The 52,127-nt window shown below is 41.5% G+C and overlaps 2 protein-coding genes across 8 annotated transcripts; one reads left to right on the top strand and one right to left on the bottom strand.

Moving 5' to 3' along the window:
• Positions 1-20,043: 20,043 nt before the first annotated feature.
• ackr3a (atypical chemokine receptor 3a) lies at positions 20,044-28,424 on the top strand. Its single transcript, XM_086124381.1, has 2 exons — positions 20,044-20,269; positions 24,431-28,424. The coding sequence occupies exon 2, from the start codon at positions 24,459-24,461 to the stop codon at positions 25,599-25,601; it is 1,143 nt and encodes a 380-aa protein (XP_085980507.1). The 5' UTR covers positions 20,044-20,269; positions 24,431-24,458; the 3' UTR covers positions 25,602-28,424.
• Positions 28,425-33,952: 5,528 nt separating this feature from the next.
• LOC147198139 (uncharacterized) lies at positions 33,953-51,771 on the bottom strand. Of its 7 annotated transcripts, none has more exons than XR_015102352.1 (9): positions 51,440-51,766; positions 48,793-48,895; positions 45,604-45,875; positions 44,219-44,288; positions 41,410-41,481; positions 40,937-41,049; positions 37,630-37,780; positions 36,927-37,066; positions 33,953-36,360 (listed from the first exon to the last, which is right to left on the bottom strand). XR_015102352.1 is itself a non-coding variant. In XM_086124423.1 (7 exons), the coding sequence occupies exons 1-6, from the start codon at positions 51,482-51,484 to the stop codon at positions 37,665-37,667; spliced, it is 519 nt and encodes a 172-aa protein (XP_085980549.1). In that variant the 5' UTR covers positions 51,485-51,767; the 3' UTR covers positions 33,953-37,066; positions 37,630-37,664. The 7 variants fall into 7 exon arrangements, 2 of the variants coding, with proteins under 2 accessions (XP_085980549.1, XP_085980550.1); XR_015102353.1 differs by having other exon boundaries at positions 44,166-44,288; positions 51,440-51,759; XR_015102350.1 differs by lacking the exon at positions 45,604-45,875 and having other exon boundaries at positions 51,440-51,767.
• Between the last annotated feature and the right edge of the window lie 356 nt (positions 51,772-52,127).

Genomic DNA, 52,127 nt, shown 5'->3' with positions numbered 1-52,127 from the left:
AACCAGAGTAAAAAATAAAACGAAGAAACAAAATGAAACAAAACAACAACAAAAAAATTATACCAACAAAAATAGGTACTTTTACATTTGCAATCTTCACTTTACGGTAAACAAATCACCGTTGCGCAATATCATGAGGTCCTATTTAAAAGCTGTATTTCAAGACCTAATTGAACAATATTTTGGATGATTGTGGTTGTAAATTGCATTGGTGAGGAATTTCATAACATCAAACTAACAGTAGTTTGCCATATACAGTATATCAAATATACAGCACAATGCATAGCACATGGATAAGTCTGCTGAATTGATTCACCTGTCAGTGACATCGATTGTGATGAGACGTCGCAGTTTCACGACAAGACATCGCATCAACATTTCCAAGTGTAAATATTTTCTGATCTAAATTGTCTTCAAACATGGAACTTTTTGAGGCCAAATTTAATTTTTCTGGTAAATATACAGTAGTTGAAATGGGAAATGTGTTTATTTTCCTGAGCCCAATGCCTCCTGTTGTAACCAACTATAGTTTTTAATAGAATAGATTTCTAGTGGCCAGTAGTAGTAGCCAAATATAACATTTAGGGGTCATCTGTTATTTTTGTGGACACAATTTTGCAGACTTCACCCTGAGTTAAGTAAATTAGAGTACAATGAGATGACATGATCATTCATCATTTCAGTGGCATTTATTTTGGTGGTGCGCTGTGAGGTTTTTCTGATTTTGACAAGATGTGCTTTGGCTCAACAAAGGCTGGGAAACGTGGCCTAGCCCACCCCTGCGCAAATTGCCTACCTCAGAGTTGAGAGACTCTGGATTCATATCTCAAGTCAGGCCTTTCTGTGTGGGGTTTTCCCATTGCCCCCCGTACTTCCATCCAACCATACATTTTCTAATCTGTTTATCCTCACGAGGGTCGCGGGGCGTGCTGGAACCTAGCCTAGCTGTCTTTGGGCAGTAGATAAGGTACACCCTGAACTGGTTGCCAGCCAATCACGGGGCACACATTGACAAACCAGTCGGGCTCACAATCACACCAAGGGACAATTTCGAGGGTTCCATTAACCTGCCATAAATGTTTTGGGAATGTGGGAGGAAACCGGAGCACCCGGAGAAAACCCAGGGACATGCAAACTCCACACTGGAAGGCCGGAGGCTAGAATCAAACCCTGTACCTCTGCACTGTGAGGTGGATGTGCGAACCAGTTTACCACCGTGCCATCTGTCTATGTACTCGCGTGTGGTTTCTCCATCCTTCTTTCCACATTCCCAAAACATGCATATACGATAAGATAAGATAAGAAAACCTTTATTAGTCTCACAATGGAGAATTTGCTGCTGTGAATTGGGATTCACAGCAGCAAAGTTATGAAAGGAAGAAGTAGAACAACAAAATATAGGAGCTGCTGGAAAGGCAGCCACTCTCGCGGCGCCATTTTGAAGTCAAAATAACAAAAATAACACAACAAAACACATAGGACACAGACAGTCGTGCAATCTTCACCACTTTTCTGCATACACTTTGTTGTCTGAAGCAGTTATAGACGAAAGAGGAGAGGATCAAAGTGTCCTTTCACCAGTGGATCAGAGACGTCTTGCTGAAAATGTGCACACGTCTGCTACAAGCTAAGTTTTGAAAGCAAACACGAAGCTGTAGCGTCCATTGACGAAAAGAGATGAGTTCACTTCTCCTGTCCCACGTAATCCGCTTCAAACTCCAAGCCGCAACTCCCAGTTCCAAATCCGCATCGGCGCTCCGCGCTAACGCTCCTTTCTTCTCATCGTCGGCTCCTCAAGACTTACATCCATCCAGCCGCAGACCGTTCAACAGCACCGATCTCTCCGCTGAACAAAGCGAGGCTGTGAAAAATGCTGACGAGTCAGGCGCAAGACACAAGCGCCGCAGGACTGTCCAGCAACGACAGTCAAATGGCGCCGACATTCCTCCCAGTCAAAATCAAGTTCATTAAAAATTCTAAATTGTCCATAGTGATGAATGGGAGTGTGAAGTTTTTTTTTGGGGGGGGCTGGGGGGGCGAAAGTGTCGACTCAAGTTACTCAGTTGAGGACGAGCGCGATAGAAAACGGATGGATATAGAAAGAAAATTGTAGATTGTAGTTGATACAAGCTTGCAAATAATAGATCAACATGAATGCACGTTTCCAAACGTCCACAAGATGTCCCTACATCAAACATTTCATCTCTTCTCAGAAACTCAGCCCAAAGTGCCAAGGGAAACCTGCATGCCTTTTCTCGAGCCCCTTTTCCCTTTTCCTGCAATCGACAACTGTGGTGGCATGCAACAGATCCCCTTTAGACGAGTCTCCCCCGCGTCATTCATGCGGACACTGTGACGCAATAAGTGTGAAACATACCAGTGAGGACACCAACAAAACCCATGTGGTGAAAGCATAGCTCAGAGGAAAAGACATACCTCGCCATCCACTATGACTATGGAATACCGGAGTGTGTGCTGTTAAAACATATCGTCATGAACGGCGTATTTGTTGTACATCTTGAACAGTGCAGCCATTACATCGACGGCTTCCCCATCATGCCCTCCTTGACGCAGAGGGCTAAATCTTGGCGCGCTTGCACAAAGGTAGCACGCTAATATGAAGCAGACGCACAATTGCTGCAGGATAGATGGCACATGCGAGGGATTTGACTTCCAGATGTGTGCCAGCTCGTGTTTTGCCTTTGATGCGCTTCCCTTTTTTCCTTTGTGAGAGCCCTCCAACTTAATTCACATGAAACAGCAGCAGTCATGCAAAAGAGATGCAGAGCTTGCCTTGGGCCTCATGTGGTTTGTATATGCGTGCAGGAAAACACACACACACACACGCACACACACAAACGCGCACACACACACGCGCGCACACACAAAATTACTAACCACCAGTGGATGAAAATGGGAAGTATAGACATATGTGTGCGTTGTGTGCCGTTTATCATGGAATTTATTCACACTATAAAGCTTACATATTATTTTGTAGCGTGTTACCGGACTCACTTGTTGCACTCAATTGCTGATCCATTATTCCCACGACAGGATTTGACAATTCTTGCTGTGGTGTATTTCTAGTACACAAACCAGTGTCCATATGTGTCATTCTATTTGTCAATTTATCTAATCTGTATCTACTAACTCTAAAATTTCTCTCATTATTTCTATATATAGGTATCAATGTCGATATAGCTTCAGTTTCATTTCAGGATCAACCTAGCGTGTGCTATAACTTTTACAGGTGAATTAAATTTGAGCGTCCCAGCTTCATGCTCCTGGGCAGCTGTTCACTGTTTTGGTACTTCTTCTCAATTAGAATTGCTATTTGGACAGTCCTCTTAATGCTGTTCACATTTTCACTTGAGCCCAAGATGACATAACAGTTGATCAACCTTCCCATTCTGAGGCTTCAAACAGGATGTTAGTAGAGGGAAACTGGCTTTTTTTTTTTTGCCAAGTACTGAAACATTGAACATGGAGAGACATATTCCAAAAGGTTGCATAAGGTCAAATGAAGTTCATCGTGGTTCAAGTGCATTCTGAAATATCCTCAACTTTTCTGAGTACTTGAAAATAAAAGCATTGGACGTGAGGTCATGCGTAGCAATTCAGAAGCCTGGAAAAGTCATTTAAGTTTGCGGCAAACTTGGCTCAAGACTCAAATCAGAAGTGGTTTCTTCCTTGGATACAATGAAATACAATTGGCGGATATAATCCCTTCTTGAATGCTTGTAAATCTGATTTGTTTCATAATTTAAAGTCATCCACCCTTTACCCAACCCGCCAAAAATAGGAAATGTTCTTTTCCGGGGTCATGGATTAAGCAGCGTCTGGGCAATTCAATAAATAAACTTCTAAATCATAAACTTAATAAGTAGTACAGATAATTAATGCTAGCATGCTCTGCTTTAAAGTGTAAAAAAAAACAAAACGTGTTAATCGTGAAGAAAATATGGTGTGGCAAAGGATTGCTGTGAAACCAGTAGGTGTGTCTTTTTATTTTACTACTCAGCTAAGTTGACTTCGAGGTCAACTTGTGCTCTGTTGTCAATTTGGGTTGAATTTTTTGAGGTTTGTGGACAAACAGCCAAAACTAAAATTCTATACTTTTGTTTCAATAGCCTAAATTGGAAGGTGATGGCGAATGATATTGCTACTTCATCTGTCATCAATAAACTACTTAAGATGTGTTTTTCTTCTCTTATTCCACAGTAGCTCCCACAATAATATCTGCCTTGTCTTCCCTTTGACTGCCTTGAGGAACGCTTTAATGGCCGAGAAGAACAAAGTTTGGTCTTGAATAGGAAGCAAAGTTGAAGGATATGGTGAACAAGACTCTCTTGGTTCTTCTCCTGCTGTCAAGAAAGGTCCGTAATTCATTTTGAAGGTTTCGAGTTGAAAGCTTGAATGAGTCAATTTCATGTCAGTGCTTCCTTTGAACAAATCATCTTTGCACACACCATCTGCTTCCGAGTGTTCACCTCCCTGTTTGCGGCCAGACCAAGTGTTTTTGCCAGCAGCCTGTTGCGTTCTACAACTAATCACATGTGGATGTGCACATTGCTTCAACTCTTTCCCTATGGAACAAATGAGACATGCGCTGCCATGGACACGTTTTGTTTTCGACTGCTGCTTCCATCATGACGTGTTGGCAAGTTGCAAAGATCACATGTAGACAATAAATGGCTTTTTAATTACAGTATATGCTGTTATAGCTGGCTGCCATGTTGAAGATACAGCAATAGAGGGCTTTACACAGACTATTGTCAAGGACTTGAAGCCATAGTGTTGGCGTAGAATTGCCGGGTTTTGAAGTGTAGACTGTTTACATGTCAGGGACTAGTCGATGGTCTCTGATCTATTTTCAATCTCGCTGTGCCATTGTACATCCAGTTCTCCCACCATTTTCAGACACTTCAATAGCAGGAAGTGGGCACCAGTCTCCAGAAAGGCTAGTCCTCCTTTTCTGGAAACCCAAATATACAATACATTCATTCACAGCTGAGCAATATAATGGTGCACAGAGCCTAAACATCACCCTTGTTTCAAAGCATACACTGGATATACAGTGTGTGTATGTATATATAAAAACACAAATATATACACACACACACAGAGTAATTTTGTCCACATCGCAAGGCTGCAAATTTGGTCTTTCCCACTCTCCACATTTTTCGGGTGCCTTTCATTTATTTTCTTTTTTGAATTGTTTATTAATTATTTAATTATTGGTTTCAAATTAATTTATTTTATTAATTATTTGTATAAATACAAGTGGGTTCAGTTATAATATTCTAAAATATTTTTATTAATATAGGGTGTTTGGGAAGGATTGGTGTTGACAAACACTATCGTTAGCTCAACGTTAGCTTTAAACTTCTCATTTTCAAAAATGGATGGACGGGTTGCCCATTTCTAGTTTCCTAAATTAGCCAGCCTGTTCTTGTCAACTGTTGTTGGCACTCACTTAGCCTGCTAGCAGACAATTGCTAAGACCTTTTCTGTATTACCCATGAGTACGCGAAAGCTAATTGCGCCATTTCCATTTTCCCAAGTGACCATGCAAACAACCGATTGAAAAAACACACTCTGTTAGCTGCCTAGCTAACGTTTTGTGTTAAATATTCACAATATGGTTCACTTTTTGTGTTCTTCTAAGGTACATAAAATCTATTTTGGAATTAGACGCGGAAAATGTGGTACTGACCAACATTGTTAGCCTAGTAGCACAGTGCTACTGCAGTATTTTCCACACTAATTTGTTCCACTTAAAAATGGCGCTTTATGAGGTTTACACAAGTTTTTTAAGACAGCAAACAACAGTACAAGGCCACATTGAGTTCATCCCACACCACTTTGTTCTACTTCTTCCTTTCATAACTTTGCTGCTGTGAATCGGGAATTTCTCCATTGCGAGACTAATAAAGGTTTTCTTATCTTATCTTAAAAGAGGTTGCAGTGACATTTTTGAGCATAGAAGCATAATTGCTTTCTTGCCAAAAGTTAAACAAAAAGCGAAGCGAGTCTGAGCTCGGCAGTTGTGTCAAATACAAGCTGGTCTGGCAAAAGTTAATGAACTTCACACACTGGTAACTTGTAAATGTATGAATGAACTGTACTGTATATTCATTATACCAGAGAAGAAGCCTAATTCAGCAAATTAATACTATCAATTCATCAAAATCCTGAGCATTCTCTGGAATCTGACCACAAGAGTGCATCATTTCAATCATTTAATTTTCATGAAGAAAGTCTATAAAAGTGCGAACGCCTGTTCTTTTACCGGCAAGGTGCGATTTGAGTAATCGATTCACTGGTGTTGAACAGAGCCAGATGTGTTTTGAGTGCTTCGTAAATGGCCCCCTGTTTTTGCGCCACATGTCACAGGGTTAACAGCAGGCCAGCTATTACGAGACAAGACCCACAAGTCCAGATCAAGTGTGACTGAGATGCGAAAATGACAGAGGAACCACAGGCTGACTGAGAAATGAGGTGCAATATGCTGTATCGTCCATCATCGCACTCATTTACAACGTGAGGAAATTGGACTTGGTTACAGTATATTCAGTGGTGGAAGTAAAAGGATTGCATTGAAGCACGACTGGAGAACCAATCACTTTATGGTAACTGAATTGCCCCCCCCCAGTGTGACCACTGTGCGCTCGCCATCATTACGATACTGAAGAATTCAGTCTGAGATCTCAACACAGTCCTCCCCCAAATGGCAGCTCCTCACATCCAGTTAGTTCATCGGCTCAATTTTTGTAGACAGGCGCACGTGCGCTTGTCGTGACAGAAAAGAACTTTTCATTTGTCTGTCACTACCTGCAATGTATCGATATGTGGATGTCATCTTCTTGATATTCTCCAGCATTTCCTCAAAGATGATGGACATAAACAACCCACAGTGACCTTTGTTTTGTTGTCCCCCCCCCCCCCCCCACACCTGCAACACGAAAACATAATAATAACAATTGTAACCTGTCTTTGGTGGGAAAGGATATCACTCACATTAACGACTTTATTATCACCAAATCCCAATGTTGACGCACCGTTGCCTGAGAAAACGCTCAGGATGTGATGGCAAACGTTAGCAGCTGGTTGGAATAATGGTAAATAGATATCAGCAGCTGTGACGGAACAAGTCTACAAATAGAGCCGCGCCGGAGCTCTCTACCTCTCTCTCTCTCCTCTCTGCGAGGTCTAAACTGTGTGAAAGAAAAGACAAATAATAACAATCACAGCCTCCTTCCTTCTTTTTTTTTTTCTCCCAAGCAACTGTTGCAGGATGTGTCTTTCAGGGCTTTTTCATCCTCATCTCCATCCTTCTTTTGTGTGCGTCTTGAGTGTGAAAATACACAGGAAACCTCTTCCGCAAGCGGACTTTTCACACACTCTTTTGCTCATTAGTGTTGTGAATGTTCACTGGAGGCATTTTTTTCAACACCCCCCCCCCCCCCCCTCCATTCCGCACCCTCCTCCATCCCCATCGGTTTCACAAGTCAATGCCCCCCACTCAGTTCCCTTTCCCTGACAGGCACTTGACTCAGGTCGACTGCCTCTGATAGGATCCAGGCAAAGCCTACTCTGGAAAAAAAAAAAAAAAAAAACTTCCACGGAAGGCCTGTCACTTTGGTTTTGATGGATGGAAATCATGCCTATCCAGCATTCCACTTAAGACCTGATATATGGAGTGCCTGCTACTTGCTGCCTGATGTGAGTGATCACATTTACCGGCAGGCGAAGGACCGTGTGGCGAGGAAAGACCGTGTGGCGAGGAGGTCCAGGGAGAGACGGCTTAGGGCGGTGGATTGGGGAGTCTACGAAGATAAAGTCAACTGGCAGCCTTTTAGCTCCTCTCAAAATCTCTTCTATCCCTCCGTAATGAGAAGCAGATCTGCACCAGCACCAGCACACTGCATCTGCTTACTCATCAGTCTTTTTTTTTTTTTTTTGTGCTTGTGTATCTCACTTGTATATGGCTGTGTGTCACGATTTAATACCACAAAAGACAGTGCTTACCTTACAGATGAAAAAGTGATTCACCAAAAAGCAGTAGCATGCAATTTGCCAATCCACGCATCCAGCATCGAACGTGGCCGACTTAAATACCAATTTAGCAAAATAAGCTCATCGCTACAATCCTTAAAGATTGGTTTGGCAGCACTCTTTTGAGACACATCTGTAACTGCGTCACACCTACGAGCTTTCGAAGTTAAGCCCTTTTGCGTTATTAACACGTTTCCTCTGGAGACGCGAGTTATAACATCACTCTGATACATTTCGGAACAGCACCGTTGGACGTCTGGTCGGCACGTCTGGCTCACGGCGCTAATGTCAGCTTTTGAATCTTGGCTTGTGATATTTGAATCGTCACCCAATACTTGTGCGGCTTCAATGAAAATTGTCCACAGGTGTGAATGTGTTGGTCATACTGGCCACCAGTTAAGGGTGGGATGGGATTGGCCCTATCTCACCAGCAAACCAAACCGAGACAATTATTCCTGTTCTTACCCCGCCTCTCGTGCTTCCTCACTGATGTTGGTATTTCCTGACAGCTTTGTCTTGCCATTTGATCTACCAGTTCTAAACTCTTGTGAATGTGTGTGTGTGTGTGCTGTATAAATAAAGTTTGATTGATTGACTTAGTGGAAACCGCGTTTAAGAGCAAGCGCCCCACTCTCGAAAGCTTGAGGCGCACACAGGCCTAAACTCCAGATGCTTCCCGGGTCGTCACATCCTGACTGCTGCAAAGCTGGACGCTGTGAGACCGCCAATGGGAACCACCTGGTTTTCCTTTTATTTTTCATCTTAATTTTTAGCTTCAGGGTAGCCTGAATGGATGCTCACTGTACATCACAGTTTATATTCCTTTTCAAGTGAGTCCATCAGCATATGCATTCAATGAACTTGTTTGAGTACCTCAGGAGTTGTGTTTACGTCCAATAAAGCTTGCAGTGTTTGGCTTTCCGCGCAAGCTCAGCTCTTCGGGAAGCACGACGTTTTCTTGTTTACAGACAGAATGTCGTTTTGTTTACTTGCAAGTGACTTATTTAAGCTTTGACGCAGCTTTAAAAGCCATCCAATGAGGGTGTGACAAATTAGCTATTTTGTCATCGTTTGTGTGCACATTTTGCTTGTACAACTCTCAACACACTTGACACAGGCATACAGAAGACATAGATTGATAAAAGTAATGAGGAAATCGGGAATAACAGGCTTATATAAGGATCATAAGTAAAGGAGCCCTTCTGAATTAAAACTCATTCAGTACCAGCCAATTCTAGACCAAGTCTGAAAATACGTTTAAAAACGTCTTTGGGAGTGAATGAGTCAAATGAGAAATGGGCATATGTCTATGCAAAGAAAATGGTATCTATATAAATTTTCACGAGAAGCAGGCAACTTCAATCTCTTCATGTTTTGTCAAGTTCTGACCAAGTGGATGAGAGTTATTCACGTTTTGTGTTTTACAGCGATGCATATTTTGCCACATATAACAACGAAAAACATTTTTTTTTTTGCAATTTGCCTCTGCCTATTGGGCATGCGGTTCTAACTTGGTAGCAATTGGTCGCAACATTTTCTAAAGGCAACCAAAATTTACCAACATGACCTGAAAATAGCCAATTCAAACAAAAATGGCAGCGTTTCTGTGATTGTCGGGCACATGCTATTGGGACTTTTGTGGCCCTATGCTTTGTAGACATGCTTGACAAATTTCATGTTGCTCAGTGGCTTCAGGCGCTGAATGTCCCCCTTTTAACTATTATAGCACTTTTAAAAAAAGAATATAAAGATATAGAATTTTACCTATTATTAGAAGAAGTTGTTGTAATGGACACCACAGAACTGATGATTTATTTGTCCTCATAAAAATAAGGAAACAAAAAAGAGGTCACACCACATGCTCAGGTCTAAATAAAGCCAAAGACAAATCAATAGCTTCAAGTATCCCCACCGATCAAAAATGAATGAGGCGCAAATTTCCAATTGAGCATTGAACATGAATAAGGGACTGACAAAAAAAAATCAGTCAGCATTTCTGGGGACAATCTCAGTCACCCTACTATGGCTCCCTGGGGCACACCATCTCTGACAGGCGCGGATGATGTCCTGACCCGCTGTCCTAAATGGAGACACTAATCATTCTTATCAATAAATATGGCGACCCTCGGCACTTCTGTCTCACTTAATGGTTTGCAGTGATCAATTGCGTCCTGTGGCCATTACTTGGTCATTATATTGACCTTCAGCGGGGAGGTTTCCATTTTCTGCTGCTTCCGAAAAACAATTTCAGGCCAGACATGTTAGCTTTGCTGACAACAGTGAGGTCATTACCGCATTTGAAAACAGCATTTGAACTGGTAGAACACTGGGAGTCACTGTTATATCGTGCATTGACAGCAGAAATATGTTCAAGCGTCCTGCGCAGGGAAGTGACCATCAGAACAACCTTTCATTAGAGTCCCTTCAAAATGGCCCTACCTTAGTAGAAAATCATGTCAACCAGAAATCCTTCACTGTGTTGCCTTTAAAAATACAAAGGTATTGGTCAATTTATTCGATCAATGTGCTCTTCTACAATGACCTAATTTTTCAAAAGGACTTATTTGTGATGATTACCACATGTTTTTTTACGCTTATGCAAAAACAACTTCATGAAACTTAATGAAGGAACAGTGAAAAACCTCGTAAATCTCTCGTGAAGCAAAGCATATGCCGTGGTGCGTAGCTATGAAGCTGCGCTCTGGTTTTCGGCCAAATTCACAACGTTTGACCTTGGTAAACATCTGTGCTCTCCCGAGTGGCTTTTTCACATTGACCTTGAGATTGTGCAATGGGGTTTATTGTCGAAAAGGCAGGCCGAAACCTGAGAAAGGCAACACCTCCAAGTAATGCTAGTAGCTTCTTAAACGCTCCAAAACATAAGTGCATTCCAATGTAACTGATGGACCATTTTTCTTCCCCCCCACCCTCCCCACGAACACATGACAAGACAATACGGGTGAAAGTTAGCAACCTTACCTGTGAACTTTATGTCAGCAAGCACACATGTGGTATGTGGGGATAGGATTGCTAATCTGGCCTCACAGCACCTCCGGGCAACCAAACGAGATGAACGACTTTTTTTTTTTTTCGTTTTACAGCCTGTGGACAGATGCTGTCCTTCACAAATCCATATTGGATGCTCTCACCATCACCCGGAGCAAGACATTTCCTTGAATATCACTTTTTTTTGGGGGGGGGGGGCATAGCCCTATATGACATGATATGTGCGTGTGTGTGTGCAGAAATGCATGCAAAGGGTACGGTTGAGGGAACACAGAACTCCACTTCTTCGATGAGTTACTGCTGCCCTCACAGATGACAGACATAGTCAATGGAGTGAGCCACAGATGGTCACGGTCAACGTCGTAGCAGGAAAACACGGACAGATTCATTGAGGTCACAGAAAAACAAGAGAGAAGAGAGGGTCTGGATGACGACGTGAGAAATATGATTCGCATTTCACCAGGTCAGGAAATTCAGTGCTGGGAGTTGATCATTACCTGGCAGAAAATTCCTTTGTGGAAAAGTGATTGACAAGTTACATTTTGTTGAGCTCTCAAGTGGTTATATTAGCATCTGATGTTGCAATTGGGCTAATGCTAATGTTCTCTCGTAAGAAACATGGTGCTGCTAAAACTGAAGCCACCGGCGGCCATTTTGCGTCACCACTCGCTAAGCGTGTCTAATTTGTTGATGTTGATTTCGCCACGATATTTTCATGAGATTTTTGGTCATCATATGAAAGCAAAGTCCATCAGCAACAAAAAAAAAAAAATCACAGTGAGAGTTAATTCTCTATGTTGGGTTAGTTTGCATTCTATTTCGATTCTATTTTCTCAGCCGTTACAGTCAAAAAAAATAAAAAATAATAATGAACATGATGTAGATTTAGAGATGGAGGATACCACCAAATCTATTAATACAAGTATAAGATAATCAGTTTTCGATGATACTGGTATTTTGAGTGGTTGAATGCTAATATCTGTCTTAGCGCCCGGTGAAAAAGTTTGAAAAATGTTGTGTTTTTGTTCATAAGAGCAGTGACAAAGTAATACGATCGGCCAGTTCTTTGATTGTCGATTGCACTTATTGATTCAGCAGCGCAAAGTATCATGATCTATGCAGTTCACAATGCTATGTTTGGCTGATAACACTAATAACACATCAAATCGAAGTCACTTACTTGCTAATGGGTGCACACATTGCGAATCGAGGAACTCAAACGTGTTTCGTTTTCCCTTCGTTTTTTTTTAAGTCAAGATGGCGCCCAAGTAGGCAGCCGTCAGCAAGTGCTCTCATGAGCCTTGCTTTTTTTTGTTGTTTTTGTGTTTGTTTTGTCACTTTGTGTTGTTTACGTCGTGTGGACCTGATGTGGACTTTTTTCAGCATTTTTTGGCCACGACATTCATCAAGGAGGAGACTCTGTGCTCGGTGGTTGCGCCTTCTCGGCAGCATGGGTATACCAGCACTGTTTTTGACTGGGGGGAATGTCGGCGCCATTTGACTGTCGTTGCTGGACAGTCCGGGGCGCTTGTGTCTTGCGCCTGTAATGGGCAGCATTTTTCACAGCCCCGCTTTGTTCAGCGGAGAGATCGGTGCTGTTGAGCGGTCTGCGGCTGGATGGATGTAAGTCTTGAGGAGCCGACGATGAGAAGAAAGGAGCGTTAGCGCGGAGCGCCGATGCGGATTTGGAACTGGGAGTCGCGGCTTGGAGTTTGAAGCGGATTACGTGGGACAGGAGAAGTGAACTCATCTCTTTTCGTCAATGGACGCTACAGCTTCGTGTTTGCTTTCAAAACTTAGCTTGTAGCAGACGTGTGCACATTTTCAGCATGACGTCTTGATCCACTGGTGAAAGGACACTTTGATCCTCTCCTCTTTCATCTAGAACTGCTTCAGACAACAAAATGTATGCAGAAAAGTGGTGAAGATTGCACGACTGTCTGTGCCCTATGTGTTGTGTTGTGTTATTTTTGTTATTTTGACTTCAAAATGGCACCGCGAGAGTAGCTGCCTTTCCAGCAGCTCCTATATTTTGTTGTTCTACTTCTTCATTTCATAACTTTGCTGCTGTGAATCGGGAATTTCTCCATTGCGAGACTAATAAAGGTTTTCTTATCTTATCTTCATATCGTTACATCCCTAATAGAAAGTTGAACTTAATCCGAAAATCCTTCATCATTTTTTCCCCAATCGTAAAATGGGAAGAACCCACTTCAAAGCACTTTATGAAGCTGCACGGTCTCCTTACGACATGTGGAGTAAGAAATGTGAGAAGCATTGCATACATATCCCATTCTCCATCGTTTTCATCTCCATTTTAAAATCGAACGGACATTGCTCCGAAGTTAGTCAAATATGGATTTTTTTTTCCTACGGAGAATTCCATTATCAGAAAGCAGTATTGACATTTCAGGATCGAACAGCCTGTATTATGTGTCCTCCCAAAAAGAACATCCCTGCGGTATAACTCTGAATCCAATGTATCCCCCGGTAGGGTGCAATTACCAACTCCTTTGTTCCCCTTTGCACTATTACGTTATTGCTCATTAGCGAGGCATTGCCATGGTGACACTAATGGCTTTTCAGCACAGCAGCAGGAAGTTTTTTTTACGATAAAGTTAGGGACCACTCAAAACCCCACCATGCACGAAAACACTTTTAGTGTGTTCCTAAAGAGACACAGCCCCTGACAATTTACGACTTCTTCCTTGTTTGATGTTACCGTCCTCCTCTGTGACCATTCTGTTCAATTACCTGCAGAAGAAGAAAGAACCTTTCTTTATGGTGATATCGTAAACACACTTGATGCCTTTCTGTGGTTTGCTTTTTACATCATGTATTTTCTGAGATATGTCAAAAGAGAAAATAGCTGACGTTCGCTCGGTTTTCTTGCATGTTTTGACAGCCAAGTGTTTCTCACACACACGCGCGCACACACACATTAGTGGGATGGAGGCATGCTCTGTCAATGTCAGGAAGGTCTTGACAGCTTCATTTCTCAAGCGGGAAGCCGCCTGGTTGCTGAGCATGCACCTGCATGAACAAATCCTCAAGGAACACAAAAGGTCTCCGTGTTTATAGCATGCAGGGCGTCACCAGTGATGAATGCAACTTGCATGACAACAGCAATTCAAAGTCCGGATTTCAGGTTTTTCCTAAAGCTGTAAAATCAAAACGTTAATTGCTAGTGGGATGAATTTATGTCACAGCATACTAAAGTGCTACACCAGTGTCTGTCCTGGCTGCTCAGCACAATAGCGACGATAATAATAAAAGAGTATGGACAGAAAGTAACATGAAAAGTCAGATCAACTCTAACCCTAGTGAGAAGAGACTCATCTCCCAGTTACCCAATGCACGCGTCCAGTTAAAGGCAAGCACACAATTTACTGTTAATTTATTGATTGATTTTTTAACTTGTTTTTTTAATGCTTTTAATACTTGTAAGGCAGTTGTGAAGTTTAAAAAGCATGATTCATGCATGACGTTGATTCTACAAGTACCACCACAGGGTGCCAGGGCTGTGATTATAACCATTACCAGGAAGGTGAACTTCTGTGTCGCACTGTTCTCCGACATCGCAATATCTGTCCTGTCCTCAGTGCAGTAGTGCTAAAGCGATAATAAAAGAAGATACACTGCAAGAGCAGCTCTGTTTAGTCTTATTGTGAAGGGACTCGCTTCCCAGGCATCGGTATGGTTATTTTATTTGTTTCCACAATCAGTGCTTAACTTCTTTTTACACTTGCATTAGATTGTCGAGAGGCACAATGTGTGTATAGAGTTGACTTGAACAGCAATCCCTTCTTCCTCGTAGCATAAATAAAGGAGGCAGCGTAGTGAGTTAGTGGTTGGGGTTCGAATGACAGCTGTGGCTTTCCAGTGTGGAGTTTGCGTGTTTTCCCCGGGATTGGATATTCTCCCGATCCTGCGGCTTCCTCGGATGCTCAAAAAAAATGCACGGAGGGTTAAATGAAGACTACCGGTACAGTAAATTGTCCATACGCTAGAAAAGTGAGTGTGTGTTTGTGTATATGTATCCTGCGATTAAATGGCGGCTCATCTAAGGTGTACCCTGCCTTTGGTCCAAAGTCTACTGGGATAGGCGCCAGCACACCCGTGAGCCAACTGAGGACAACGCCTATAGAAAATAAATGTATGGATGGATAAAAAAGAAAGCAAAGGAAATATAGGAGGTATGAGAGGGAGAAAATGCAGAGGAGGTAGATTGTTGAAGACGTGTTTGAGAAGGGAATTCACTGAATAGAGATTTGCACAAAAATAGCAAGGGTCCGTCAGACCCCCCACAATCGACGTGGGGGCTAGACTACAATAGAAAGAGAAGTCATTAGCAATAAGTCACTCAATCTTTTTTCCTCCGCTCGCCTCGACTACCTCTCCCACACTCTCCTCTTTCTATGATGTCGCCACGGACCCCCGCCGGCTGTCGCCCACCCTTTTCCTTCTCCTTATCTCAGAATCGTTCTGTTTATGAATGTGTGTCATGAACTTAAATACCCTTGGCCGAAAGAAATTGTGACTCAAGAGAAATACTTTGTAAAAATCGGCCAAAAGGTCAGCGTGTGTTATTTTGAGCGCCGGCACATAAGAATAGCAAGCCCAATTGTGTTTAAATTGAGCAAAGCAGCCTCTGGGGTTTCACGCTTAACGTCGTGGACTAAATCTATGAGAAAATGCGACGCAAACACAAATCTTATCAGGAGTCAACGGAAGCGAGACTCCTCTGCCAAGACTGGCAGGCGAGCAACGGGATTTCCTTCTGTTCTATGCATAAATATACCCATGGTAGTCTTGCTGGCAAAGACATTTACAAGTACACAAAGCACAAAATAAATAAATAAATAGAAAATGATGACACCCTACATTGAACACAAGAGCCTAAAAGTTGACGTGGTGGATAATGCGTAATAATTTGTGCCTTCAAAATGACTTTGCTTCCTGGTTTGTCATCAGGCATATGAGATCATCCTGAAATGCTTGAAAGGTATTTGTCGAAAAGTGCCACTTCCAGAGCGCTGACAGGGTAGAGTGTACTGATGTGACGTTTGACCCCACCGACATGGGTCTCATTACCTCTCAAGTCAATAGGGGGAGTGGAGGGGGGGGGGGGGTTCATGTGACAGGTTAAATGCCATGTTAAAAAAAAAAAAAGATTACTGCTCATAATAATAGCATTCAATGTATTTCCATTCATGCACACATTTACCGTATCGACTAAATAAAAAGAAGAGACATGTCGCTTTCCACTAAATCACTTCTCTTTCTGACAACTGCTTCACATCTGTGTTGCATGGAGCTGACCAACTTCTGACAAACCGAATCCTGCGCTACACCTATTTCCGACACCGTGGATGCTGGAAAAAAATAAAAGGACAATCGTGTATATTAAAAAAAAAAATTGCATGATGACTGAATTGATGGAGGAGTATCATGGAGACACTGAAAAGAAAAAGATGATACTTACACAACACAAAGCCCCATTTTTAGCCGTTAAAAAAAATACATAGTTGTGTATTAATTTTTTTTTTTTTTTAGATGAAAAACATATTACAAGAAAGATGTCAAACTAAACAGAAAAAATAACAGGAATGATATCAGAGGAGCAGAATGATGGTCAAAGTTGTGGAAGCGAAGGGAGTAGAATTTTGGTCAACACGTCATTTGTGGAGGCAACTGTATACCATTTGAGGCGCAAACACTTAATGGGGCATCTTCACCCATTCGCATTTAACTTATTTTTTTCGCACCTGGCTTGCACACTTTCAAGGTGCCGTGATCCTCCCATCCAGATGTCTGACATACCCACCAGGCGTAACTTGGGAATTTGTGCCCAGCTACCAAAGAGGCGTGATTAAATGAACACAGAGGGTGGCCCTAATTTCCGGATTGTGGAGTTTTCATGAGACATGTGATTGCCATAGAGATCCATTTTGAAAATAGGTCAAACATTAAAGGGAAAGTCAAGTAAATGAAAAAATCTTTACAATATGTTCTATGTGGCCCCCCTAGTCGAAACACGATATTCTGAATAATATTGCATTTCTAGTATATGAATTAAGCAGCAAAATACACCCATTGTTATACATCTCAGGATGCGGCCATTTTGCGCCTTGCTTTTGACTGAAAATGCCATCACTGTTGTCGAATCACAACTTAAATGAAATAGGAGAATGTAACCTTATGGTGAATTTTAGAAAACTATATATTATTCTTGTAAGATTATGATTCTAATCTTGTATTGTTTTTAATTTTTTTAAAAATTCGGACACTCCTATTACTCCATTGTAGTGGATTCATTTTTATGCATCACATCCTTTCATTTGAATTAATTTCATTTGCTGCTTCACATGCATCCCAACAAAATAATCTACCGGTCTTCCGCAGTGTTCTTTTTCCTGACAAAGAGCCGGAATGCTTTTTCTCAGGCTTCACATCACGCACACACACACACACACACACACCTGCTTTCCCAGTGTGCCTTCCTTGTGAATGGGGAGCGCAAGAACAGAGGTTGGCAGCAGAGGCTTATAAATCCCCCTGATGCTTCTGATACGGAGGACAATGGCTATGCGTGCGGAACGGGCGCTCTCCTTAAAAGCTTCCACTGAATTCACTCCAGTGCTCTTTAATGAGGTCACCAAGCAGGCAGGCAGGCTGCTGGCTGTATTTCATCACTGCATTCAGCCATGATAAACTCAAGCGGAGTGACCTGTACCATTCTGCGATAACTTCTTTCTTAGGGCAAACACGCTGGGCGTTGCACACCTGGTGAGGATAACGCTTCAAAAATATCAAAATATACACCTGTGAGTTCCTTATCGCAACATGACAAGGCAAATAGTATAAATCAGGCTGATCTCATATTGCATGGAACTTGAGGTTAATTGCTGGTCTTGAAGCGGCAAGCAGGCTAAATCCAAAAGTTTGAAGTTTGGTTGAAGCTCCAACTGTGTTGTAACTGACATTTTGGAAAATACCACCAAGTTGGCCTTTTTAGGTGGGACTAATAGCTTTTCTCCTTTCCATATCAAAATGTGTTTTAGGAACAGTATTGACTTTAATTTAATCCTACTTGAAACACAAAGTGGACATTTGTCATCCATCCATCAATTTTCTGATCCACTTTATCCTCGCAAGGGTCGCGGGGTGTGCTGGAGCCTATCCCAGCTGTCTTCGGGCGGTAGGCAGGGGACACACTGAACTGGTTACCAGCCAATCGCAGGGCACACAGAGACGAACAACCATCCACGCTCACACCTAGGGACAATTTTCAGTGTTCAATCAGCCTGCCATGCATGTTTTTGCATTGTGGGAGGAAACCTGAGTACCCGGAGAAAACCCGCGCAGACACGGGGAGAACTTGCAAACTCCACACAGGGAGGCCGGAGCTGGAATCGAACCCGGGACCTCTGCACTGCGAGGTCGACGTGCTAACCACTGGCCCACCGGACATTTGTCTTGATAGTAGTAATCCCGCTATGCAGACGGTTCATTTATTATGCGGGCCGATGACGTGACAATCTCTATCCTGTAATGCATTTTTAACCTGCATTTATCGACATCAAATCAATAAAAACTTTCTTTAAAAAAAAAGGACTTTTAAGTCATTCTACTCGATTGAGTGACATACATCAAAGTTCTGTAGAGTGTTTGCAGTTCATTCAAACATAAAGCTGTCAAGGACATCTGTTTATATTGAAATAAATAGTGGGTTTACAGGGCATGGGTTATAGTGCCACCTGTTGCTTTGGCATGCACATAACAGCCATGTGGAATAACGCCACATATGTAGATGGAAATGCAATCCCCCCCACACACACGCACGACAAAGATCATAGGGCAACATTTCAACTCAGCCCTTTGGCCGTATTAATTTCAGAGATGTACTGTTTTTGCCTGACTTGAAATAACAAACCACTGATTAAAACCAAAACTTGCACATGACTTTGCCGTGATCTGGTTCGTTATTCAGAGGGCGTTTCAGATGCTTGCTCTGCTAAGTTTAACCCGTTGGTTGGTTTTGGGTGGAAGTCAATCAACTGAGCATGTGGTTGACTGAGTCTGGTTTCATTCTGAAGTAACAGCAGGGCGAGCCACTCCCGGGATGAGGCCCCTCAACTGAAAATGTCAGAGCGGATTGTGCTTGAATACTTTCCCCAGTATGTTTTTGTTATAATTACATAGCATGTATGGATCAGCAGGTAGGACAGAATGTCTGGTGTGTGTGTGTGTGTGTGTGTGTGTGTGTGTGTGTGCGCGTGTGTGCATGTAGTTGGAAAGTTGTATTTCACTTTAGACCTGACACAGTAAAATGTTAAACAGTTAGAAAATAAATCATTTGCCATCAGCAAAAAGAGTTTTACGCTATATCTCAACAATTCATTCCCATTTTATTTTTAAATCAGCCTTTGCACATTTTCAGCACTTACCGAAAACATACGCAATGTATTTCGAAACAACGCCTGAAAGTAACTTCATAGGGTCTTTAGGACAATTACTTGCTGTTGAGATGGCACACTGACGATGTGTTTAGCACATCTGCGTCACAATTTTCAGGTTCTGGGCTCAAATCTGGGCTGCGTGGAGTTTGCATGTTTTCCACATGCTTGCTTAGGTTTTTATCTGGGTTGTATGTTTCACAGTGTGAGTGATTGTTTGTCTACATGTGCGATTGGCTGGGAATTAGTTCAGGGTATCCCTGACCTTCCTCCCAATGCATAGGCTATGGCTCACCTGTGACACTACTAAGGATAGCGCAGTACAGATGGATGTTGGGTGTTGTCAGCTCAAAGAATGGTTTGTGGTTTGTCTCGTGCCAAGCTAAAAAACAACAACTTCTGTCATTTAAAAAAAACGAGTAGTTTTCCTCTTAAAAAGCAGGACAAGCACGTTCTTCTGCCCTCATCCTGACCGAAACCGGTCCGTAACGACATCGTTGCAACTTCCCCCCCTCCTCCCCAACCTGCACCGCAGCCCCCACCTCCATCCACGTCCAGCCCCCGAAGGCGTTGCTCTCCCTGTCAGTATCAGCAAGTGCACGAGTCATCGAGCCATTCTCGCGCGAGGAGAACTCGGAGGAGAGACCTCGAAGTGCACCCCAGTGGACTTGATGCAAAGCTAAGCGAACAGCGGAGAAGCGTGCTGAGAATCGCCGAAAGACTTGACAAAAAGAGAAAAAAAAGAGGTAAACTGCAATGATGAGTTCGCGTGCTGCGGGAGAAGTCAGCGTTTAGACTTGTGACGCCGTTTTAAGAACATATGTCCACGTTTGACACGGGTTTTGGAATTTCTCACTACGAATAATGAAATATAAAAGAGGTTATATTATATGGTTACGACATTGAATTACCGCCATTTTCTTTCTTCCCCCTTCTATTGAATGGTAAATTGTGTCTGATAACAGGACTTTGTTTCCAGTGTGCTGATGCAAATCAACAATTACATTGCATTGTTTAGTCTGAGACGAGCCGGCCCGGATTGAACCATAACCACACCGTCGATTGTTTACGAAGTAACTAGTGACAGCAGAAACTTGTGACAAAACACAAAAAATTTGCACCTGCACCAATCTCGTTGTGGGGACACATTAGCACATGAAATCCCTCGGCTGACGTTTAGTGTCTGTGTATTGAGAGACAAAAGCGTTGTTTTGGGCTAATTTGTAACTGGATGCTCGCGGTGACTGAGTCAGAGATTGAGAGAGAGAGAGAGAGAGAGAGAGAGAGCTACTCTCACGCGCTAAGGAAAGAAAAGAGAGAGAGACTTAACAACACAATTGTGTCAATGTTTACGATGTAAAAGTAATAATCAGACACTTAGAAGTACAATATGTGCTTTTATGTACCTTTGCCCCCCTCAAAACACTATTGTGTCACTGTTTACGATGTAAAAGTAATAATCAAAAATACTGGCAAGTACAAAATGTGCTTTTATGTACCCCCCCTCCCCCAAAAAACATTATTGTGTCACTGTTTACGATGTAAAAGTAATCATCAAAAATACTGGCAAGTACAAAATGTGCTTTTGTACTTTTTTCCATATTTAGAAATTCTTTTTGTTGTTGTTAGTTTAACTTGCGTACTTTTAAATTTAATTTCTCATCAAGTTAACCTCCTTCATCAATATAAAAACCTTGATGCTATTAAGCCTCCAAGCACAAATCACCATACCCTTTAAATGTATTCCCTCCTTTTTTCACAAGCATAATTTATTTACAGTTTAACATAATTGAGTAAAATAAAAGCTTTATAAACGTGTAGCCCTATGGACATATTGACATCGGTTCGATTCATTCTCACCAATTGTTGTTAATTAAACACATGCTATTTATTATATTTTTGAACATTTGCTGATTCAAAGAGTGTGTGTACGTGTTTGTTTGTGTGTGTGAGATGCTGCTTTCAAGCCTCCAAGCGCAAATCAATGCTGTTTACTTATTCCCTCTTATTTTTAATTGGACACACATGCGCCATTTTTCATGATGGAATAACAAAAATAAAGAAAGCAGCTGCAAAGCTGTGTGTGACTGCAGTGTGTGTGTTTGTGTGTGTTTTATCTGATGGCTGTAGGTGTTAAGAGACTAATTAGCTTGAAGCCTGCCGTGCTACCTGGCTCAGGTGTTTTCCATATAATATGAGAGAATTGGAGGCCATTGTGAGAGATTATCCCTGCGTTGAAAATCCCCCTGTTGCAAAGAATGGCCCTCTATGTTGTCCGGTCAAATTAAAAACAAAACAAGGTAACGTTGTATCACAGGAAAAGCATTAAGTTAATAATGATAAAATGTTTCTCGCAAATGAGAATTCTTACGTGATTTACAAGCCTAATAAGTCCCAGATGCTCTATAATAGTAGTAGTAAACACTCTACCCTGCGAGCAGTTCTGGTTTGTGATTTGTAACATTATCCTCGACGTTCTATTACCCTGCGAGTCACTGCCAGTTTTATTTTCGTACCTTACTACGGACGGACTTAAGGCAAATGTGCCTAGAGACATTTTAACGTGGAGTAGCTAATCATTTCAAAGAACAGAAGTGATAAATACCTGCAGCTGTACGATTGGCAAATCGATACTTTGGATGACACATGACTGCTGAACCTGAGTGGAGAATGCATGATAAGTTGCAACAAATGGGTGAAAAGTCATTATTATTGCATGTGTGATGTGATCCTCAAATGTCTCCAGGAGCTGTGGAATGTTTTTATTTAGTTAAGGAAAAGCCGTGTGGGTGTAAAGATGCCTTAAGGCCGTCACATTTCAACCTGCCACCGCGGTGGCCATCGACCCTCCGTTTACAAAGTGGAGGCAAGGCATTTTGCGTAATGTCAAGCCACCCGCTGATCTCGGCACACAGTTCCTCTCCGTGGTTGTACAGGTCACTGTGGGGCATTAAGCGCATTAGGCAGCCGTGCTCTGGTTTTGATCTCCCTCCCCTTGGGAGAAAACTCCCGCTCACTCCCCAGCCGACCTCTCACATCACGGCGGGCGGCTCGTTGGAAGAGAGACATCGCAGCACACTGTGAAGCTGGGGCAGCAATGCGGTCCAAATATGTCACTGGAGGCTTGCCTCGTTCTAAAGAATGGTGCCGAATTGTTAACATGCCACACTGCCTCGTATGTCACCCTTACAACTGAAAACTGCATTTGAGTTTTAGAGTGTCGAAAACCAGGATTTGCTGACAAAACCAACAAAATTTTAGAGTGTACGGGTTTTTTTTTGCAAAAGAAATGTATGTGTGGCCTCCTCGTGCTGCGTTCCACTTCCATCTCTGCGTTTATCCAACTATTTGACATGTTGTGCACACACTCCCTTGTTATTAACTTCAGATGTTGTAAAAATGACATGCTCAAGGTTACAAGCTGCCCTTCTTTGATCATCTGCACGGCGACAGCTCCTCTGCGACCTTGCAAGAAGAATACAAAGGAAACAGGATTTCTTCTTTACTTCTTTAGGCACGTTATGGGAAAACATTCTTTAAAGTGGAATCGGGTTTCCTCCCAAAGTGACCTGTGCTTTATTTTGGAATGCCAGGAACGCTCCGGAAATACACTGTTTGGGTTTCTCCTTGCTGCTTCCGTATCTGCGCTGCGCTCGAGGAGCTAATGTAAACACTTGTTTGGAACCACACGCCCTCACTCGCCTCGACCAGGCATCAATCATATTGACAGCAGACACTATGATAGACAGGCTCTATTCAAGTCCGAAAGCCATGTTTGAACAAGTTAACAACATTAAGATTCTTCAGAGTCGGGTGGCAGACCACAAGTAACTGTTTTATGAGCTCATGCTGCTTGATGAAACTAAAACCGCCTTTTTCATCAGAGTGAGATGAAAAAGTGATTTCCTCTTTGCTCATTCATCTGTTGGCAGGAAGGCATTTAAAGAAAGACTGTCACATTCACTCCATTCATTTGTGGAAGCCAGAAACCAGATAAAACAAGGTTAGGTTTGATTTTAGTCGTCTCGAGTGGGTGGCAATTGGATGTATGTGACCATAAACTTTGTTCTTATCTTTTTTTCCACACCCAAACCTATCATAAACTGCTACTTATCCAAATGCCTTTATCAGATTTTCTTGGACTATTTACTTCTCCTTTCACGTGATCCATATCTGATGTTATTGTGCTTTCTACTTAATGGTCTGTTCCCCTTTTTTTGATTTATAGCGTGTTTACTGTTTGAGTTGCTTACATATGTCATTAAATCGACAAGTTGTGTTTGCACATAATTCCAAACGAGTCGAAATGAGAGAAAAAAAATATCTGAAGGGCGTGCCGACATGTCAAAATGTTACAGTATATCCATCCATCCATCCATTTTCCGCTGCTTATCTGGGGTCGGGTCGCGGGGGCAGCAGCTTTAGTGGGGAAGCCCAGACTTCCCTCTCCCCAGCCACTTCTTCCAGCTCTTCCCAGCGCATCCCGAGGCGTTCCCAGGCCAGCTGGGTGACATAGTCTCTCCAGAGTGTCCTGGGTTGTCCCCGGGGTCTCCTGCCAGTGGGACATGCCCGGAACACCTCACCAGGGAGCATCTTAATCAGATGCCAGAGCCACCTCATCTGGCTCCTCTCGATATGGAGGAGAAGCGGCTCGACTCTGAGCCCCTCCCGGATGACCGAGCTTCTCACCTTATCTCTAAGGGAGAGCCCGGACACGCTGCGGAGAAAGCTCATTTCGGCCGCTTGTATCCGGGATATGTTACAGTATATGTCCATTGTAAATGGAGGACCTTCCATATAGCTTAATGAAGGTGTCCACATTGCTTTATTTGGCCTTGGTTTGACTCCTCGAGCGAGATTAAGACAGTTGCAGCAGGAACGATGAGGTCATGTGTTTCTTTTTGCAGGGTTCCTCTCCGTGTGTCTGCAGTTAAGATGAGTCTGAGCACCAGCGAGATGGAGGACCTGTGGGAGTCCCTGGGCTACCTCAACTTCTCCGACAGCTTTTCCAACATTTCCAGCGTGGACACCACAGTGTGCCACACGGCGTTCAACCGCATCGCCCTGCTCCACTCCATGTGCGTCCTCTATACTTTCATCTTTGTGGTAGGCCTGGCAGGCAACGCTTTGGTCCTGTGGGTGAATGTTCGCGCTCAACGGGACTCCGCCCCTCGCCATGAGACCCACACGTACATCGCCCACCTGGCCGTGGCAGACCTGTGCGTGTGCGCCACGCTGCCGGTGTGGGTGAGCTCACTGGCCCAGCATGGCCACTGGCCCTTCGGCGAAGTGGCGTGCAAACTCACGCACCTGCTCTTCTCTGTCAACCTCTTCGGGAGCATCTTCTTCCTGGCGTGCATGAGCGTGGACCGCTACCTGAGCGTGACAAGCCACCGGGAGAACCAGGGCGGTGCGCGCAGGAAATCTATCCGCCGCATGGTCTGTATCGGAGTCTGGCTTCTGGCTCTGGTGGCCTCTTTGCCAGACACCTACTTCCTACGTACAGTGAAGGCCTCGCACGGGGACAGCATGCTCTGTAGACCCGTGTACCCGGAGGACAACCCAAGGGAGTGGATGGTGGGGGTCCAGTTGAGCTTCATTCTCTTGGGCTTCATCCTCCCCTTCCCTGTGATCGCATTCTTTTACGCGTTGCTGGCCAGATCCTTCACTTGCACATCCTCGCCATCATCCACTACGGTGGAGCAAGAGCGTCGCGTGAGCCGCAAAGTGATCCTGGCCTACATCGTGGTGTTTCTGGGCTGCTGGGGGCCGTACCACTCCGTGCTGCTGGCTGACTCGCTCTCCCAACTGGGTGTGCTGCCTCTCACCTGCGGCCTGGAGAATTTCCTGTATGTGGCCATGCACCTCACCCAGTGCCTGTCATTGCTGCACTGCTGCTTCAACCCCATCCTCTACAATTTCATCAACCGGAACTACCGCTACGACCTCATGAAAGCCTTCATCTTCAAGTACTCCACGCGAACTGGCCTGGCACGCCTCATTGAGACATCCAACGTGTCTGATGCAGAGTACTCCGCCGTCGCCGTTGACAATCCGCCGCATTGTGCAATACGATGAGCTTTCCATTCAAGCTTTGCGGCTGAAATTCCAACCGACGTCAAATATGACATTACATTTACAGACATTTTCTGCAGCTAGATCGAGAACTCCTGTGGACAGCCGGGTATCACTATCGATTGACTGGTTGCGCAAAAAGCACTTAGAAAGCAGTTTTATTAGTGAAACCATATCTATAACTATATGGTTAGTGATTTGGCAAGCCAAACGGGTGTGTCCAAACCTTATATTTGTGTGGTCGATTTTAATGTCGTGTTTCCCAACGTTTATTGAGCATAGGCACATATTTTACATTAGAAGAATCTCCAAGCAAACACCACCCAAAGAAAGTCCCAAAAGGTATGTATACATACTGGAGTAATGATGATTTCATGTTAATTTCTATTCAATCCAGTGCAAAATCTGGGCCTGTTTATTGAACACAAAGTTGAAATAGTCGCATAACTTATTTTGTCGCATGAGTGGCAACAGCTGGATACACAGGTTTATTCTACCTTTGTCATTGACCCGTTACTATAAAGTGCCAAAATAGATGAGCACAAGATACATTATTCATAACAAGGAATAATTTTTGGGCACTAATGTGCCGCTGCTCAGTGGCTAGGAATCACCACACCAGTGTGTGTGCGTGTTTGTGTGCATGTATGTTGAGAGAGAATCTAGCAGGCATTGCTGGAGCTTTACGAGCAAAAGGGTGTGTTTAATCAGTCTATTTATACTCATTTGAATTGTTTGACGTTGTCACTCACACTCTGCTCCACCCCATTCATATCTGCCTCATCCTTTCAGTGTGCCCAGTGACTGGGTCCTCGTTCAAATCCTGCTGTCACACGTTAGGTATGAAAACCTCGTGGCGTCACCTCAGTTGAATCCTTCAACCAAAGAAGAAACATGTTTGATCCCATTTGTTGGTTCATATCTGTTGAGGCTTGCTGTTACGATTGCTACTATCTCCAGATGGCACGTTAATGACTCAAGTGCTAAGATTGTATCATCACTTGTGCTCAAATTTACGTTCTGAAGCCTCTGAGCAGTCATGAATGTGAGTTAGCCTGCTCTGCTAGCCTTTGTTGTGAGCCTATGTTGCCAGCATTGCTACACTTTGATGTGTATTAGCCTATGTATTTTTTTAAAGCATTGTTAGCTTTTTTTGCTCACCGGTAGTTAGCCTGCTTTACTAGCCTGTGTCTTTAGCATTCATGAATTCTTAAGTGTGCTAGAATGAAACCATTACACATTGTCAAATATAACTTAAGAAGCACTTACCAGACATAAACTGCTCACTAACCTATTCCTCTTAGCCTGCAGCGTCATAGAATGGCCACTGTGTGATGTATTTAATGTAATCTAAAAGTTCCCCCGAGGAGCTAACTTCCAGTTAGCATTCTTTACGAACCTTTTCTACTGGCCTATGCCTTTAGCTTTGTTGCGCTGTGACGTGCTAACTGAAACCCCTACGTATTCATAAAATAATCTTGCGTAGCCGCTTATGTGACATCAAAGGCTTCTAACTGCTACTTAATCATTCACTTAGTCAAGTCAAGTCAAGTCAACTGTATTTATAGAGCACTTTCAAACAGCCATCGCTGCATACAAAGTGCTGTACATGGAGCAATTTAACATGCACAATAAACAGTAAGACAAATCGGTAATAAAGGCGGTAGAAAGCACCAAACAGTAAAACCAAGAACAAATCTAAGTCATGCTGAGTCGAATGCCAAAGAAGACTTAGCGTTTTTCACTCACCTACAGTCCTCAAATGAAATCATAACACATGTTCATAGTTACCTTATGCAGCCTATAATCAGACAGAAAATGGCCGCGAACTGATATTTGGCCTTCTTCGTTAGCCTTTTGCCATTGGCCCTCGACTTCAGCATAGCCATGCCATGATGTGTGTGGATAGTCTTTTAAAATATAAATGACCTCATTCCCACATTACGCGCATATTATCTGGATTTATATGACTCCTAGGCAGATGGCTATTTTTAGAGCCAGCTTTGGCAAAGCCAGCTAGCATTGTGTGGAGAAAAGGTCATAAACGGAGTCACGTCTCAAATACTTCCCATTGAAGGCGTAGCCAATAAATACCATAATTTGAGCCTTTTCCCACAGAAGTCAAAAGCCACTTACTGCTGGCTTGGAAAAAGGGGAACATAATAAACCAATTATCTCTTTTGTTTGACATTGCCTGAAGATTGACTGTAGGCCGACCAAGTGTGACAAATAGCTGCCAGTGACACTGTTTCTATATTACGTTTGTGGAATTAATCCTGCTGCATCAGCGCCTCAGGGCTATTCATGCACACACTAACTTTTACAACCAAATAATATAAACGAATAGCTTTACTGCTCGCGTGCAGACAGCATTTGTGATGTGCAACTACAAAGTGTTGATTAGAGGACCAAATGAATGCAGTTTGTCTTGTGAATGTGTGTGCTTGAGTTAGCGGGGGGGTTTTGTCTTAGCTGCGATTTAATGTGAGGGGATATTACAGTATTTCATAATTATGCTGACATGATGTGATTGTGACTGGGGAGAGTAACGCGTCTCCAATGGAGCAGGCATCCCATTATTATTATTATTTTTCAAGAAATGTTCTGTCAAATATGTTAAACACAGTAAAAATACTTTGTCTCCATGCTTCCCAATTCCTGTCATATTTCATGTCATAATGTCACATCATCATATCCCCTCTATGGCAGTGGTTCTCAAACATGGGGGGGGGGGGGGTCCTAATAAGGGTCTTCTAAATAATTTGCAATATTATGTTTGATCCTTTTTTGTACATACCTAGAAATGCATACTGGTGTTCAAATAAAACAAACATACTAAACCAGTCATGTTACTCCTGTCTACCTTTGTTTTCGGCCAATTAAAAGCCCGTATCATCACCATAAATCAGACTGCATGAAAATAAGTATTCTTTTTTTAACAAAATGTTTATTTTTACAAGTATAATGCTGTTTTTTTTTTCTCAGAGTAACAGGCGTCTTCTATTTTTTATAACCAAGCCACAAACTTTACTTAACGTAATCGTAGAACAATTTTATCTCGGGGAAAAAAACATGACTTTGTTCCTCATAAGATTGTGTAAAGATTGACTTATTTCATAAAAATGATGCCTGTTCTCTTAACATCGCAACTGTTTTTCCTCATCAAATAAGAATTTGTTATCGTGATATTACAACTTGAAAAGTTTTTACATTTCTATTGTATTTATGGGGTACAAAGTGGAGGTATGTTTCAAGACCTTGCAAATGAATTCAGGGAGATTTGTTTTTAAATACATTATCCATGTTTGAAAATAATTAATGACTACTATGTCAACACAAACATCCATCATCATCTTGCAGGTAGAAAATTACACCAATCTATATTGCGTCCCCTCAAGGAGAGATAGAAGAAAATTTCCAAGGTGTGTCAAATTATGTGACATTGACTTTGCCCAGACTCTCCTCCCCGGTGTTTCTTTAACCTCACAGCGTCAACACCCTGCCAATTTTGGCCTCGGGATATGCGATAACCCTGCAGACGACCTCCTAGCAATCATCGCGCCTGTCCGGAGTGCTTCAGTCTTTCCGCTAATCAGCAGTTTGGACACCCCCCAATTCAGATGGAAAGTCCAGTAAAGAAGATTGTTGAGAGGACTATGAGGTGCACTGATGGCGTCATGGAAATAGACTCTAATTAGACACACATGCATTGTCTGTTAGGCAGCTGGACCCAATTTCTTTTTTTTTTTTTTTTTTTAATCCACAAATCCACTTTCTACAACACCTTTGCTCATGAGGAGCACTTGTGAGTGAGTTGGAGCCTCTCCCAGCTGACTTACAGTGAGAGACTGGGTACACTCTGGACCAGTCGTACCCAATCATAGGGCACATATTGACAATTATACCATTTAGAGCATAGTTGTCAAACCCAAAGACTGTGGGACAGTTCCGGTTCTCCACATATTTTTTTGTGTCCCACAAAAGCTTGCAATTTTTCAATTTACTTCTGTTCAAAACTACTTATATGTTGTAAAAAGATAATAATATGCAAAAAGAATAAAGTTAACATAAGTTAAAACAGTTAGAATCACTAATTTGGCGGAAAAAAACCTGACTTAAGAACTGATTTTTGCGAGTGCAAAAGCATAGCATAATTGTTTTTACTTTGTAAATGTTAGTCATATAAAAGGGAAAAATTACAAAATTAAACATCCATTCCAGATTGTATTTGTTCTTTTCTTTTCCTCGTGTAATGTGTGTATATATATATATATATATATATATATATATATACACATACCTGTACCTGTATATATGACTCATGAACAAGAAAATCTTGTGCATTCATACAAAAAAATACCCTTTTTGAATCTTTTAGGGGAAACTATTTGCAGATACTTTGGTAATACAGTTTCGAATGTATTTATTAAGTAAAACTTAATTTTCTTGCGTTAACAAAACAATAATAATTATTTGTAGTTCAATAAATTGTATAGATTTCTAATGCTTGAGTTGCTGTGTTAAATTTAAATGAATCACTGCAAATGTTGACCTCAAATATTGTGAGTTGAACTAACTCAAGTTTTACAGTGATAAGGGACAATGCGTACATGTAATTACCGCACATTGTAGCCACACACCTAATCTGTAAACAAACACAGTGAAGATCAGCTTCTGGCTCGCAGATGTTACGGCTTTTTGGAAAAAAAGTAATCATAAAGCCGGTGCAAATTAAACTCTCAGCCTTAAGAAACCAAACTACTGTATTGATGTTGCATTTAAAACACACACACACACACACACACACACACACACACACACACACACACACACACACACACACACACACACACACACACACACACACACACAGACACACACACACACACGAGATGCTGGTTGTGTTTTAATTTTAAATTTACAAAACATTAAATAATCTGTCCATGTTAACACAAAAGAAAGGTAGGGTTGGTTTTTGATTTTTTTTTGCATTTTCTTCCCTTAGTGTACCGAGTGTGAACCAAACTGTGACCTTAAAACCAAGGTATGCAACAAACAGTGACTTTTGGCTTCACACCATCAGCAATTATAGATTGATGTAGAAAATATGTGGTTTCACTGTCATAACCAACTCCCTGAGGGCAACCATTACCACAATGTGGCCCGTGATGAAAACAAGTTTGACATCCTTGATTTAGGGTCTTCAATGAGCCAAACACGCATGTTTTTTTGGAATGCGAGCGGAATCTGAACAACACCCACACAAACACAGGGAGAAAGAAGATGCAAACTCCACACAGGGTGAACAGAGTCAAGATTCGAACGCAGAATATCTTGGCTGGAAGGCAGAAGTACTTCTCACATTGCTGGGGAGGTGAACCTCTTCACATAAAGGCTTTCTAATATCGGCCTACTTTATGTTCTTTAAGTTTTGATGCCAGCTTATTATACGGAGCAACCGAGATGTAGAGTTTTGTTGAGTTCCATTTCCTATTCTATGGCTGTCATCACATTATCCCCATTTTGGAATGACTTCAAGGGGAACTATTATACACAAATACCTTCCTCTTTGACGCCCCTGAGGTGTTTTCGAAAAATGTGCTCAGCGGCTTTTTGGTCAGTTGCCGACCTCACCAGCAGCTGTTAACACCAGCAGTGGTGCTCATGTCGAGCGATGTGTGGAAGATGCCTTTCTTATGCTGTTGAGCTTCTTTCCTCCCTGTGACGCCCTCCTGGCCTTCTTGCGCTCCTACTGTGTGAGGGTCACCACTTCCTCACCCCTTCAGCCCATGTGATATCCCGCCCCCCGCCCTTTTTCCAAAGTAGACCAGACACCGCCTGGTGCTTTGACCTCGTGCCTCAGCTTCTTCAAGCTGTTCTTTTTGTTTTATGCACGCTGATTCACGCCCACACTGAAAACCTTTGTTTTCGCTTCATTCAAGTGAAGTTGTTTGTTGGTGTGCAATGTCTTTCTTCAGGCTTCTATATATAAAACTTTGTAGGAATTTGAGTTTATGCATATTCATGCCCAAAGTAAACAAAAGCTTGAAGTCAATGAAGAAACTACCTGGAAGTGAAAGCATACCTAAAATCATGCACTTAAATAAAAACATCACATAAGTAGAGAGATAAAATATCGAATACAGTATGTGTCATTGGGCGGGCTTGATGGGTATGTGACAATCCACACAGTGGTGACTTCACCCTGTGAAGATTATTGGGGCAACACGGTTTAAAAAAACGGATGATAATCCACACAAAATAAAATGAAAAAAATGAAATCAAAAGAAATGATATTAGAATATAAAAAGAGTCGACAGGAGGGGTCACCAACCCGATTGAATATGAGCGATGGGCTCCCAGTTAAGTTCACACTTCTGAAATATCAAATTGGTCCAGTTACCTTTAATTCAATGTTTTATTAAGAATGAATAGTATTTATCGATGTGAAAACACTCAACAGTCATGATTACTCACAATAACTGTATTTTAGTTTTTTTCACGGCCGTCTGAATAGCGATCGTCACTCAGCATGGAAGTTTCACTCGCTCTGTACTCTTTGACATAACCTAAAAGTAAGGATGAATACAACAAAAGCAATGTACCGATCTTCATGCATCACAATATAAATAATAGACATGAATTCAATCACAAGAGGAACCGAACAAAAAAGACTACAAATCCCAGCGGTCAAACCCGAAAGCAAAGCGCCGTTACTATTAACTCTTGCCGTAACGCAAAATCATCATTCAAACTTTCCAGTGCAACCGTACAAACATGACATGGCAACACTCCAACAAAACAGAACTAAGCATGGCCACCATTGCAATTACAAGGCTCAACTTGATAACTTTTGCCCACGTTGTTTAAACACTACTCCGGCGAGTGTTTACACTGCCGATTGCGAACAGCAAGTACCGTGAAGCGATGCAGCAAACACAAAGCAAAGCGGACAAACAAAGCAAGCAAGCAAGCATGATTGAATCGAAAATATAATTCTACACATCCGAAAAAGAAAAGCGGACACAACAAACGTAGCTTACCATTGGGGTTATGCTGGCGACGAAGTGAGTGGTTCTCAATTGAACTTAAACGGTGATACTTTTTTTTTTAATACGTCAAGTGAAAGGTCACCTGTCAGTGGCAGCCCCGCCCCATTTAAAAGCTCCAGGTAAATCCAACAATAACTATCAACAATGATTTAACAAGGTCGGAAAAATATAAAGATCAATATGCCATCCATTAATTCCATACATCTCTTGATGTGTTGATGTTTTCCAGTGGCGGCCGTGCATTTCAACCTTAGGCCTTCAGTGACGTCACATACTGTACTTTAACACAATATAGGCTCGTCAGGCAGCACTTAATTTCAGGAGCATTTAAAACCATAAGTATGCATTCACAATTAAGAGCAGGAAACAAAATCTCCAGATATTGTCAAAAATACTAAATAAAATGCCACCCAAATTATTCTGTGTGATCATAAACAAGTCTGTCCAATAAATTGCGCAATGTCGCAGTTTCATATAAGACACCAACCACACAATAACAAAACAAACTTTTATTTGAAAATAAAATTAACAGATCATTTGTATTTTGAGAATAGGCTATACAACAGCAAATAACTGAAAATGTTTTAGTGCACGAAGCTGACTACAATGCGCCATTATAAATTGCAGGTGAGCTGTTTTTTTAATACATTTTTGTATCTTTGTCATTTTATTTCGTGAGCATTAATACTAACGAAATAAAATAACAAGAAGAAATGTAAAATCAAATTCATTTACTCACCAATGTAGTGCCTTTTCACTGAGCTGCAGTCCCCAAACGTTTTTAAACGCACCGTAGCTTGTAAATGCCCAGCCGTGCTCTGATGTTTCCTTGCTGCCTTGGTAAAACAACTTAAATTGGTAAATCCAGTGGAAGGTCCGTCTTGGAAATTGTGTGGAAATTAGTCCTGCAACCAGATCAACGTCTTCTCCTTCGGCCATTTTGGGTCAAAATGCAGCAACAGCTCCCTCTAGCAGGTGCTAATCCAATCACCGAACGCGCACGTCCAGTGTCGACGTAAGGCATTCAAACTGGCCCCGGTGTGCAAACTCGTGATCTGATTGGCTATTGCAAGCTGACTGTGCCCGTTCATTTACAGCGCACAGGGGCCTGCTCTGTTTAATCTGAAGGCCCCGAGCAAGTTTAGTTTACCTGGAAACACAAGCTATCTGAAATATGATTGGTTAAAAACTCTACCATAATAATTAAGTTATTTATCGAGTGGCTTTCAATGTTATTTAAAATAACATTGAAAGCCACTCGACTAAGTGGAAATAATATGACGTAAAGAATACAGAGAATCATTTTGTTTACATATTTATGAAAATAAAATAACATAAATCAAATGTATGTTAGGCCAGCAGAGAAGGCCTTGCTGGCCCTGACGGAACGCCGCTGATGTTTTCAAAGAATCACTCTACAACATTCTGAGCAAATCATGCTATCTCACCAAGGGTGATCTATTTTTAGAATGGGCCACCTGGTGCCCAAAGGAACCAGGTTGATCACCCCTGGGCTAACAAAAATATGAAGAGTTTGAATGTTATTTTTCAACACTCAGTAAGTCACATGCTAAGAGAACAGAAAAGCAGCATCTACTCAACACATAACTAAGGTATGATTTTCGAGACGCACAGTTTTGAAACAAAGAATGGAGGACAACAGTAGCATGAGATTGAGGAAGAAAACATCAAATTTGGTCAATAAAATGTTTCTTCTAGCTTTCTTTACAGAAGTTTACAATGGCAGTGCAGGACTGGTAGAAGCAGATTTCCATTATATGGCCAATTCATGCTAATGCTTCCTTTGTATGTAAATGTTGTTTTCCAACCCAACAGGACATGTAAATGTGCTATTTTTACTGCTTATGCAGGCAGATGGCGAGAGGCTTTAGTGTGAAAATAAGACTCCACATTTATGTGTGAAAACACTGAGAAAAAAAAGGTCTGCGCGCATGAATATTATTTCAATCAATTTTTTTTCTAATTGTCTCATTATAAGTGGCATTTTCTGGTTTCTGGACTCAGCCAAGTACTGGAAACTGAAATCCAACCTCAAGATATTTTATCCTGTAGCTACTTCATATACTTTAATGACATTCTTAATGGGCCTGTCCGTTTGGGCAAGATTCAACGGGAGAGGTTAATTGTCCGGGGATGAAACTCATTAATGGACCGTGGCTTCATGGCTCACTGATAGTGTGTATGAACGATGAAACGTTGCGAAGTAATTTAAAGCATCTGTGTTTTAAGTTAACACAGGCAAGCGCATACATGTGAAGCTGTAATTTATTTATTGTTGCTGGCGCGTATCCAGACTTTAAGGCTCGCTCTGCTCCCACTTCAAGCGAATTAAAAACTCTTGGAGTCATAATGAAGACTTGGGAAGGAATCTCAGAAGGAGGTTTTGGAAAATAAATAAATAAAGGCTGGTTTCGCGCAGGAGCAAAGTGAGTCACACGTACCGGACAGATGTTTAGTATGAAAAAAATAAATACATTGATCCAATAATTCAAATCTGATTAAATCAACGCTTCGCAAATATAAATAAAATTATTGATAGCTGAAACTCTTTTAAAATAGAGTAATAGTTGAACAAATGAGGTTTTGTACTCTGTTCTTAATTTGATGTATTGGTCTTCTTCCATAGAATTTTCCAAACAATCGCAGCTTTCAGGTAGTCGCAGTGTATTTAATCAAAACAAAAAAAAGGTGAAAAATGACTTGAATAATTATTTCACAACACTTTATGGGTCCTTAAGAACCAGGGGGGCATGCACACATCTGCTTGAGACAAGCAAGATACCCTCTGGGGGTACAAATCTACCGGTAATGCGTTTTTAAAGAGTTGTTTTAGTACCAAGTCCACAAGTGTGTCTTCTGCTTTTTTTTTTTTTTTTTTTTTTTTTGGTGGGGTGTGGGGGAGTCATTTGTCATGTGACCACAGATGATGGCAAGCAGGACAAGCATAAAGCAGAAAAAGCGATAGAGCAAAGCAGGACACATATCTTTGCCCTGGCTAAGCAGTATGGTTTTTATTGTATATATATATATTTTTGTACAATATATTTCAAACATGCATAAAATCAGAGTGCCATGGAAATAAAGCCACCAACATTAAAATGATCAATAAATAGAAATAATCGATACATCATAGGTAATAACATACCTGCTTACGCAAGTTTGTAGAGGAGGAGAAGGACAAATTTATCTTTTTCTACCCCTGTCTATTAATTTTGTTGTGAATGTACCAACAGTTCATTCATTCATTTTCCTTGGAGTCTATCCCAGTTGTCCTTGGGCAAGAGTCAGGGTTCAACCTGAACTGTAAATTTGGGATATTCATACTTATCTATCTATACAATAATATATAAAATGGCAATATTTCAAGTTACAATACGCTGTAGTTACCCAAAATATTTTATTAATGTTCATTAAGTCACTAGCCCATGAATATGATAGCGCCTACATTATTTTTCTTACAATAAAATGTTGTGAAAGATTGAAACACAACCGTAGACATTCCATCCTGCTCGTCACAGATTTTTTTTTTGCTTTGTTTTTTTTCAATTCATCTGCATTCGTAAGTGAAATGCCTTTGTTCAACAACTCTTAAGTCTCTTTGTTTCCACTCGGGGACTGGATGTCGGCTTGCCGGTGGCTCTGACAACTGAAACAACCCCTGCAGATGCTGAGCGGACAAATCCAAAGATCTTGACCATGGAGCAGAGATTTAATACATTACTTCAGTGCGTACTTTATTACCTGCAAGATAATGCTAGTATTTGATAGCAAAAACAAAAAACAAAACATCAATACATTCATTTTGTATTCTTCTCTTATCAGCATCTTATGCGTGCACAAAATTTGACAAACAGGCCTTTGGTGCATGTAGAAAAAAGTTTTAGCTTGTTGATTTTTGTTCACGAAAAATGGGAGCTAAACTAAAACTTTGCAGATTCCATTTTTATTTGGTATAACATGAGTAAGAGTCAGCACCAAAATACCGTATGGCCTCTGTTGCGACTGTCGGCATGGTAAAAGTCAATCCCCTCTGGAAATGCTCCTATCTCCAGTCAAAACAGACACATTGTGTTCCAAAGACAACCCTCACTCGTTGAATAAAGATTCCCGCTGTTTTCTCTGATCCTCAACCATCTGATGGGGGGTGGGGGGTTCAAGACCTCGTAAAATCATCCCGTGATTTTTGGGAGAGTGCAAATACTCTTAATCCCTTCCAGATTTCCAGAATGTAACTGTATAGCATGGATGGACCCACCTGAGCGTTAAAGGTTTCGACACAGGGGTGCTGCGTGTTCATCACATTTCTTGCCAAAGCTGCCGGCCCAGTGTTTAGACGACACACCTCCCCATTCATCCAGCGTTTGGTTGGACACTGTGAACTCATCATCAGCTCGGCTGGAAACATGGAAAATGATAAAACATCCGAAAAGTGTAAAAACATCCGAAAGGTGTCAGCCGAAAACAAAGGGGCATCTGCCGTCAAGATCAGCGAGGCATGCGTCAATGTTGTTTTAAACACTGCACATGCTGAAAACAGAATATAATGCAAGAGATTATTAAAAAAAAAATTAAATACATTTTTTTAAATTAAAATTGACAGTATAGAAAGCATATAAAATGTAGAAATAGAAAGAATGTAATATTAAATATGCTGGTGCCTCTTGATGCACCTTGTTGGCTTTCACTTTTGGTTGCGAATAGCTGATAGTGTGGCCGAGTATCGCCTTACTGGGTGTATTCTCTCACGGGAAAAAGGAACACAAGTCACACCCTCAGGCAAAAATGAATGTAAGTCATTCAAAGAACAATTGGTGCTCATTTTGCTCTTCCGAGCATCCGTGAAACGGAAACTTCTTACTTGAGTTTTCACTATGGTGACAATGATGTGATACATACACACACACGTACGCGTTGAACTACATTTGACCGTCTGCTTTACATTCTGAGAGCAAAAAGACCTGCGCGTCGCTCTTGCCGGGTTTGGCTCCAGTCGTTACACGGCTCTGATGTTCCTCTGATCCGTTTCAGCCCACCAAAGAGAGTTTCCTCTTCGCTGTTTTGCTAGGCACCATTTCACAGGGCTTGACAAATGAGTTTGTAGAACAGCTCCTGAGAAATAAAACAAATCAGCGCGAGATGAATGGGGGGGAGGAAGCGGCCGTTTCCGGGTGGAGAGGGTGTGGGACGGCTCATGTTGGGGGAAGCCAAGGGGCAACGCGTCGATGTGTGACACCCAGTCTCAGCGTTCACCCGCACAATTGACCGAATGAAAAAACGCCAAGGGTTGTTTTCCCCTTCAGGCCCTTTTTGGTTATGAAAAGATTTCCAGAAGCTGAATTGGTCGGTTTGTGTCTCCGCTGTCTACTCGTCACCCCCACCGTGGTGTTGAGTCTCCGCCGCATATCAATTACCAGCTTTATTTGCCTTCAGTTGTCGGTGTTGTCACAGCTGCAGCTATTTCATTGTTCGTAAATAGCAGAAAGATGTCGGATTAACCCAGCCGTACAGGTCACTTTGAACAGCTAATACAGTGATTAGCACCGAGCCGCCGCGCCACATATTTGAAGATGGAGGGGGAGAAATAATTTACTCCAATGTTTTGCTTAATTGAGGTGCAAATGATCCAATAGACTGGAGGTGACCAAATGTCTTCCTTTGTCTGGATAAATCAACTTTTCTGGAGCTTTTTGAGATGCAGTCGCCTCCGTCTGCATGTATTCATCCTTTGCGCTGGGGCTTGTGTTTCCGCTTCAGTCCAATTTTCCCGCACGGTCTGATGGTGCAGTCATTGGCTGCCCATTTGGAGCTTCTCTTCCTGCTGCCATTGGGCAGTCGTCATCCATCAGTGCGCTCATTATGTTGGCGAGTAAGCTTGAACTTCTCTGGAAGAGCCACGGGAAAATGTTTGACTTGTTTTTCGGGGCGATTGTTGGTGTACTGTTGGCTAGCTACAGTAATTTGCTTTTGTTGTGGGAACACGTTCACAATCACTCTATGATCCAATATATAATGCGCATTTTGACCAAAAACATGGGGAAAACTCCAAACTATGAAAATTGATAGCGTAGCGGTACACATGACTATGGGTGTAGTCTATCTTTCGTCCAAAGTCAGCTGGGATCAACTCGACCATGGGCAGGCTAAGCGGTATCGAAAATGGATGCAAGTTGTGGGCATAGGTCACAAGGTACGTGCACGGTGATTGACAGGCAACAAGTCCAAGATGTGATTCACCTGAAATCAGCGGGGACAGACTCCAGATTCCCTAACCAGGATAATTGATATACAAAAAGGCTGGATGGAAGTTCGTGCTCGCACCAAAATAACGGATTCACTTTTGTTATCGTTAGCCATTTGAGTACTAATCTTAGCAAGACTGTATTTTATGCATGAGACTCTACAATTCTGCAGTCCCACATACAGTTGTCCGTCTCCATTGTTGTCCTTTATCGTTACATTATTCTTTGTTGAACTCATTGATGGCTTGTGTTTTACTACACTGTTATGACGCATGCACGCTAAAATGGAGCGAGATCCGGTTTTAAATGTTTATGGTTCAAAATCAAGATTAAGATAAAAAAAAAACCCTTATTGTTCTATGAGTGACCCTTTCACTCATGCGGCAGCAATAGGGAGACAAAATTAAACAATCCCTGCGGTGCATTGATACATGTTATATCCTGCTTCTCTTGTCGCTTTTGTCTATCACAATTGAATACTCTCTTTTGACACAAAAAGTTTACAAAAAGTGACGTGAAAGATGATGGTTGAAAGGCATTTGTTCACCTTTCACATAAAACCCCCCAAAACTCTTTCAACCAGCAACTTGACAGCCCGCCATCCGTTCAAGTGTTGTCTGATGATGTCAGTGCCAGAATCTAGTATGATGTATAAAGCAGATGTCGAACAGTGACCATTTCTCTCAACATAACAGGGCGATAGAAGTGATTGTCAAACTTCACACAACTGTCTCAGTTTTCCACACTACTCACATGTGCGCAGACGCCATTCCGCCACCGACGCTACCTCTGACGCCGGAAAACCGAAAAGCCAGTTTTGACAGGTCGTGTGAAAACTGCTTTGAACAAGGCAAAGAGTGGGAGTCGGGCCCATGTTATGTGAACCACTTTGACTACCACCCAGCCCGCATATGAAAAACAAGGTAATAAAAATAGCATCACGTGCTAAAATATACACGCATCTTGCAGCTATGCATTCATTTTCTCAGTCGTGTCCTTATTTAGGTTATGGGGGAGCTGAAACCTATTTCGGATAACTTTAGGTGGGAGGCGGTGCAGTGAGAGGGTTTCTCTCCAGGATGAATTTGATGTTGCCTCTTGATCATGCTGGCCGTAATAAATACGTTTTAGAACACCGCAGCTGCTCACCACTCTTGGTGCATACAGAAGTCAAATCAAGTCAACTTTATGGTCAAATATGCTCTATGTGCAACATATAGCACAGATGAAATTTCTTTCCTCTCAACCACAATGCAACCACAGGAGAGAGGAAAAAACCCCCTCACATTTATCTTAAGGCCTTTGGTCAATTTACACCCGTCAATTTCGTCAACATGCACGTTCTTGAAGCGTGGGAGTCAACTGGAGGACCTGTGGAAAACCTACGTAAACACAGAGAGTACATGGAAACTCCACTCAGGAAGGATGGAGCCAAACCCTTTGGAACTGCGAGGCAAATGTGTCTACCACTAGGTCAGCATTCTTCCCAGGGATGTACCAATAAAATGTAAAATAAAATAGTTCTGTTTTCCCTTTAACAGTTGGTCAAAGGGAATCTTTTCAGATGAATCTCTAAATTTCTCTTAACTTGGTGTACAGGTAAAACTGAGACAATGTCTCTAATACTCAAATGCGAGCTTGTGAATGGGCTGATTACAAACTGGTCAAAAGTAATTATAATAATCAGAGCTGCATTGCTCTCAGAGGCACATATTTGGCCTGAGCAAACCAGAAAAACTTGCAACGGTAATTCATTTACGAATAATTTCTCTTCTTAGATCCTTAACATTGCTCCTCTCAGACAGTCAAGTGCACTAAAATACTGATGCTAACCCTCCTAAGGGCACTGAGATCATTTTTAAACTCCCACTTCAAACTGTGAAGTGGCTTTGCACCTGAAATGTGAACTCCTCGTCTCAAAAGTCTTTCCATTTTTAGCCTCATCCATGAATAATCTTGAAATAACATTCTGGTTTTCTCCTGAATCCTCTTTTGTTCAATCTCTCTTTTGGTGTGTTTCTCTTACCTGTAGACTGATGGATGATTATTTTCATTGAGGTCGGAGCGGGATAGCGAAAGGCTGCAACCCAAACTAGGCCCTCCATCCTGACCTTAGACTTGGTGCATGCTCCTGTAATTCTAGACGAGCGGTGAGGGGGTCGAACAAACACACATTTGAGGTAGGTGTATGTTTCACCCTTTCTTTTTTGCTACAGTATTAAATAGCTTTCCTTCACTAGCTAGTCACCTTATAATCAATAATGCCAGGTTAACATCTGGAACGCGGCACATGCACACGCACACACACATGCGCACGCACACACACACACACACATGCGCACGCACACACACACATGCGCATGCACACACACACACACACACACACACACACGCACACACACACACACGCGCGCTTAAACATCCATCATCAGGAACAGTGTGGAGGCTGTTCCAACAGAGTAAAATACAGCTCCACAGCTTCCAGTCATCATCTATCACCTGGGCCCATCAAAGGAGTGGTGAGGTTGGGTCCACCAAAGTTGGGCGTGGTAGCTGGTAGGGCGTACGTATCTGTGGGACACACATATAGCGAGCCACAAAACTGGACATTAGAGGTTGACCTTGAAAAAATATATATCTCCAATCAAATCACAATTGTAATTTTTCGATAAAAAAAAATCGCAATGACATTATTTTCTATCATCTACATACACACGGAGGACAGTAAATCGTCAATGCAAAGTGAATTGGAAATAAGATAAAAATCCAGTAGTGTGTATTGTCCTGTGCAAAGTGTACCGAATGGTTCAATAGTTTTCTTCAGTAGTCAAATAGATTCTCAATTAAAGTAGATATACTTCAAAAATAGTAAAAGTAGTTCTGCTTGATTGCGTTCCACCACTGGTGGAAACTTGCACACATGAATGTCAGTATAAAAGTCTCTCACAAGAAAGAGCTTGTGCCCTTTTGCATCGTCTGCACACTGTTTAATTATTTTCCGCTTCTAATCCACCTCCTTAATAAAAATCTCCCGCTTTGCTGCTAGCCTCTTCCCACAATGCGGATTATGATGGTTTAAATATTGCCGAGCAGGTGGCCTAATGAATGCAAACGCAGATCTCACCCAAACATGTTTGTGCAAATTCTTGATTTATGATTCACGGCTTGTGTTGCGCAGATGATGTACGCTTGGTTTTCCGTGCAGTAAAACGTGCTGCCAACACATCGTGCGTGTCAGGGCAATGTGTGCAAGTACCGTGCATGTGATGCCAGCGGGTGACAAGGCAGTTTTAGATTTTCTCAAACCGCGCTGTAAAATCATTAGGTGGCCTCATTTACGTGAATAATTAATCAGCATCAGTGTTTCCACGCCAGCCCTAGGGCTGATTTGTAAAAGAGCCAAAATGTAAAGTGGCTCGTGATATACAGCGTGAGTAACAGTGTGAGCAACACTGTAAACTCTTATTCTTGTCATCTTCTCATAAATGCCAGTTTGCTCAACCTGTGGTAATTTTATGTGAAAAAGGTGGTGGGATGCAAAAAACAAAAAACAAAACAAAGGAAGGAAAGAACCGTACTCTACAGTGGAAACCTCTAAAGTCGAATACCTTTTGAAGACATATAATTTGGAATTAATTAAAAATACCCTGACTGGTCTCATTTTGAGTTGTATAGCATAGCATAGCACAGCATAGCATAGCATAGCATATTTTTCAGACGGGACAGCATAGCCAGGCCTGCGCCCACAAAATCAAGCCTTTCCCTCTTTCACAGATTCAATTTCACCTGAACTTGAATTGCATTGGAGGATAGATTCGCTGCATATTTTGCAAGTGACTGTGCTATTGTCTAAGTCCAAACAAATTTGATCTTTTTTTTGTCTGAAAATACTGTGTGCTATTATGAGCTGCTAAACAATATTAGAAATTATGTTTTTTGGGGGGGGGGGTTGTTCTTTTTTTTACTTTACTTTAAAACGTTTTGGTGGTCTTCAAGCAGCATCTGTATTTTATTTTTGTCAAAAAAATTGAGATAAGACCTGCGATTGGCTGATGACCAGCACAGAATGGAGACTGTTTCTTGCCTCCAGCTTACCCATAGCCCTAAAGAGGACAAGCGCTACAGAAAATAGATGGACGGATAAATGGTTCATTAAGATAAGGAGGACGGCAGTTTGGGTTTCACGATTTAGTTGTTGTCATAACTGCTAACTCAGATTTGACACTTGGGACTTGCTGAGTAAAATAGCGGCTCGGCATTTCTGTGCAAACTTTGTCCTTTACTCCTTCCGCCACCAGGGTCACACGACTTGATGTGATTGTCATGCTGAAAGCTTATATCATAGACCGCTGGGTCGGCTTTTAAAATAAAGTTGGACATGTTCGAATAACTCTAGCTGGCTCCGGCGTGGAGGTCAAGGCTGAGTTATCAGACGGAGAGTCTTAACATTGCTGCCTGAGATGACAGGTTCGCAGGGGACTTCATATGGGGAATGTGTATTAATAAATCTGAATGTGTGTTGACTTACAACTCACTGACGGTGAATTCTATACTCGACGTACTCGAGGAGTCACGTTGGCGGTGCAGCAGAAGAAAGGTAGATACCATGGTAATGCACCCTTACGGGCAGCAACATCTGGACATGATGTGCACCTCAGGAACCCCCACACCTGCACTCCCCTAACATCAATAAATTTTTGGATTCCAACCAAATCCATATTTGAATTAGGGACAGGGCCTCAACTGATCCAACAGATGAAGCTGCGGTGAGAAAAGCTACATTTGTTGTTTTCTATTTTATGTTCTACTTTTAAAGGTGAAACGCCAAAGTTCAAAATAATACCAGTCCAGCCTTACTGACGTCACCGAATATTAGTTGAGTGATTAACAGCAACAGCAATTCCGGACAATTTTTCAGTTAATATAAAAACATGTGTTTTTTTGTTTTTTTTTTGGTTTTCTGTAAAGTAATTTTATAAATGATAGAATTTTCTTAATGTTTTAATCCAGAAAATAATATGCAATGTTTCCAGTTCATTGAAATAAGTATTGTATAATTATTTTTGTCATCCGTAAATCCACCAGGAAAAAAAACAATAACTTGGCTTGAACGGCAACTAAATTCCTTTTTCCATCTGCCGTTCATTAACAAAGCATGCAAAGGTGGCCGAAAAAAATTACAATTACATGTCTGTAATCAGTTTTTACACATTACATAATATGAAATTGTTAATCCTTTATTATTAAATAATTACCCTAATGAAATAGTGAAGACAATTCTCAATGGTGTGGTTGAACTCATCCTCACCTCCCCCATCGATAACAGACAGTGAGTGAAGGGGAATTCCTGCCAGGGATCCATGAGTGTGTCAGCTGTACTGGAATGCACAAGTACAATTTAGTGACTGTCAGAAGACTTTAACAAAATAAATCCGCACGTGTCATGCCAGATCGTGTTGTGCTCTTTATTATGGGTGAGGTGCAGGCGCAGCAGAGACAGAGGATAGCCATGTTCTGCCAATGCTGCATGACACGTGTCACTGAACAGGCCAGGAACGGATGCCTTTGGAAATATACGACTTGAAAAGCAGTCTGAGTTTATGAAGCTACACCCACATTTTGGCTAACACATCTTTATTTACATGATTGATCGGTACATACATATATATAGATGTTCTTTATTAATACCAGGCTCCCTCGATAATATTTAACGTTATTATTCTTTGGCTTTTATTTTGTTACTAATGTTTTACGTAATCACAATTCATTCAGCAGTGTACAACATTTTGTCCCGCAGCTATTGCTTTGAAAATGTTTCATGAATATGTTGGATTTATTGATTGACAGCGTTGCTTGCTAGTGAACGCTCATATCTTCCTCATCCCATAGCTAGCCTGTCTTCTTTTAACAGTTTTTAGATAGATGTGCTTGATTAATATTGTAACTAGCTAGCTAGCTACCGTGCATTAGCTTAAAGTAAAACTCTATTAAGCCCGCAGGAACACACTTTGTGTCTTACTTACCTTAATTTAAAACTGTGACATAGTGTTACGGCAAACTATTGTGTGGACAGAGGAAGCCAAAGTTGAGTTGCTTGCAATGAACACGTCGCAATGTACGTGTGGAGAAAAGGGAAAAGGCACATCCAGAGCACAATCAAAATCTCATCTCAACTGCAAAGTATAGTGGAGGGGGGCCTCGTGGTTTTGGACTACTTGGCCACCTCATGGCCTGGGCGCTTCGCTATCATTGAGGTAAAAATCTTTATTGGGACATTTTGCAGGCAAATTTAAGCCCATCTGTGTGGTAATTGAATCAAACAGAACAGAAGATGGGGAATGCAGCACGACAAACCCTCACCTCAGCCATGCTGTGACATGACCTCAAGAGAGCGATTCACACTAGGCAACCCAAGAATATCGCTGAACTCAAACAGTTTTGGGCAAGAGGAATGGTCCAAAATGAGTCCTGACTGCAACTTATTGCAGCAGAGGTGGCTAAACAAATTGTTAAATGCAAAGTTTCGCACACGTATGCCACTCTGAATTGTGACGTTTACATGCTGTGTTTGGTAAAATCAATGTAGCATATACTGGTAATTGTTTGTGTGGTCTTTATTTAATAAAACTATAATTGTCTATGGCGGCCCGGTAGTCCAGTGGTTAGCACGTCGACTTCACAGTGCAGACTTACCGGGTTCGATTCCAGCTCCGGCCTCCCTGTGTGGAGTTTGCATGTTCTCCCCGGGCCTGCGTGGGTTTTCTCCGGGTGCTCTGGTTTCCTCCCACATTCCAAAAACATGCATGGCAGGCTGATTGAACACTCTAAATTGTCCTTAGGTGTGAGTGCGGGCGTGCATGGTTGTTTGTCTCTCTGTGCCCTGCGATTGGCTGGCAACCAATTCGGGGTGTCCCCCGCCTACTGCCCGAAGACAGCTGGGATAGGCTCCAGCACCCCCCGCGACCCTAATGAGGATGAAGCGGTTCGAAAGATGAATGAATGAATGAATGAATGAATAATTGTCTATTGTTATGCCTTGAATTAATATTAGGTTAAATTTTAGGACCAAATGATGCAAGAAGCCACAAATTTGAGAAATTCCACATACCGGTACTTATTTTGGAAAATAATTATCTCACACACTGTGGAGAGTTGTCATCACACATACTGTATTATTGATTTTTATGAGGAAAAAAAAGCTCAGTTCACTTATTAAAATTAATAATAATTTTTGTTTATTCATTCTTTTCTTGACCTACGGGGACCCATTGCTGGGCAACCGGCATTGACGACAGTGAAATCATTGTTCCTGTCCAAGAAATGATCTGGTATGTGAATTGTGGTGTTTTTGTACAGATTAAACAGGCCAGCTATAATCTGCTAATTAATGAGCTTTCCTTGTTCCAGTTGGCAAATGGTTTCACCTTTGGACGCTGCGGGGTCATTCACCCGCCCACCCCGCCAACCCCCCATTGCAGCATTTGTGTCCAAGCTCAGCTCGCGTCGAGCAGACGGATGAGAATTTTATATGTCGTCGGTCCATCTATTTAAAACTTGGCAGACGAATGAGAGCTATAAATCAAGATTTTTTTTTTTTTGGCATCGTATGTCCATTGTATCTCTTTTGAGTAATGAATGACCGAACTGAGAAAAATGACACCCTGATGAACCACCTCCAACCACGAGTGCTGACCTTACGTAAAGCAATGAGGGAACACCCATCTTGAGAATCAACGCATGCGAATTGCTTGAAAAGAGATTAGTTGGGTGTTGGTGAGGATTTACGATTGTGATCCATATTTTTCCCCTCCCATGACCATCACCCTATATTTTGCTCGCGTCCTTTCCTCAGGCTGCAGAAAGAGGCCAAGTTAGAAGCCGAATTAATCCCTGAGATCTCCTTTATTTGCCTTTCGCAGATAGCATGATGGATGATATCATAACTTCACAGGATTGGGTTATGCATGCACTTTGACCCAAAAATATGCAGCATCTCCCTTGCTCCTATGCGCTCTGTGGGATAACATTTTCCCGCTCCCCACCACGTCCATGCGATGAGCTCTATGTCCATTGACGCACACTAAGCTCTCTGCCAGGATCCACTGCTGGCCCTCTCAAATAATGGCAACGTCCACAAAAGCCTCAAGTGTTGAACAAACAAAACAAAAAAAGCATCTGTAACGTCAATATTTGCCTTTTACGCTGCGAGCTGACAGAAAAGAAGGAATAAAAGAGTTGGAAAATGCCTCAAAGGGCTACTAAAGGCTAAACGAAAACACTTAAAGTCCTGTGCCCTGCAATAAAACCTGGGAGTGGTGTCTGCAAGGTCCTCTCGTCTCAAGAGGACTGTAACCCATCACTCCACTGCTCTGACTTCCGCCCATTCTCTGTGGGAGGTTAATTGCTCCGAGGGCGACCCAAGGTCAGGGCATGCGTTTTTCAAAAATGTCGCTTAAGCAGTGGATGTGCTGGACATTTTTCACTGATAACAGCAAGGGGCATGTTTATCAGCGTTTGGTGGGGGCGATGTTTAAGGTTTAATTCAGGGTCGACTATACAGTACTGTAAATCAACAACTTGTTCTAATAGTTTGGATGGATTGGACCCCATCTGCTTATCTTTTTTTAAAATTCACTGTTCGGCAATGTGGTCCAAAATCCTGATCGTGTAAAGCCTAGTGTGGCCATCCCAAATCTCCTCATTTTGTGATTCGTAATAATAGCGGACCAGGCAGGACACCTCTCTGGTTTGTTAGCGCTAGCATGTGCGGATGTCGCGTTACAGGATTGTGTGCCGCACACTAAAAGAATCATACCGTGCTCATTTGTTCTGTTAAAGTTAAAGCCTACTTTTTTACACAATTTACTTTCTCAAATTCCCGAATAATGTTTAGTCAACATTTAGCCCAAAAAACAAACAAACATTTGTATCGGTGAAGGAGTCGACTTGTGCTGACAGCAATCCTTAAAGTTGCATGTAAATTGGCCAATAAAGTGCGCGACCCTCGCAGTTGAGAAAATGGATGGATATTGAATGGATTGGATAATAAAGAGTGAGTGACCAATTACTGTCGGAGCACGCAATGATTGACAAGTAGGCTGCTTGTGTTGCTTTTACTGACCGACATGTCGACTGACTAATGAGGTCTCAAGATTCAGAGACCACACAAAAACGCAAGACCAAAAGAGAAACACAAAGCAGTGGAGGAATGCTTGCCGAGTGAGGTCATGAAAGCTAGGTTGCGTTTTTTTCCGTTATATTTCAGATATTTTAGCAGCTTCTGGCCATTACCACTCGTCTCATTTATTTAACACATGTAAATTAAAGTTTCTTAAAATTGCACAATAGATTATGCCTTTTGTTAAAAAAATAAAATAATTAAAAAAGTGGATGAGTGGTACCAAGTCTGAGAATTCTAGCGTAGGTTCTGGCTAATAACCACTCTCTTCTTACGCCGTTGCTAACCGTAAAACGTTTGACTATCATACCGAGCCTTTGTCGGCCATGCCGTTTTTCTAATGACTCGGAACACCAAGTGGAAGACAAGACACGATTGATTTAGATTTTTCCAACAGACTGGTACACTTAAGAGCATAAATAATTTTCATTGCTGTTCATCAGCGCTCTGACAAGCTTCTCTGTTGCCAGATAAAATCACCCTTTGCATCATTCACCGCACGGCAGTACGGGTTCGCATACTCCCTTTCCTTCCTGGAGAAGCGCTCTTGTCGACTCTCATCAGGAGGGCGTTTAACCCCACGGATGTAAAGACAAAATGTCAACAAGAGTTACCGTGTCGGTTTTTTTTCTCCAGCTTGGAGATGACATTAATGGTTTGCTGCATGATGAGAGTCGAATTCATATTTTGGGATGTGCACTTACGCAGCAAGCAAAATCCCGAACTGCTCTTCACTCCGGACGAGGAGTTGAGGGAATTTGTTGATCCTCCTCTGCACTTGAACAGGCTCCACAGTGGGTCCGACAGCTGTTGGAAACAGCAGACAAGGTCAAGAGGCAAACTTGGACCACATGTTCCGATGAATTATATGATTCCCTCTTTATTTCTTTTAGTGCCTAACAGATTTTACATGAAAAACGCCTTAGCGCGCATGATGAATGGCTCCCAAAACCTCACCATTCAGAGTTTGAATAATTTTGTCTCCGGCTCACTTGCTTAAACTATTCACCATAATTCGATTTCCAATGAAAAAAAATAATCTGATGCTTTCTTCGCTGTTGTTTGAAACCGGGTTTTCCAACCTTTATTCCGCCAGGTCACATCGTTTACATTTTGAGAAAACCTCATGGCACACAACCAAACAAAAATGTCTAGTGAAAGAGCATTTTGTTGTTGTTGTGCCTCTCGCTACATGTCGCTCGTATAGATAATTGACATAGGATGTGATAATTATGCTTAATAAATACTTTTGGGCCCATTTAGGTTAAATGCGGTCATTATTGAGGTTATGGGAGGGTCACAATTTAAAATAAATAAATAAATAAAATGATACCAGTACACACACACATGACGAGTTTAGACTTTCGTGTTTTTTAGAAGAGTATTTAAATATACTTGTTTGAAAAAGTCATGTATATATTTGAGATTAAGGTCATCTATTTGAAAATTTCGAACTTTGAAAGGAAAATCTTTGTTAACCTTAAAGGTTTAACGTCACGAGGATAAAGTTGCATATATTACAGAGAAGAGTTGTATGATTTTGAGGAAAAAGTCATATTGTTTAGATTTTATTTTTGAGAAAAATCTGGTCGTATAGTTTTGAGATTTTTTTTCTTTAAAATTGCGAGAATAAAATTGAAGTTGTGTATCTCCTCGATTAAAAAGTGTGATCTATTTTTATCTAGAGTTATATATATTTAAATTAAGTCATAATTTTAAAAGAATAAAGTCATACCTTTTCAAGAAAAAAATGAGATTAAAGTTGTATCAATTTTAGATGAAACTATAGATTTTTTAATGAAGTCAGATTTTTTTTGAACAAAAGCTGTCTATTTTAAATATAAAGTGATACATTTTTCAGAAAACAAATTGCACGATGGCGTATGTTTGACATTTAAGTTGTAATAGTGTGAAAATGAAGTTTTACGCTTTCATGGATTAAAGATTTTTACGATTTAAAAAAAAGGAAAAATTGGGGTGGACAAATGTGTTTATTTTCAAGATAAAAAGCAAAATATTTTTTTAGATTAAGGCTGCATATTTTGAGGAACTTTTTTTGATTATTTCCTAGTTAAAAAGTTGTATATTTCCCCGACTGGAGTCGTAATATTATGAGAATGTTGGATTTTTACGAGGGGAGGTGAAGGAATGATATCAGAGGAGCCGTTTGCTGGCTGTTTAAGGATAAACAATGCAGAGGATATCGTCAAGTTTCACTGTAGTATTTTCACAGAAAACAGGCATAAAGATGGTCATAATTTTGAATCCTAAGGAAGAGGAATTCCGGTGTGACATCAGTGGCTTGATGGCGTCTGAAGTCATATGATAAACATCAGCCATATGGTATTGCAATTCATGGATACATTTTGCTTTTCTTTTTACTTGGCTTGTCTTTTTGTATTTTTCAATATGTGTTGATTTATGAAACGATTATACCGGAAAACTCTTCTTTTTTTTTCCTTCCATTTGACTCATTTGTTGAATCTGTTGGCGCAGAGAATATTACCGGTATTGAAAAGAGTTTTTCAATGTTCCTTTCAACTTTTTAAAAGGTTATTCGAATTGTAATTGATATTATTATTATTATTCGTATTATAAAAGATATTCCTGTCTCTAATCTGATCAATTTTGAGGAAACAAAATCTTCGCAATTACTACCATGCCTACCCTGCTGGAAAAAAAAAAAGGTTAGTGACACCAAAATTCATGTCTGAATATAAAACATAATATAAAGTGATTTTCAGTCATTCATCCTCTGAAGGTCTTTCCTCCCGAGAATCACGGGGTACACGCTCACGGCGTGGACAAGCAAACTCCACCCAGGAAGCCCAGAGCCTGCATTCGAACCAACAACCTCTGCATTAAGCAATGATTTTCTTTCAACAAATATCTCTTCTAACAACATCTGGCAATCCTTTGCCACTTTCTTGATTTATTTCCAGCTCAAAGATATCCACTCAACAGATAAAAATACACAAACTTTTTTTTTAACTTTATCTAATTTATTTATAGGATGTGCAATAGGGTATAAAATATACAAAAACAAGCAGAGGTCAAGGGCACACAAGTTTAAATACATAAATATAAAGGGACGATATCAATAAAGCCGATGAAAACATGTCTCCGCCTGACCTGTAATAATAATTTCATAGAGCTGAGCTTGCTGTTTTCATAAGCCAAGCCCCTGCAGTCTATGAGAATGCGCATGTTGTGAGAAAATATTAAATCCGGCTCGGTTTTTCTTTTCATCCAGCAATCCCCTTTGCATCAACAAAATATTAAAAGTCGAATCTGGTGGATTTAAATTTTGATGAAGTCAAGAAAAGAAGCTTTGTTCTGGAATGAAATCACCTGAAATGCTGGGCGCCGCTCGAGACCGTGAAAACCAACTCTCATGGCTCGGCCCTCAAAAGTGAAGTGAAGTGTCCTCCTCCTGCTAAATTATGGCCGTGAAAGGCTGCGATGGTCCCCCTCGAGGGCTTTCGCCGGAAATGGTTGTTGTGTGGTGGCCTCTGAAGTGAGCTCTGGTCATTGTCACGGCAGAGGAAAAGTACAAGCGTAAGGAGCGAGCAAAAGCAGAGAAGAAAAAATCCAATATTGATATCTACCAATGGAAGTTAGACAAAAGAATTTGCTGGCATATAAAACACAGCAAGTGGCCACAAAATGAGGCACGCTTGCACAATCTAATGAGATCCGGTACAATTAAGGGAAGCATCAAGAATACTGAAGTAAATCATCTACAGTTTTGATGGACACTGTCAATCAAAGAGGAATGGATTTCATGGCATTCATGATTGTGGTGAGTGATGGTTAGTTTATGCGATTAAAGACCTGCCCTGTGTTGTAGTTAAGGTGATTAAAATTGCGCAAGTCAGAATATTGTTACTGTGTCGCATGACAAGCATGTGTTGATTCAGAGCCTTGCTCAAGGGCTATATGTCCCAGTTTCCATATTTGTGGTGCATAGTGGTGATTCATCCGCTTGTTTTTGTTTTTTTCAATAAATTCTTCGTGCATACGGCAGCCATATGCCATT

The sequence above is a fragment of the Hippocampus guttulatus genome, chromosome 11 (assembly GCF_054856545.1).
Source record: "Hippocampus guttulatus isolate MCC_2025c chromosome 11, RoL_Hgut_1.0, whole genome shotgun sequence".
Taxonomy (NCBI): Eukaryota; Metazoa; Chordata; class Actinopteri; order Syngnathiformes; family Syngnathidae; genus Hippocampus; species Hippocampus guttulatus.
The sequence above is the reverse complement of the archived record's forward strand: the minus strand, read 5'-3'. Positions and strand labels throughout refer to the sequence as shown.

Coding starts and splice junctions, on each gene's coding strand:
- ackr3a (XM_086124381.1), top strand. CDS start 24,459: ATGAGTCTGAGCACCAGCGAGATGGAGGACCTGTGGGAGTCCCTGGGC.
- LOC147198139 (XM_086124424.1), bottom strand. CDS start 51,484: ATGAGAGTTGGTTTTCACGGTCTCGAGCGGCGCCCAGCATTTCAG. Junction 44,289..48,792: donor TTCGGGATTTTGCTTGCTGC/GTAAGTGCACAT, acceptor TGTGCATTCCAG/TACAGCTGACACACTCATGG. Junction 37,781..40,936: donor AATCATCCATCAGTCTACAG/GTAAGAGAAACA, acceptor TTTATTTCTCAG/GAGCTGTTCTACAAACTCAT.